A 72,089-nucleotide genomic window follows, 5' to 3' on the forward strand; every position below is an offset into this window, starting at 1 on the left:
TTTTCTAGAAAACGTTAATGCTAAAACGTACAAAGCGTAATAATATAATTTAGAAACAATAAAATATGACAATAAAAGAATAGCAGGATATAAGATTTATTTAAGCTATTAGAATAGTAGCCTATAGGTGTGCAGAGGTGTTTTGACACATAGATTCATAGTGGGGTGTAGCGGAACAATATAAGTTTAGTACGTTTTTTTATGTAATAAATTGGAGAAAAAAAAATTAAAAAGTTAAGGAGGTCTTACTATTACAAAATCAAATTTTATGTAATAAAATTTTTTTTTTTTTTTTTTTGAAAGCCACCTCAGTGATGTATCATGCATTAATATGAATAGAGTCAAAGTACAAAGCAGCTACGGCTGGGGGAGGGGAGTCTTCTATCCAAAACATCCCATCAACAGTATTCTTAGCATGTCTAGCTAGTACATTAGCTACTTCATTACCCCCCCCCCCCCTTTTTACACTGTTAACAGAAAGCACTTGCAAACCACGCATAAGCCATTTAATATCATCATAAATATTACCCAGCCAAGAGTGGTTCTTAGACGAAGAAGAAATAGTCCACATAACAGTTTCATTGTCCCCTTCAAGCATCACGTTTGAGAAGCCTGCATCCACTGTGAACTCCAGCGCCTTCCTGCAAGCAAGAACTTCTGCCTCTTCGCTACAGGTAACAGGTGGTCCTTTGATAGACATAGCTGCCATCACCTCCCCTTTATCGTTCCGGATAATTGCACCAAAACCTGAACAGTTCAACTCTGAAAAAATGGCGGCATCAAAGTTTACTTTATAGACAGAAACTGGAGGAGGTTGCCAACTATTTCTTGACACCGTGGGAGTTGAAGTAGACAGCTGCACTTGAGAGTTATGAAACTCGTCCAAGAACTCAGTTGCTCTTTTGTTAAGCCAACCCGGTTCCTTAAAAGCCCCACCATGAACCACTGTATTTCTTTGATTCCATATAAACCAAGCCTGTACGAGAAATAGCTCAAACTCCGGCCGTGAAAGTCTATCCATAAGATCTTCAAACAGCTGCAAGGTGTCACGTTGGTCATTAGGAATTTTTTGAATTCTAGTCAAGCACCCCGCCCACACGTTTTGGGCAGCACCACACTCCCATAGTGCATGCACTCCTGTTTCAGGGCAACTTCTACAGCAGTGACATAAGTTATCAGGGATAATTCTTCTTTTGGCTAGATTCACCCGGGTTGGGAGGATTTCCTGACAAGCTCGCCACCCAAACACCTTGATCTTATTAGGGACTCTAAGATGCCATAATTTCGACCAAACCCGCATACCACTTGGACCAGACGAACACTCTGTCCAGCCATCCTCTCCCAACAACCGTCTTGCCACCTGATACCCAGATTTGCAAGAATACACTCCATCCTTAGTGTGCAACCAGTATAAAGAGTCCGGAACCTGTCTACGGCTCAATGGAATCCTGCAAATTGCCTCAGCATCTTCTCTATGGAAGCTTGACATGATTAGCTCTTTGTTCCACCAATTAAGGTCCGAGTCAATAAGATCTTCTACCATCCAATCCTACTCCACCACGAGACTAGGATATAGCACTTTGTTAGCAGGTTGGTTGGGTATCCATTTATCCAATTTAACTCTAATTGATGAGCCATTACCCACCCTCCAACAGCATCCTTGCTTCAGGATCGGCATTGCTGCCATTATACTTTTCCAAGTATAAGAGCAGTTTTATGTAATAAATTAATGAATCATAAAGTTAAGGGTATCTATTTATTACAATACTAAAGTCTATGACAAGGGACGTCCGCGGTCCGGTTAAATTGGTTTTTTTTTTCTTTTTTTCTTCTTCTTCTTCTTCTAAATTTGTAACTGAATTGATAAGTATCAGTTTCCCCATAACCAGAACCGATACACACCACCAAGAGTCAGTTTTTAGATCTACAGTGGTGCAGTTTTATGAGGTTGGTTCAATCGGTTTGAAAATTTTTTAAAAAAAATTGGGCTTTCAAGTTCAATATTCATACATCAACCTGATCAAAACTTCAAGCAAATAAAAACGTCTATTTATTTAGCAAGCTGTCTAATTACACAGACAAGCTTAAACTCTAATTATTTAGCTAGCAACTTGTTAAATGTCCAATTGTCCATCTATCAAGTATTCATAAAAGAAAAAGTCCAATTATCCATACAATAACAATTCATCATACATAAAAAAATCGGGTTCATACATGGTGAATGAAATAAGTTCCACATATTTTATAAACTTGTTTATGTCATAAACTTGTTCATACATAAACAAATAAAACTTGTTCAAGTATTTATACACACAACAATTCAAATCTGTTCATACTTGATAAATTTCATCATTTCATTCACCAAGTAAAAAAAGTTTTGGAATTGCCTCAACAAGAATTAAACTCCAAAACATCATGTAGCATATAATATCATTAAGTAACAATTCTATTTGTCGTTGTTCACAAATGCCAATATAAAGATATATAAATTAAATTAGCATTTAAAATGTAATAATTTAGCTCAATGAAATCAAAATAAATGGGTAGAGAATCTAAACTCTAAACTCCATACATAATGTAAAAGCTGCTCAAATAGCATATATATCAAAGTAAATAAAAATACATTATTTACACCCACAATAGTCTAAGCTAACTCTTTCTTTAGGTTTCTCAAAAAAAAAAAAAAAAAAAAAAAAAAAACTCTCTTTAACCATATATATCAACCAAAAAATATATATATATATTTACGTTTGCAATATCCTACTCTCCCTACACTTACTCTTTTTTGTCATGATGGACAAATGGTAATCACTAAATATCATCAACAATTTGGAAGTGAAAACCTATAACAAAAATTGTCTTATTTATTTATTTATGGAAACAAAAATCAACTTTTATTTCACTTCAAACACAAGTGATTATTTTGCTATAGTGTTTTCAGTTTTCAGTTTCAGCAACAATAAGCTCAATCCAAACGGACCTTATATATATACACACACACTAATAAAAATTTTTTTTTAGTGGGTTAGAAAATACTATAGTTTATATCAGTTTTAAAATTTTAATAATAATGGCCTAATTAAATAAGCGTGGGCCCATATAGTTTAGCAGTGATCCAAGTCCAAGTACAAAGTTCTTTTGAATTTCAAAACATGTTATTGTTGAGTTGAGCAACATTCAAAAATCCCAGGCCAAGCGATCCCCATATAGTTCTAAATAAGACTTTGTTTTAGATTTTGAAATCAGAGAGAGAGAGAGAGAGAGAGGGTTATTTTGTTCCGAAAAGTGATGTAGCAAAAGGGTGAGGAGTGCTATCTCCGTTTGCTTCTCATAAAAAACAGACAAAATCTTAACCCATTCACAGCACAGCTCTCTCTCTGTCTCTCTAAAATTTGTTTCTATGCTTTGATCAAACTCAATTACTTTCTCTATTAATTCATTCTCTTTTGGACTGGGCATCATTGCTTTTTTTCCCTTTTATCATCTGGAAAAAACAAACACTATAGAGTTTTTTTTTTTTTTTTTTTTTTTTTCATATTATTTTCTGCGTCTGTGACTATTCTTATGTATTCCTTTGTCAAAATTCAAAAGATCACTTTGTTTGTTTGATGGGGCAAAAGGGTTTTTCATTTTTCCACGGTCATGGGTTCTTGCGTAGGTATTTCTTAATTCAGAATTTGGACTTTGATTTTCTATGATATTTTGAGCAACTATTAGATTAATAATTGATAACATAGATTTTTATTTTTAAAAATTGAAACAATTGCATGTTAATAGATTATTATCCCCAAGCTATATTCAAATATTAAAATGAGATTGTATCAAATTAATTTTCTATAAACAAAATTCTCAAGAATAAACCAAACTCAGTAAATAATATTTCTAAGGATCTTATCAAATTCCTAATTTGTCTCTGTAATCGTGATGAATGAATTTCTATCACTAAAATAAAAATAAATTTTTGTCGTTATAGAAGATGACATTTTTTAGTAGTAGACATTTTTTGGTAGTAATAATAAATAGGTATGAATAGAACAAAAGAGGGGCTTATATAACTTTGTATAACCTTTTATATACTACCGCCCCCCTTTTTTTGTTCTATTCATTAATTGAATTTAATTTGTTGATTAAGGCAAAGTTCCATAAAAACTCCCTCCTTCTTCGAAATATCATGAACAATTCCCGTAGGTTAAGCGCCCCTTTCAAGGAAATATAGAATAGCAGGAACATTTAAATAGATTTGATTCTTTAACAGATCATAAAAGCCCACTTTCCGAAGAGTTCTTCCTTCTCTTCAGCACAAAGCCTCTTTAATTCTAATTCCAATTCGTGGGTTTCGGTTTTTTTTAGTATAGGTTTCTTGTGATTGCTATTCAATTCTCCTAAACGTTGAAAAGATTGTTTCCAATTTTGTCAGAAACAACACTGATCTCAATTCTCAAGAAATTCTCAAGAGGATATTCAAGTTAAGGTTATTAGTATCATACATTGAAAAGTCTATTGTATCAGTTATGACTTATATTTCTCTCAAAGTACTCTGTCTTCTTATTCTATTCTTTATATGATCAAATTTTTTGGTGACTTTTTTGACGCAGAGTTTAATGTGGGTGTTGCTTTTTGCCCACGGTCATGAAATCTTGCACAGGTAATTTCCTTTAATTAAGGTTAAGATCCTTAAAATTATTAACATAAGTTGAGTCAGTGACTACTGAAAACAGTTTTGGTTTAAAAATCTCATATATAGTATTTATAAAGAGAGAGTTAGTTTAGCCTATTGTGGGTTTATCGCACATGGTCTACACTAGGGAATTATTGGTTGGTATCATTAAAACTTATCAAGTGAGAACATAATTTCATTTTGGATGCTATTAATGAGATTATTAGTAATTTCATTCAATAAGATTATACTGTAATTTCATACAATAATTAAGGTAATCTCCAAATTTTCTCAATCTAAATGCTTCATTCATGTTTATACACAGTTTCAAGTTTGTGACTTGAAAAATAAAAATAATAATTTGATGGGTATGTTAGACTAAAATTTTGTATTTGTTATGTTGTGGCACTTTTGTTGAGTTATTTGGTTTAGAATGATATACACAGCGATTAACAATTTCTACTTAACCGATGAGCATCTAAAGAACTCACCTTCTAGGAAAGATGGTATTGATGAAGATACTGAAACTACCTTACGAATCTATGGCTGTGATCTCATCCAAGAAAGTGGCATCTTGCTTAAACTGTATCCTGTTTTTTTTATTTCTTTATATGTTGGGTTTATGAAATTGTTTACTTTTCTTGATCTTTGTTCTTATAGACGTGAAGCTGTGGCGACCGGGCAGGTTCTATTCCGTCGTTTCTATTGCAAGACATCGTTTGACTGCTTCAATGTTAAGGTTAAGTTTTGTCTCTTATCATTCTCTCTTTACATTGAGAATAAATGTAGGAAAGTAAAGTGCTCTTTGAAATGTATCCATGATGTTCTAATTGTTAGAATTATAGTTAAATTCACCATTTCCTTATAGTTGAAGTTTTGTGGACAATTAGTGATTTTTCAGGGTATCAATGCAAGTGGTCATGAGTTCAAACCCTACCTTCACTCCAACTTTCTTTAAAATTGTTAAAAATCCCATGTGTTGGGCCTCACTTCTTAAGGGAGAGTTTGAGATTATACATGAGGGGAGTGTTAGAATTATGGTTAGATGATTAAATATACTGTTTATCCCATTACTATCTAACAGAAATATCATGACCTCAAGACTGACTTGAACAGAACAGAAAGACATGTATTGAAAGAGATGGGATTTGTTTGTCATGTTGAACATCCTCATAAATTCATATCTAACTACCTTGCCATTCTTGAAACACCTCCAGAACTGAGGCAGGAAGCTTGGAATCTAGCAAATGATAGGTACTTTTTGCAAATTAACTACTCATGGGCAAAAGTTATGCACTTTCTTTTCTTATTATTTGGTTGTACATCTAACAAGGGAATTTTGCATCTAAAATTTGTATCCTTCAGTTAAGTTTTACTCTTAAAAAAAGTGTCATTTAGTTTACATATCTATATAGATAGTATTCATAACTACCAAAAAAAAAGGTATTCATAGATGTCTTTAGTATCATATAGAATCTACATTGTATATATTATATTTTTGTAGGAAGTGTTCATAATTCGACTAGTTTGTTTAAGTTTACACTAAATACTCTTTGGACAATGTATAGTGCTTTTATTTTTGGTGGGCTAGATAAATCCTTCTTCTCCAATCAGCCCTCTTTAATGCCTTTAGCTCCTTGAATCTATAAGTTGCCTTTTTTTATGTTGCACTGGCCATGCATATAATTTGATGCAGAAGACATCTTGACAGTTATTTGTTTAGTTGGTAGTCACACTGTAGTATGTAAGACAATTGCATTCTTCTATGCTTCAGAATAACAAGTCGAACTCCAAAGCACTCATTTTTTTGTTTTTGTTTTTTTTTGTGTGGTGATTTATGTCTGCTGATTATTGTGGTGTGCTTCTGTTTGTAATGCCTTGTCTCATTTCAATAAAATTATTCATACTTACATAATTATTCGTACTTATATATGTGCTTCTGTTTGTAATGCCTTTAAATATGTGAAACTATGGTAGCTGTGTTTGAGTCAATTATTTTAGCTGGTTTCATGCTCAATTTTCTCTTCAACCTTTTTTTCCCCTTTAAACAGTCAACTGACATTTGAAGATTCATTTTATAGCTGTGTTTAGTACTAGGTATTGTTTTTTCCAGTTGCAACAATATCTATCTCTTTTCAATTTTGAAATTGGGAAAACAAAACTTTTTCTCAGACATTAGAAAGAGAAGTATTTGCCTACTTGAAGAACTGATAAGTTTGATTATTATGTGAATGTAAAAAGAAAGTTTTGCCTAGTAAGAAAAAAGAATAAACTATTGACTGTCAGAATCCATTATTAGTCAGAACGATTAAGCTTTGCTGTGACATGGCATTCAGAGATGTGCAGGAATGTCTAAGCTAAAACTGTCTTCTTTGAGTTCTATACCCATATTTTAACAGGAAAGTTTCTTTAGAATTGATCAAGTGGAGATTCTGTGGAAGACTGCTAGAAATGTTAATTCAATAGCAGCCCCTGGTGGTTGATGCTTAATCACTTTTAAGCTGGCAAGTTGTTTCTCTAAGATAATAACTCACTTTTAAGTTCTATACCCATACCCCACTTTTCTGTTAACTGTCAGACAACATGATTTGGTCTCTCCCTTCTCTCTCTCTCTCTCTTCCATAAAGATAAGTTTAACTTTATCTTCAACCCTTGTAATTTGCAACCTGCCATACGAGATGAAGGGCTGTATAAGCCTGACATGGTAAGATGGGAAACAGAGTTTATATATGTTGATTTGTTGATAATATGATATCAATGAACAAATTGATTTTGGGAAAAGTGGTTGGCTTAGATAAGGGTATTAAAGAAAAATAGAAAGGTGCCAAATTAAGGAAAGGGGAGCAATTAGAAGAATATCATCAACAAATTAACATATATAAACTCTGTTTTATATATATTCACTTTTTTATATAATTATAGTGTATGGCAGTATTGTTTTTATTGGTCAGTAAGATTTCCACCTATGACCTGTCCTGTCCCACCATTTTTACGACCTAAACCAGGCGCCTTAAAAACAGTTATTGTCTTAAATAGTCTTAAAATCTAAGGCATGAGTTGATGATACTGTGCTTGAAAGCTGGTCAGAATATGTGTTGTCTTCATAAAATGATATTGTAATGTAATAATATGATATGGCTGGTAATACCCAAGTTTCCCAATATATCATATTTTGTTTATGTTTCATTGAGGTGTTTTGGATATTCATTTCTTTTTCATCTTCATTCAGGCATAGGGAATGAGGCAGGATGTAATTCCTTACAAAGATACGCTTTCTGCATTGACAAGGATAGCACATAAGGAAGGCATTCGAGGATTGTACATGTAAGTTCTTGCTTAGTTTGATGTGTGTGAGTTTGCAAATAAACTACTTATATTATAAAATAAAAAATAGAAAAATTGTTAGAATGATTGAGACCCATTCTGCTCAAAGAGATTACTAAAACATGCTTTCCACATCATTTAGGGTGCGTTTGAATCGGCTTCAAACGAATTCAGGAAATCAATTTCTGGAAAATAGGGCGTTTGGCTGTCACGGAAAATATTATTTTCCGGAAAATGTTTTCCTGTTGACCGAAGTTTGAAGCCTTGACCACGGAAATGAATTTCTGCCTTCATTTTCACTTCAATTCATTTCCGTGGCTTGCAAAACGCAGAGAGAGAGAGAGAAAAAACAGAGAACACAACACATCGGCGAGAGAGAAAGAACAAAAAAAAAAACAATCGAAGAACACAACGATTCCAAGGAGCGAGATCACGAACCCCGATCCACGAACGAGATCGAAGCCAACGAGCGAGATCGTAGCCAACGAAGTGCGAGAGCTCCGATCGATCCAGCCACCCAGAGCTCCGATCGCGATCTCCGCTTCGATCTTCGCGCGAAGCGTCGATCTTCACGCGATCGCGATGCGCCGATCGGAGAGATCGCGATCGCGCGAACGCATCGATCGCGATGCCGCCGAGCGCGATCGCGCCGATCGCGATCGACGCATCTCGCCGCCGAGCGCGATCGCGCCGATCGCGATCTCTCCGATCGCGAGCTCGCCTTCGTTTGTCCGGATTTGATGATTTTTTTCTGGGTTTTGTTTGTGTTTTGATGAATAAATGATATTATATAATCGTTTGGTAACCAAGAAAATGTGAGAAAATGTGAAAATGTGTTTTCTATGCTATTTTCAAGAACACAACCAAACATCAGAAAATATTTTCCGAAACATTTTTTGAAATGCAACCAAACACATGAAAACATTTTCCTTTCCGGAAAATAGCATTTCCGGAAAATAGAATATTTTCCGGAAATGATTTTACGCGAACCAAACATAGCCTTAATTCAACAAAGAACATCTTCTTGCATTGTTTGGTTTGTTCCTTCATTGGCCGGGATAAGTCATGTTGCCATTCAATTTCCTAGATATGAAAAGATCAAGTCTTATATGGCTAGAAGGGGAGGTACATAAAGTTTAATGAGGGCCCCTAGCCAACCTTAATAAATATGGGACTAAAGCTTGGTTGTTGTTGTCGATGACGTATATGGTGGTGTTGGTTGTTAATGATTGCAATGACTGATGATGGTGGAGGTGATGTAGTTGATGCTTATGTGGTCAGAGGTGATGTAGTTGATGCTTATGTGGTCACTTCCTAGCATAATTTTTCATAGTGGTGGCAGTCTCATCATATTCATGGAGTAGGTGGTGGAGATGTCATTGTGGTTGTTGATGAAACTGGCAGTGTCAAGCATCAACAAAAAAATACCTGTTTTGAGTGAGAAAATTTTTCCTCTTTAGGTTGTGAGAAAGTCCTTTACCATTCATGCTATAATATCCTTCCAAAAATTTAATGCTTTGAAATGCTGTCTAAAGATTTAAAAGGCTAGCTTAGTTAATATTAAACCTAGTAATCACAAATTACAATAGCAAGTAAGCAAACCCAAAAATTCTATTGAATTTCGAAATTATGTAAACATAATAAGCAAGTTCATCCAAGTCCTTTAGAAACAAAATTAGAGTGGCTGAGATGAGCCTTTTGCTATTAATGAAAATTCCAGTATTATTGATGAAAGCCATTTATTACTGATAATAGTCTCAAACTGATTCAGAGAAGAAGATAAAAAACTGACCTTGTTGCAAATAAGTATTGACTATTGGTCTTGAATCCTTTTTATCATTTTTCATATGTCATAGTATGTTCTGCCATTGACATTTTCAGGGAAAGGAGGCTGGACGAGATAAGATTTCAGCAATACAGCCGAACCTTTATTCAATCATGGATCCTACAAGGTATGTGACATTTTTTACTATTATAACATAATGTGATGCACTTCAGTTAATGAATATGATGACACATAGGGTTATGGATATCTTGTGGATTTTTTAATAATGTATGTCAATATCTGTGACATTTGTATTTGGGCAATTTCTTTGTTTATGGACCTTAGTGGTGGAAAAAACAAATAGCAAATGTTATGGTGGGAAAGTGGTTAAAGTGATACCCTAACAAGTTGCTAGCTAATTAACTGTAACTATGCATGTTTATCTTCAAATTAAAACAAGGCCATGCAGGGCATTAGGCCTGCTAGTAGTCTTGTGGACTGCTCAACTATCAGTAATATGCCTGTTGGATTGACAACTGCACCAAATAAACTGTCAGGGTCTTCCTCGCTTGAGATTCAACAAGGAAGGGAATCTTCTCACTGTTACAACAGCAGACAACGGATTCAAGATACTTGCAAATGCCGCTGATCTCAGATCTTTAAGACCCATTGAACCCCCCCATCTTTTGATGCATTGAGATCGCCCATTGAATCGGCTGCAGCCAAGGTTTAAATCATTTCTTTTAGTTTTGCTTGCATGCTTTTAAAAATATTAAATAAAGATCTATTGGGCCTATTCATTATGTAGCTGGCTCTCCTGCCATCAAATGAGGGATGTCAATTGCAAAGTGGAAAGGAGCTCTCCTGTCAGAGTGTCAGGCCTTCTCTAATTATTATATGCAGCTTGATCTTTCTAACTTGGAATGTGAAATTTTTGTTGAAGTTTATATTTTGGCTGGAGCAGCAATTATGCATGTTGGTTAGCTTGCATTCAACATATCATAAAGAGGCACATGCACTATTTAAATCCTCTGATTTCCCTAGTTCTGGGTTTTAACAAAGACATGTCAAGGAAATAAATAAAGCAGTCAACTTCCCATCATGTATTAGTTTCTTGACACAGTTCCCTTTTATGGGCCTGCCTTTTTAAACTTTTACTTTTCGTGTGTGTGGTATGAAACATGCCTAGTGACTGGTTCAAGGATGTGGCACTAGCTGTTTCAATGTTTTCCCCTGCTTATGATATTACCTCTTCTTCTTGGGAAAACCATTTTCTATTATTTTTCTTTCCACACCCTTCCCCCTAAACTTTCTTTGTAAATGAGCCACTGCATTTTGGCAAATACATTCTGGCATAGTGTTGATTTTATTTTTTAACTTTTATATCTTTGATGAATGGAGTTGATCCAAATGGTAGAAGCATGGAAAAGCCAAGAACCAAAAGGATGTAACTGATAGAACCAAACCTTGGCAGTTGTCTGAAATTGTGGATGCTGTCCAGTTCTGATTAGTGACCATGCCTGAAGGCACAGATTCTTCCAGCAAGGTTTGTGAAGTATCTTGTATTTAATACCTAATTTTCAATAAGTACTATAAATTTTACTAAAAGTTCAAAAGAATTAATACACAGGTTGGTTATAATGTGACCTCTCAACTCTCTGCAAGTTTACTATATTTGACTTTTTATTATAAAGTTTATATACTTGATGATGCATTCTGTCCTATGTTTATACTTAGGTTGTTCGACTTCTATATGCAAATTCTGGCATTAGGGTTTCGGCACTTGGGTCAGATGGTGTTCAGAAACTATGGAAATGGGCAGGGAACGAACAAAATCCAAATGGAAAGGTACTTGCTAGCTTAAAGCATGTTCACCTAGTTTTTTTTTTCCTTAATAACTTGTGTATGTCTGCTTGAGATTTTTCTTTCTTGGGGGAGATTGTTCCTCAACACTGGCAACCAAACAGTGGTCTTCTTTATGGCTAATGATGTCTCAGGTGTCATCCTTGAAGAATCAGTACCATGTATAGCACTATCAAAAAATGACTCATATGTGATGTCAGCCTGTGGTGGAAAGGTTTCATTATTTAATATGATGACATTCAAGGTAAGTCATTCCATACGTCTTGCAAACTTCATCAGAATTGGGATTATTAATGGATTGCCATCAATTGCTCTAATTTGTAGGTAAAGACAACATTTATGCCAGCACCCCCTGCTTCTACCTTCCTAGCATTTCATCCTCAAGACAAATAACATACATCATAGCTATTGGAATGGAGGATTCAACTATACACATATAATGTTAGAGTTGATAAGGTAATTACTTACTACATAGGTTAATCACACTACCCCCCCCCCCCCCCTCCCCCCCCAAAAAAAAAAGAAGGTGATTTCTTTTGCTCTCTTAATATAAAGTGGTGTGAATTATATGCTGTTTTAAGGTAAAATCAAAACTGAAGGGACACCAAAAGCAAATAACTGGTTTAGCTTTTTCAACGAATCTTAATATCCTGGTTTCGTCAGGGGCTGATGCTCAAGTAAGTGGCATATGTGGTTCTTTTGCTATTTAATACTATTACAATACAATAATAATTGTCAAAAAATTGTAAAGAAGTAAGATCCTTTTGGTAAGATAAGGATGTTACTTCTTTAAAATCTACTTAAAATTAGTAGGATTTTTTAAGGTGTTGAATGTCCTCAGCATGTTATTAAACAGTCTTTTGTGGGATCTGCGTATGACTGAATTACTATTATATGCGGTATAGCTTCCTCATCTTGTTTTAGACCTTTTGAATTTCAGGTTGCCATTCTTTAGGAGTGTTTTGTATATTGGAACTATCTTCTCTTTTGAATAAAGATTCTTTTACTTATGTTAGGAAAAAAATCATCATAGACTTTTTACATGAATTATGCTCCTATCTTGAGACATGAATTTCAAAAATTGATATTTTATTATAAACCTTAGAGCTTGACTTTCAGTGCTTTTTGGGTCAGTTGGCACCTTCTCCCTTATAAGTGCTTGGTGAAATGCTAAGACTAGATTTTAAATAGGATTGATCCTTACATTATGTTTCTGCAAGGCATGTTGAAAGTAGAGGAGCCCTGCACTGACAAATTGATATGGAATTTCAAGCTTATTTAGGCTAAAAGTAACTTGTTTTCTTCTCTTGTGAATTTCAAGTAACAAAAGGTTAAACAAACACAAAATCATGAGTGTTCTTTGGAAATTCCAAAGCTACAAGCTGATAGATAACGGTTTTAATGGGAAAACTATAAATTCTTGAATTTGAATTGCAATGAGGACAGAGTTATATAGATCACCAGTTTCAATTGCAAGTGTGTTTTCTTGAATTTGTTTATTACACCACTAGTGGTATTGAGCTCTTTTATCGCATTCAATTTGTTTATTAGAACTAATGGTTGTGTTTGTAGTGGACTGATTTAGATATGACATCTAGCTGTTAGATATGCATAGCTGACAATTTGTCTTCCCTTTCTGATTGACAGCCTTGTTCAATGGGATTTGCTACTGGTGGAAAAAACATTCTTATGATGTGTGGTGGGTTTTGCTTTTTGCCATGGTCATGGAATCTTGCATAGGTAATTTTCCTTTGAAACCACTTGTCTTTTATCTATTTCTTATGATGATTGATTGTCTTCCAAGCAGGGGCGGCTTATGGCCTAGGCTACTTAAGCCTTGGCCTAAGGGCCAGTATAAGTGAATGTGTCTTAATAGATATCTCACAACTTATATATGTTTTGTCTTCCTCTGTTTGTTTTTTGTCTTCTCTATATTCTTCTTGTGTTTATTAATATATTGTGTGATACTGCAAGTAATTTTATTTTCATGGGAGTTCGCATAGCCATCTGTCGCTCCTAGTGAACATTGTTTTTTATTTTTATTGACCATACTTGACAAGTGTCCTCTAGTATATATAAAAAGATTATAATATGAAAAACATACATGAGCTAAATGGATGATCTAAAAATTTAGAAAAAAATGTTTTCCACTAAACATAGCTTAATTAGCAAAAACTACTCGAAAATATTGTGTGGGTCAGAATTAGTAAAATTGGGGTACAAGAAGAAAAATAGAGTACATTGGGTAAAATTGGGTACATTGTTTAGTTTTTTTAAACTAATCTTTGTTTTCACTTCCGTGCAATAATGTAGTAGACTCACTTTCTAGTTGGTCAGCTAGCTCTCTAGGTTCCTTAGGATCATCTAGTGCTTTGTAGTATGCATTGGAGAGATAGAATCTGCTCTTAAGGTTCATGGGTTTGATTAAATCATGGTTCCTCTCTCGTTGTGATTAGGCTTTACTAGTTCAGATCCTTCTTGGAGTTCTTCTTGGGAAAACTTGTGGTACCATTATTTTTTAATGTTCATGTTCCTTTGGATTATTAATTTTGTAGGTGCTGAAGTTCTAGGATTGAGTGCAAAATTAAGCCCAATGTTGATTTTGAACCTTTTTATATATTCATCTTGTTGATTCTTACCAAAATTCTTATTTGCAATCGAATATGCAATTCTTATTTAACTATCTGTAATCTATATCCATTATTTTCCTTTTTCTATTTCCACATGATTTTCTATAAAGAATGGTGGTGTGAAGACTCTTATTTAACGGCAAAAATAACCAAATACCACTATTTTTTGAAATTATTAGTGTTTTACCACTGTTTGAGTAATATTTAGTAATGTATTACTTTTTAAAACTCGAGTGTCTGAAACTCAAGTTTAAGAAAATCAAATACCCTAAAAAATGTCACACAGAACTCAATTATGTGGAACTCGAGTACATTGCAATGGGTTACACGAGTTTATGATACTTGAGTATTATGTAAAAAGGTCTGGTTAATGTGTGCTCTTAGTGCATACATTAAACTTTCTATTTTTGGAAATATTTTCTCGAAAATTGAAAAAGCTGTCATTACTTTTTCAATTTTGAAAATTTCTTTTTTCAAAAATAGAAATTAATGTGTGTCTCAAGAGCACACATTAGTAAAATCCGATGTAAAAACAACTCCCACTTCCACAGCACTTACTCAATAAACAATTGTGATTGTACTCACACAGTCAACATTTGTGACTTTGGGTTTCTCTTTTTTCTTTCTTTTGTCAGGGTCACATGGGAAAAGGTAGCGAAAAAGTTTGAATATGTAAAAACAATTCCCACTTCCACAGCACTTACACAATCAACAATTGTGATTGCACTCACATAGTCAACATTTGTGACTTTGGGTTTCTCTTTTTTCTTTCTTTTGTCAGGGTCACGTGGGAAAAGGTAGCGAAAAAGTTTGAATATGTAAAAACAATTCCCACTTCCACAGCACTTACACAATCAACAATTGTGATTGCACTCACACAGTCAACATTTGTGACTTTGGGTTTCTCTTTTTTCTTTCTTTTGTCAGGGTCACGTGGGAAAAGGTAGCGAAAAAGTTTGAATATGTAAAAACAATTCCCACTTCCACAGCACTTACACAATCAACAATTGTGATTGCACTCACACAGTCAACAATTGTGACTTTGGGTTTCTCTTTTTTCTTTCTTTTGTCAGGGTCACGTGGGAAAAGGTAGCGAAAAAGTTTGAAACACAGGCAATACGTTATGGGTCGTGTTATGCCCGTTAATACCCAGCTTTTTTGCAGTCTTTTACCCGGTTTTTAGGTGTTTTTTATCGGATGTGGTTCAGCTTTATTGGAAAAGAGAAAAATTATAAAGAAACCAAAATACCGTCATTCACGTCTCTCACGGTCTCACCAACTCAGGCGTAGTCAAGCACTCAAGCATCTCACACAAGAAAACAACACCAAATATCTTACAGGAAACCACCAACATATAACAAAAAAATAAAATAAAATAAAATCACAATCCTCAGGAAACAACCAGCATTAGTAGATCCAAAAAAAAAAAAAAGAACCATCTCACAGAAAAACAACCAACATCAGTACATCCAAAAAAAAAAAAAAAAAACCCATAAGAACATATGGGAGAACATAAATTTTTTTTGAGGGAGATGAACTGGGTTGATGGAGGGGAAATCAAGGAGGAGACGAACTGAGTTAGAAAAGAAAGCTGTGAAAAGAAAAATAGAAGACAAGGAAGTTCAGCCAAGAGTTTCATATGGGAGAAAATTTTAAAAGATGAGAAGGGAGAAGCAGAAAGGATGGGTAAGTGTAAGGGTGAAACAAAACCGTGTGGTTGAGAAAAAAAGGAGAAGTAAAAATAAATAGGTTAAAGTAAAAGGTGGCTTGATGGGATACGTGTCTATCATGGAAAGAATTTTACAAAATAAAAATTACAAATTGTATTACAATACAATATATTATCACAAATTTTTCACAATAGTTAAGTTGTCAAATCTTTCATATGTGAAAATAAAATAATAAAATATTAGATTAAGATTGACCACAACTAAAAACAAAAAATATTGTGAAAATATTATCACATTTTATTGTCAATAGTTATGTCATCAATAAATTTTTTAAATTCCAAATTTTTGTAGATTAAAATTATGCATAATATATGCACTTTATTTCCTCAAAAAAAATTATGCATACTAAGATATAAGTTTTTGTGGTTTTTGTGTTATTTACACAATATTTTCATAACAATTTCATAATAAAGTCTACGCAATAAGTTGTTATTAGTTTTTATCTGGATCTACTAGTGACATTAATATTTTTTTATCTACCATTAATGAAAAAGAAAAACTAATGAAAAAAATATAGGAAGATCAATTACGAAATTAAAAGACGAAAAAAGAAGACGAAGATTTGTAACCAAACAAATAAGGAAGGATAAGAGAACATAAATTCACAAGGGAACTCAAATTTTAAATTTTCTTTTTCAACTCTTTACCCTTTATTTATTCTACTATAAGAGGCTAGGGGTGTCAACCAAGTCGTCGATCCGCCAAAACCGAACTAATTCAACCTAACCTATTGGTTTGGGTCAGTTTTTAGAGGTTGATGAGTCGGTAAATTTGCCTAACCCAATCCACCTATATTTAATATATATTTTAAAAAAAATTATTATTTATTCTTTTGTTTATCAATTGAGTTAGGATAGAGCTATATTAAAACAAAAATTAAAAAAACAATCAACATCATATTATGTGATATATGAATTATATATTACAAATAAAATGAAAATAATAATACATTCTTGAGACAATTCATTTAAGTCAAAACAATCCATTGGAACAAATTGATGAGCCTCACTTGCATCTACATTGTCATACATTGGAGCTATATTAAAACAAGAGATTAAAATATAAACATCATATTCTATGATAAATGAAATGTAAATTTATAAATAAAATAAAATTATAATACCTTCTTAAAGGGGTTCATTTAAGTCAAAATAATATTTTGGAGTAAAGTAGTGCTCTCACTTGCAATTACATTTCCATCCATTGATGCTATAATACATGTATTAGAAATAAAAATTAACATCATATTAATTTTGGTGCTATATAAAAACAAGAGTTTAAAAATATTTTATGATAAATGAAATGTAAATCACAACTAAAATAAAATTACAATACCTTCATGAAGTGGTTCTTTGAAGTTAAAGCAATCTTTTGCAACTACACCCTCATCCATTAGTGCTACAATATACATGTATCAAAAATAAAAATTAACAACATATTAATTTTAACCTATTTTTTAAAAATAACTATGAATCAACTAAAATACAATAGTGGTACCTTGTTTAATTATTCCTCAATCAAAAATTGACATTTATTCATCTCTTCTTCTCTTTGATATTGGTAAAGGGGAAGAAGTTTAGTTTGCTATTGGTAAAGTGAAAGAAAGTGGATGGTAAAATATTGGTAAAATAAGATTTAGTAAAAAATAAAAAGTGGAATGGATGAAAATGTGTTAAGAGTGCAATAGAAGGAAAAAGTGCCCTCAACTACTGCCAGCCGTGTCCCATATTAAGAGGGCAAATTTGTCCAATTTTTCCCCACAAGTCATGCCATGCTTTTTCTCCAATTTACTCAATTTTTTTATTTATGTGGGACGCACTAAGGAGAACCTTAACAAACAAGCACCGGAACATTCTCCATAAACATATACTGTAGAAGTCTCTTGTGAGTTGTGATAGCCTCTGATACTCCAAACTCCAGAGAGCCTTCTATGTCTCCCTTCACACTCATGATGCTAACTAAAAGGCGATCCATTCTCCTGCTCTTGGCTTTTCTGTTAGTGCAGCCATGCATACTTCACTTGTCCCACTCTTCCAACAACTTTACAGATCAATCAGCTCTCATTGCCTTCAAATCTGAAATCAGTTCTCATCCAAATGATACTATCTTCTCTGCCAGTAACTGGTCCACAACAGCAAACTTCTGTGAGTGGTTTGGGGTCTCTTGCAGCCGACGCAGACAAAGAGTCACAGCCTTGAACCTTTCCTATGTGGATCTACACGGCACCATTTCCCCTCATATTGGCAACCTCTCCTTCCAAGTCTCACTTGATCTTCGAAACAACAGCTTCTCTGGTTCTCTGCCGCATGAGATTGGTAATCTACACCGCTTGAGGGAACTTTGGTTGTCAAACAACCTATTGGAAGGTAGTATTCCTCCGACTCTACATAATTGCCAGAAGCTTGAAGTTTTAAGTCTTTATGGAAACTACTTAAATGGTAGCATACCTAAAGATTTAGGCATGTTACCAAGGGTTCGCACCATAGACCTTAGTTACAACCATCTTATGGGTACAATTCGGTCGTCCCTCTGCAATATGTCATCATTAGAGTTCTTGACTTTGGAATACAATAGCCTCACCAATGCATTTCCTCTTGTCATCTTTAACTTGTCTTCTCTAAAGAGTCTTGCTATTACAAAAAATAACCTCTCAGGAACCCTCCCAGTGGATCTTTGTAGCCATTGTCCTAATCTTCAAGGGCTGTATATTTCCTACAACAAATTCAGCGGTAAGCTCCCCTCACAGTTTAATAACTGCAGAGAGCTTTTAGTATTATCTCTATCATACAATATGTTTGATGGAAGTATTTCAAAAGGTTTTGGGAGTTTAAAAAAGGTTGAACTCCTCTATCTTGGAGGTAACAACTTAATTGGAAACATTCCTCCTATCATAAGCAATTTATCGATGTTACAAGGGTTTTATGCTGAAGAAAACAACATTAAAGGAAGCATGCCAAGTGATTTATGGCGTCTCCAAAATCTGAAAGATTTGGATATTCATTTGAACAATCTCACTGGGACAATACCCCAAAATATTTTCAACATTACCTCTCTACAATTACTCAGCTTGATCGGTAATTCCTTGTCTGGAAATCTTTCATTCGATACTAGGATCCCTTGCCCTAATCTTGAAACCTTGTTTCTTGGTCTCAACAACATTAGCGGTCGTATCCCGTCATATCTTTCAAATTGTTCCAACCTCGTCGAAGTAGATTTAGCTGGAAATTTACTCTCTGGGCCTATACCTAGAAGTCTTGGAAACTTAAAATATCTCAAATTCTTGGGTCTAGGTGATAATCAACTAACAGAGGAGTCTGGGCATCAAGAGCATAGTTTTCTTACATCTTTAACCAGTTGCACATCTTTAGAGTGGCTAGATATTTCCCTCAATCCCTTGAATATTACAATTCCGGAAACCACTGGAAATTTTTCGGCTTCGCTTAAAATCATTAGTGCAAGTCAAAGCCAAATAAAGGGTCAAATTCCAATGGGAATCGGTTCCTTGAAAAATTTGACCTGGCTTGATTTGAGCTATAACAATTTGTCTGGAAATTTACCGTCAACATTAGGGGGATTAAAGGAATTGCAAAGATTGCATCTTAGTGACAATAATATTGGAGGAAACATTCCCGAAGAGCTTTGTCAGCTAATCAAGCTGGGAGAACTATTTCTCTCAAATAACAAAATTTCTGGATCCATCTCGAATTGCATTGGAAACCTCAATCTTTTGCAGAGATTAAACTTGAGTTATAACAAACTGGCATCATCAATCCCATTGAATGTTTGGAATCTTGAAAATTTGTTGTTCTTGGATTTATCATCAAATTCCCTCTACGGATCTTTGTCTCCAAACATGAAAAAACTCAAAGCTATTGAGTACTTGAATTTATCTCATAACCAAATTACTGGAAAAGTTCCAAGTATCATCGGTGCTTTTGAAAGTCTTAGTAATCTTGATTTGTCAAAGAATTCATTTCAAGGAGACATTCCAGATTCTTTTGGGCAATTGAAAGGAATGGATCTGCTGGACCTCTCTAACAATAATCTCTCAGGTGCAATTCCTAAGTCTCTGGAGGCACTTCGGTTTCTCAAGTATTTGAATTTGTCATTCAATAAGTTATCAGGAGAGATACCATCTGGTGGACCTTTTGCAAACTTCAAGGCAAAATCATTTTTAGGTAATGAAGCACTTTGTGGGAATTCAATTTTTGGAGTTCCACCTTGCACGAGTCCCAGTTCTAAAGGAGTAAGGATGAAACAACTTTTGCTCAAATATATTATTCCCAGCATGGCATCAATTATAATCTTTGCAATGCTTGTCATTATGCTAAGAAGACATCCACAATATAACATGCAAATTCCAAGTTCACTTTTCACATTACCTACAGTGGATTGGAGAATGATATCATATCAAGAACTTTGTCGTGGGACAAACAACTTTTGTGAAAGCAACTTGCTTGGAATTGGAGGGTTTGGTACTGTGTACAAAGGGATACTGTCTGATGGGACTACTGTTGCTGTAAAAGTTCTAAACCTGCATTTGGAGGATGCTTTTAAAAGTTTTGATGCTGAATGCAAGGTGTTAAGGGCATTACGACATAGGAATCTAGTTAAAGTCATTAGTGTATGCTCCAATCCCCAGTTTAAAGCTTTGGTGTTGCAGTACATGTCAAATTATAGCCTTGAAAAGTGGATATACTCTCACAACTACTGCTTGAATCTTGTTCAAAGAGTAGGCATTATGGTTGATGTTGCATCGGCATTAGATTATCTCCATAATGGTCAATTAGAATCCGTGGTGCATTGTGATTTGAAGCCAAGCAATATTCTTTTGGATGAGGACATGGTTGCACATGTTGGAGACTTTGGCATTGCAAAGATTTTAGCTGAAAACAAGGACGCAACCCAAACCAGAACCATTGGTACAATTGGCTACATCGCACCAGGTATACATGAAATCACCTCAATTCATTTAATTTCTTGGCTAATTTCGTGAATAACATTAGTAGTGGCTAATTTTAGGAATAAGAATGTTGCATGGTAGTTCAAACCAGCTCGTAATCTAGTTGCATTAGATTAATAATTTGTTTTATCTAGTCAAATACAATTTAATCCAATAGTACTTCAATACTAGTCTCGTAAATGCATCCATGGTATTGATATGGCTTATTGCTCAGTCTATGTAAAAAAGAAAAAAGCCTCACATTTTACCTAATAAATCTCAAAAACCTCCTACATCAACCAATGTAAAATTGTGCAAAATTCTACTTTTGCTACAGTGTAAATATACACAGTTCTATAGCTTTGCAAATGCATATTTTAATAATTCTTTACTTCACCCCATGAGGAAGAGAGAGATATGAATTAAACTAATAATAAAAAAATTAGTAAAGAAATAGTATTTTAATGAAAAGTAGTGTAAAATAGATAATTTAATGTTGGGTGTTTTGAAAAGTGGGTATGTAATATAGAAAAAAAAATAATAGGTTCATATACTAAAGTAGAAAACTTTTGAACAAGCTAATGCAAATGTTCTCCCTGTTTATAGCCATCAACAATATACAAAGGTATTACTCCAAAAAAAAAAAAAAAAAAAAAAAACAATATACAAAGGTAATGATCTCAATAGATTAGTTTTCCTAAATTGACTATAAAAGTTTAGTTATGGTGATCAATCTCCAAGGCTCATTTTGAAGTCTAACTTAAATGAAGACACAAATGAATATGTAGATATGAAGGAGTGTTCATATTCGGCTCGGGAGCTAAACATAATTCCAAAAGTATATAACCAATATTAAGGACACAAATTTCTTCATAAATTGTCAATAAAAGTTTTACACAGACCTGCCACTAATACCAATTTTATTATTTACAAATCACAACCTACTACATTAATGATTGTGAAAAAAGTACACTATATTATGCGTTAAGCCAGACAATCATTCCTAATAACAAAGTTAAACCATAAGGACATAATAGCAAATGGACACATAAAGAATTGGTTAAGGTACAGTTGAACCAAAAATAAATAAATAGAAAAATCTAGCATACACATATATATCAATTGATGGATTATGAATGGATACAGTTAAAATCTTTTTTTTTTTTTTTTTAATCCTTGTATGAATGGGGTGTAGGTGTGTGTACCCACTAAAAGTTTTTGTTTGTATAGTTTTTACTTTGTTTGGACAAACATGTGGATCATTAACTTAAAATTTTTGTTGACATATATGAGTATGACAGAGTATGGTTCTGAAGGGAGAGTATCCACCAAATGTGACATTTATAGCTATGGGATAATATTGTTGGAGATGATCACAAGAAAAAAACCTACCGATGAAATGTTTGTTGGAGAACTAGGTATGAGGCAATGGATTGCTTCACTTCCTGACAGAATGGAAGTTGTGGACGATGGTTTGCTTAGTATAGAAGATGGAAGAGATGTAACTGTCATGCAAACTATCCTTTCATCTATCTTGGAATTAGGCTTGAGGTGTTCTGAAGAATTACCAGATGAAAGACTTGAAATCAAGGACGTGGTGGCCAAGGTTAACAAAATCAAATTGGCACTACTTGGAAACAGAAATAGGGGTGTCTGATATTTACGCTATTGCTCAAGTTTTTTCTCAAGGTGTAATTTTGTTACCCTAGTTTGGTATGTCATCTAATTTTATAAGCTTTACAAGTAGTATGTTACTCAGGACCAAAATCAGTCAAAATTATCTCAAGTTATTAGTATTTGTAGTTAATATGCCAAGCTTTTAAATTATTGAATAAAGATATTCGGTTTGACATTCTAAAATCTTTTTGAATAAGAAAATCTATACTCCTAGCTTCAATAGGAAAAGAATGTCAAACGAAAATTTCATACTCCATGCCCACAATGCATGTGGTTGTATGTGCTTGTAGTAGCTATAAGAAGGGCATTAGTACCAACTGTATGAAGGACCGACAAATTCAATTACACAAATGTTTGCTGGCAATAAGTTGAGCACTTTTTTTTTTTTTTGCTTAATAACCTAAGCACGATTCGAAAGAAGGTTTAGCTTGAACTTGATCTTCTAGAATTTAGCAAAAAGAAGCCCTTTAGTGAAAATATGGGCTAACTCGTGGGGTACATAGCATCATAATGCCACCATAAAAATACCCTTTCCTTAACAAAATAAAAATCAATCTTAAACCCATGTGGAATTGTTTTATGTGTTAACTAGTTAATTGTGTGACACTTAACCCACTAGGCTTTTGAATATTTTACAAAACCTCCATGTGGTATTTTTTGTGAAAATAATATCGAAACTTATAGTTGCTTTCCCTCAAAGTCGGTCTTCTTATTCTATTCTTTACAGAATGAAAGTTTTTGGTGACTTTCTTTACTTTCAGATATGAGGAGGAGATGAAGTCTGCAGCAGATTTCGTGGAACCCGCCAAGCTTTACACAGCCAAACCCCATGGCTCTCTCTTTTGATTTTCCTTTGATGTGTGCACTGTTGAGATTGTTTGTGACTTTGTATTTCTGGAATGGGGTTTTGATTTAGCTTTCAACATGGGTTTGGAAATGAGGTAGTCTTTGTGGTGGCAGTTTGTTGAAGAAAGTTGGGTTTTGGAATAGATTAGTGTAAGAAAGGCGAAGACATGTTGGGTCTTTTGATTGAATTTTTTTTATAATTGCAATCTGTTATTAGTTCTGTCGTTTGTATTTGTCAAAGACTAAATTATTGTTAAATGGTGCATAAAAAATAATTTTTTCTTACCAACTCCTGGTTAATTAACACTTACTTGATAGTGGCTGCTAGCTACTTTTATATTTGTTAGGGGTGTCTCTTTCTTTAGAGAATTTATTAGCTGAATGCAATTACTTTCCCCTGTATTCTGTATGATAGGAGGTTTTGTATTGTTTTTAATTTCTGTATAATAAATATATGAAATTAATAAAAGGCACCTTTAATACTTGACTATTTTGTATTGGCGAGGATGGTTGTTTTCTGATTTAAGAAATGAGCTTGGTTGGTTCTATTAGTACTTTACCATTTAGTATTGATGAGTTTACCACTTAACTGAGTTTATTGTTATCTTCAGGCCAATTAATTTTGGGAAGTTTCTAAGTCAATTATAGTACTTTTGATTGTTGAGTTTTTTTAGTCATTATTCTTTCTTTGTCTCTAAAAAATTCAGGTTTCCTTTATGTTTAAATATCTTCTATTTTCTGTTTGGCAATATATTCTTTTGATATACAATATAGGCTTTACCTTTTGGTGCTTATCTTACATGCATCCCATGTTCTAGGATTGTGCCCTGTATTGCGCCTTTTCTAAGAAAATGTTTTACCTATAAAAATACAAAGTAGCATACAATGTATACTTCTTTTTAGGGGGATGTCTTCATTTTCATTTGTTGGCTAATGTGTGTCCTCTCTCATCGTCTTGTGCTCAGCTTCCTCCCAATGCAGGTACATCAATTATTGATGGCTTGAAGAGATTGTACATTGAAAAGCCCAAGCCACTAGAAGTTGCATATATTTTATTTGGCTAGTTCCATATTAATCTTTTAAACTAGAGGCTGTGGTTTGCAAAATGGAGATATTTAGATCTTTCTAGTTTTTCTGTCAAGTGTACACTCTAGATTTTAAGGCCTCTATAGCAGAGGATTGATTTTTATTTGCATTTTTGCAGACAAATAGTGATTTTGATGCTAAACCCATGATCTTTTGGGTCAATATTCAACTGGAAAGACAACTTTTATAAAGCATTTGCTAAAAATGAACTACCCAGGTTAGTTAAGTTTTTATTGCTGTTTGTCCCTTCTGATTTGTTAATATGACTGGATCACAAAGATAAATGTCCCCTTAACATGTATGAACAGGTGCTCACATTGGACCAGAGCGTACAACAGATAGATTTGTTGTTGTTATGGTATCACAAGTCACCCTCACTTTCCTCTGTTATTTATGAAGGCTAATTAAGTTTAAGTGGACTATAGAAATGTTTTAAACTACTTTGTTTTAGGCAGAAACTACCACAGTACCATGTGCGTATTGTTGTTTTCCACTGTTGTTATTAACATGTATATTTTGTAGGTTACTATTGCATTTGGATGTCATTTCAATATCTCAAGTTGTTTGAGAATTATCACTCCCAAGTCATAATTGCCAAAGAGTGTCTCTTTCCCCAATACCCCCCCCCCCCCCCAGTCCCCCTCTATTTTTTTCCTTCCTCTTCAGACACTGAGTGTAGATCTGACAAGTTGCAAACAGGGCTTCCCGAATAGCTTTTCTTTTGGGAAAATATTTAACCCCCCCAACCCCCACCAAGGTTTCCCTTAAGAAAACCGAACCTCATGAATTTTTGAGTGTAACACTTAACCCATGTGGTATTGTTTTATGTGTTAATTGGTTAATTGTGTGATACTTAACCCCCTAGGCTTTTGGATATAACACAAAATCTCCCTGTGGTATTTTTTGTGAAATAATCTGGAAACTTATAGTTGCTTTCCCTCAAAGTCTGTCTTATTCTATTTTTAAATAATGAAAGTTTTTGGTGACTTTTATTTTATACAGAATTTTTGGTCATGGAATCTTGCACGGATAATTTCCTCTGAAACGATTTGTTGCCATATAGGTAATTTCCTCTCATTTGCTCTCACAGTGTTTCTTACTAGTTAGTTCTACGCAACTTATGACCATTTTATCTTCCTCTGTTGGTTTTGTCTTCTCTGTTTTCTTCTTGTGTTTCTTTAATATGTTGTGTGATTCCATGATAGTTGGCATTCTCATTTGTGGCTCCCTGTCATTGTTTAGTTTTAATCAACCATACTTGACAAGTATCCTTTAGTGTGTGTGTGTCTATATATATATATATATATAAAGATTACAATCTGAAAAAAAAAATGTAATACTTGAACTAAATGGGTGATCTAAAAATTTAGAAAAAGCTGTGGTTTTTAGGATGTTGTTGTTGTGTGTTCTCCACTAATGACCTTACATAGCCTAAGAAGCAATAATTACTAGAAAATATTGTGTGAGTCAGAATTAGTAAAATTGGGTACAAGAAGATAAGTAGATACCCATTTCGTTTTTAACTAATCTTTCTCTTCGCTTTTGTTTAATAATGTAGTAGACTTATTGTTAGGAGGTAACTACAAAATTGCTTCTTTAATTTGTTGCTTTAACCTTATTTGCTCTCACAGTGTTTCTTAAAAGTTAGTTCTACACAGCTTATAACTATTTTATCTTCCTCTGGTTGTTTTTGTCTTCTTTATTTTCTTCTTGTATTTCTTAATATGCTGTGTGATACTACACGAATAATTTCCATGGTAGTTGGCATAGTCATCTGTGGCTCCCTGTGAACATTTTTTAGTTTTTATTGATCATACTTGACAAGTATCCTTTAGTCTATATGGCTTTTATTACAATATGAAAAACATACCTTAACTAAATGGGTGATCTAAAAATTGAGAAAAAACTGGTTTTTAGAATGACAAACGAAAAATTTCATACTCCACGCCCACAATGCATGTGGTTGTATGTGCTTGTAGCAGCTATAAGAAGGGCATTAGTACCAACTGTATGAAGGACCGACAAATTCAATTACACAAATGTTTGCTGGCAATAAGTTGAGCATGTTTTTTTTTTTTTTTTGCTTAATAACCTAAGCACTATTTGGAAGAAGGTTTAGCTTGAACTTGATCTTCTAGAATTTAGCAAAAAGAAGCCCTTTACTGAAAATATGGGCTAACTCGTGGGGTACATAGCATCATAATGCCACCATAAAATTACCCTTTCCTTAACAAAATAAAAATCAATCTTAACCCCATGTGGTATTGTTTTATGTGTTAACTAGTTCATTGTGTGACACTTAACCCACTAGGCTTTTGAATATTTTACAAAACCTCCATGTGGTATTTTTTGTGAAAATAATATCGAAACTTATAGTTGCTTTCCCTCAAAGTTGGTCTTCTTATTCTATTCTTTACATAATGAAAGTTTTTGGTGACTTTCTTTTATGCAGAATTTTTGGTCATGGAATCTTGCATAGGTAATTTCCTCGGAAACCTTTTGTTGCCATATAGGCAAATTCCTCTCATTTGCTCTCACAGTGTTTCTTACTAGTTAGTTCTATACAACTTATAACCGTTTTATCTTCCTTTGTTTGTTTTGGTCTTCTCTATTTTCTTCTTGTGTTTCTTAATATGCTGTGTGATTCCATGGTGGTTGGCATGGTCATCTGTGGGTCCTTGTGAACGTTTTTTAGTTTTAATTGACCATACTTGACAAGTATCCTTTAGTATATATATAAAAAGATTACAATATGAAAATAATACTTGAACTAAATGGGTGATCTAGTCATCTTTGGTTCCCTGCGGACATTGTTTAGTTAGTTAGATGATTTCTTAAGCATTAGCCGATAGGATTTAGACACTTGTCAACCATCTAGAGGCTACCAATGCCAAACAACTAGTATAAGTAGTAGAATGTAAGCTCTTTGTAAATCAGTTTTGGTAATTGAATGAATTGTTAGCCTTTGTGTGCTATTTGGAACTAAGTGTTCTTGCAGAGGTACTTATCCACCTACCAATGTGTTCTAAGTAACTCAGCCCTTTCATTGCTTCTAAACCATACACAAATAGCCCATCACATTCCCTACATCAAGAACGAACAAAAACACTTGGGACTTTTGGTGATCTGTTATTTGAGCAGTTTGTTTGACATGGTAGGTGTTGCATATGCTGATTTATGTTCTTTTTTTGCTGTTGATAATTTTTTTTCCTTTTATATTTTTTGTTTCCTTGGGAGCATGATCAAGAACGAACAAAAACACTTGGGACTTTTGGTGATCTGTTATCTGAGCAGTTTGTTCGACATGGTAGGTGTTGCATATGCTGATTTTATGTTCTTTATTTTGCTGTTGATAATTTTCTTTCCTTTTATATTTTTTGTTTCCTTGGGAGCATGAATTTGGAAGCCTTTAAAAGCTTCTGGCTTGTCATTTTCACAAAGCTAATGATATTACATTACTTTTATTTATCAATGTAATCACCACTACTACTACTTTCAGATTTCATATATTTTTCTTTCCAAACCTTCTATTCATTTGTTTCAATGCAAACTATGCTTTGATGCTCTTAGTTCTGTTTTTGAATGCTTTCCTGATATGTTAAACTCTTGACATTTTGCATGTGTTTTATTTTCAAAAGATTATTTATTGTTGGTAGTCAATACTGGTTTAGCATACCACAGCTTAACTTGATCCACTTTCACACAGTATTTGTATGGTTCTTCTATATTTTATGGCAACATGCTAAAACTAAAATACTTACTGGGTTCCTATAAGACCAATTCCTATCCCCTTCCAACCCCCTCCCCCTGCCGCGGGGCTCCCCTGGGTTAGGTGAGATGCTAAAAACCCTCTACATCGGAATGAAGACATGTCCAAATTATTAGTAGCAGCTCACTATAATTCATATCTTCTTACTCATTATCTAATTCTCATTTGTATCAAAAAATAATTTTAAATTTGAATAGATGTCAATATTATGAAGATCATTGCCATCACCATTTCTAGTACCTGCTACAGAATTTGCAACACCAAAACCATTACTTAAACCAACTGTCAATTTGAAATCCCAGTTGTCCTCAAAGCTTAAACTAGTGGAAAAGGGTAATCTATTATGGTATTAAAGTGAGTAGTCTTGATTTTGAATCATGTCCCACTCTAAACCTCCCATTATATTAAATATTTTGGCCCTTCGTATTAAGGGAAAGTTTAAACCCACGCTTGAGGGGTAGTGTTAGAATAAGGGTTAAATTATTAAACTCAATCATTTGTTATCAACTTAAACTTTTTTAATCTGTAGGCATTTGTCACTTATCTTCAGCGCTATAGTTATTTATGAAAAAAAACTCTTAACATGGGAGGTTAGTATCAATTTCTGATAATGCAAAGATCTCTATACAATATTACTTTGGAGAATGGTGAGTGCAACCCTCTCTTTTCTTAAATTAAAAAATAAATAAATAAAAGAAGAAGATAAAAGGAATAAATTATGTTATGAATATAATTTCATTTATGTTAGGTTCTCTAAGTTGATGGTCAATGTAATCATTTTCTGACTCCTATTTTGTCTATTTTGCTATTTTCTACTTACTATTTGAGTTTGTGTAGGTGGCATACCCTTGCCAATATTTTTTGAGTGGTGGCTAGCCAAAGAAAAGTTCTCTTTCATTGATTCTCTCTTCATTTCCTGGTGCAACATTCCAAGGATGCAATGGATTGAGTGTCAAATATCAGGTAAAATCTATAATGGCTTTGGGATACTAGTTGCAATTTGAAAAAGGCAGGACATTAAAACATGCACTCTTATGTAGCCCAAGGAAACTAGCCACATTTGCACTATGTTGAGGTTGTAAGTGTTTGACATGCATTCTTAGTTTTCTTGACATTAAAACATGGCAAAATAGAAGTTCCCCTATATCATATTTGTTACTAAAGGTTGTAATGATTCAAGGGATTGCTAGTCACATTTATGCTATACCCCGAAAATACTAGTAAAGTTACGATTGGGGCCCATCTTAATCACTTATGTAGCCAAGTTCAACCAAGTAAAGACCTGATGTGGGGGCTTAACACATGCCTGCACAACACACACTTATCTAGTATAATCCACCAAGGTATTATAATGTCCCCCACTTAAAATCCTGATGTCCTCATTAGAAATCTTATTGTTTTTGTATTCTTTTTAAATACAACAAAACCTTAGTCCCAAAATTTGGGGTCGGCTATGGTTTCTTGGCTGATTAGATTAGGGCCACATAATTTCTTTTTAAATATGCTTTTGAAATTGAACAAGAAAATTAATTTTGAAATTGGACTTCGTTTGATTCCATTCAATTTTCTTACCTGTGGCAGAGCATTGGTTACTTCCTCTAAACACTTGGCCTTGAACTGTTGCCTTCTCACAAATTGACTCCTGTCACAGTTAAAGAGTGGTGGAGAAGTATTAAAATTCTCTAGTGTGGTACTTCTAGTTTTTTAGAACCTCTCTTGAGACCCTCCTCAGAAACTGTTGCTCTTGATCCTGCTGAAGACATAGATGTGAAAACAGAAAGAAATAGGGTACTTTCAGGCTAAATTGATAATGCCATCATCTACTTGCGTAATCTTCAGAAGGTACAAAAATTACCGGTTCTTAAGGTGTAATTTTGTAATGCCAATACTACAACCTTTCATGATTCTATTATACCACTTTTCGGTGTATCCTGGAGGAATGCATCACTGCACTAAGGTCGCGGTACAATTACTGACTTTCTCAGTTCAAGCAGGAGAATGTTTTGGATTTTTAGGAACAAATGGAGCTGGGCAAACCACAACACTTTCAAAGCTGTCTGGTATGTAAAAATTTTGTAACGATACATGGGCTATCTGTGGAACATTTAAGTATATCATAGGCTGCCATGAATAGTTTCTAATTCAATTAATTTTTTGGAGGAGTCAACTTCATAAGAAATTACTACATTTCTGTGATAATTGAGGACTCAAATATATAGTGTCTGTTCTCCCACCTAGCTGTTTTGTATGTTTGTCTTTTATTTGTATTTACATTCCTGAGGTTTTATGTGGCCCCCAACTTGATGAGCTTCATAAAAACATGATAATGTTAGAAACTTTTACCAGTGTCAAGAGTTCTGATTTTTCTATAATTAATAATTAAGTACCTGCATCTCTGTCTGTTTTTAATTACATTAGCATGTATCTGAATTTTGAAATATTTAGTGAGGTTACTGTTTTTGATCATATATTTTCCATGCAGGAGAAGAATCCCCAACTGATGGAACTGCTTTTATTTTTGGCAAAGATATATATGTTCCAATCCCAGGGCTGCTTGTTGGCATGTATATATTGATTTATTTCATTCCTTTTCCTTTCTTTCTTTCTTTCCTCTCCCCCCCCCCCCCCCCCTTGAATTTAGACTCACTATTTGTAATATACCAGTGGAACTTAGCTAACTTGTTTTCTTTTATTATTTAATTTCAGATTGGGTATTGCCCCTAATTTGATGCTCTATTAGAATTTTTGACTGTTTGAGAGCATTTGAGCTTTATGCAAGAATAAAAGGACTTCCAGAGTACAGGATAGATGATGTATGTATTTTAGGTCAAACCTTATAGTTCATTTTACTCATTAAGCTGGTGGTTAAATCAGAATCTGGTCTGCTCTTTGTAGCCACAACCAACTTAGAATTTCTTCATGTTTGATTCGCTGGGATTTGATTGTGCATCAATGAAATGTTTTTGTTCTGGGCTCTTTTTCTTCAGTTTCAGATTGAGTGTATTAGTTAGACAATCTGGTTGGTTCTGTGTGTGTATGAGAGAGAGAGAGAGAGAAGAAGAAGAAGAAGAAGAAGAAGAAATGATCTTGATCTGGTTTGTTGTTCTCAAATATTTATTTATTTTAGATTGGTAGTAAGAAGAGTACAATTATACAGAGTCTATGACATCTGCAATATTTTTTGGTTTACCAGCATCTACTGAAACCCAAAGAAGTAAGGAGCTGACAAACTTCGATTTAACCCTCAAAATTGACAATTCATGTCCCTCGAAAGTTCCTTCTATTTCTCTCCCTCAGGCTCCACGAGCACAATGGTACTAAATTCCAAGCCCTATGTTTGAAGGAGCTTGGTTTCCTTCTTGGACCTTTAAGCATCATAAACACATATTTAGCCATCACACACCAAACGCTAAAGATCACCGCTCTTCTTACACATACAACAACAGTCAACCATGATCATGCCTCAAGCTATTTGAACAAGTTGTAGTGGAAAAACTAGTGGAGTTCGATTTGTTGAAGCATGCAGAAAAATCATCATTTTCCCTTGGTTCCTAAAGTAAGTCAAAACTATATGCCTACTTGAAATTGATAAGTCAAACTGCATCATCTCGAAATTAAAGAGCTCGAAATAAACCATCTTGATTGAAATTAAGCTAAGAAAAATCATCTCAATTAAAGTCAGATCACCAAATATTAAAGTATTCTATCCTAATGACACTAAATTGCATTGAAATGAACATTCATATAGATCAAATTGTCACAAAAATGTAAAGATCACGTTAAACTTCAAAATAATCACATATATAAATAATTAAATACTGTGACATAAACTTATATACATAAGATGATAATTAACTTACAAGTCCAGTGGCTTAAGAGACCAACTCCTAATAACCTAATCTAAAATGATCATTGAGAAGTGCTTTGTTTTTTTCTTAAAATAAATTCTCTAGTTTGTAAGTGTTGTTCATGGCTCCATCCTCATGAATGGAGCCAGATATAATTATACCTTGAAAGTATGACAGTTATTTTCTTCTTTGATGCCATGTGTCCCTCTCTATTTCGCTCTTTCTACCAAGTGTCCCACGGGTTAGCACTTAGTAAACTTTCAATTTTTTATTTTATTTTTTATAATAATTAGTTAACTTTCATTAACTATGAGGACAGCCTCGTTCTAAAGTTCCCTTGTTCATTAACTATCATAAGCTTCCCAAGTGTGTTTTTTACCTTAATTATGACATGTTTCTCTCATGTGACCTTTTAATGAGTTGGTGCGAACCTGGGCTTCCTTTTCCGTGGGCTTCAATCCTTTGCAGTAGTTATGAACCTTATAGATCTCTGTGCTCTTATAGGCCTGGCCCATCTTATCACATGTCACTAAAAAACTAATGTTTGGCCCAACAAAATTGTTCCAATTTGCTTTATATGTTCAATGAAAAGTTTGCATCTTACTTTATATGTTCAAGTCAAACTCTTATATCTAATTATTTTTATAAATAAAAAATTTTCCTGAAAAAAAAAAAAAAAAAAAAAAAAAAAAAAAAAAAAAAAAAAAAAATCTAAGAGCAAGTCTATTCTATACTATAACTAGAATAATATGTTTTTTTTTTTTTAAAAGTTGTACAATTAGAAAACAAAAAAGACTAATCAACAGATCCCGTTGATCATATAATTGGGAGGGAAATAGAAACACATGGTGGTGGTGAAACACTTAGGAAAATATAGAAGAATAATGTATCAAACTTTTTTGTGTCCCTTCTTATCTAAAAAGGGAACATAGGGAATTGGCAAAACAAGCTTCTTTGTTTATATGTTACTTATTTGGCCTTAAGTTCCATGTAAAGTAGTATTTTATATGCTAATGTCTTGTGTATTTCCTTTGATTTAAAAAAAAAAAGAATTGCTAGGATTTTTAAAGGAACTAAAGTCAAACTATTTAAATTGAAACCTAAATTAGTCTTGATGTTGCTTTTTAATTAAATGAGAACAATAAGGAGTTTTTTTTTCCTTCCTTTTTGGATTGTTTAATTTTGTATAATTTTAAAATTATATTTATTTAATTGAAAGAGTGATTTAATAATAAGACAAACCCAAAGGATAAATTTAGAAATTTAAAATTGTTTATAAATTTCTAATCCCACTTACAATTTACAAATTTATATAATAGTCTTTCAAATTCTTTAAATTAAGTACAAAATAAAAATATTTAAAAAGTGACGGTAAAAAAATACAAATTCCAGAAATAGGATACATGTTCTATACTTTAACTATTTGTGGTTATAGTTTAAAATATTATACTTTTTATTATTAAAAAAAAAAAGCATCTGCACATTATAATACAATGAAATATGAAAAACTTTTAGATAAATGCAAAAGATTATTAAAGGTTTTTTCAAAGAATTTGATTTTTTATACCATTTTGTTTCGTTGAGCCTATGTGTTAAGGAAGGAAAAAAATGCTAAAGAAAGTTTTATTGACAAAGCAAAATGAATATTTTTGTTTGGGAATGAAAACTCAATTAAAAATTAAATGAATTCTTGAAATATACTGTATTCATGTTTGATAGAATTGGGGGAACTTGAGTAAGCATCTTTTCATAAAACAAAATGTACTTTGTTAAATTATATACCTGTGTTAAGGAAGGAAAAAATGCTAAAGAAAGTTTTATTGACAAAGTGAAAAGAATATGATTGTTTGGGAATTAAAACTCAATTAAAAATTAAATGAATTCTTGAAATATACGATATTCATGTTTGATAGAATTGGGGGAACACAAGGAGGCACCTTTTTTGTAAAATAAAATGTACTTTGTTAAATTATATTGCCTTTAAGCACGCATTCACGCGCATGCTCAGAGGTTCTTTTATTTTTTTGAGTAAAAGTTAATAATTTGCATCCATTATAATTTGAGATTACTACATTTTCCAATTACAAAAAAAACCTAGGGATGTGATGAGTATTACGCGTTAGCAGATGAAATAATTTTTCATCACACCCCTAGCTATGCAAATTATTCATTTTACTTTGTCACAATTTGACTCATTACGTTTATAATTTAATAGATCTACATCTCTTTAGTCTCTATTTGCAACTTGAGAGGGGCAGTTTCAACATTCTAGTCTTGCGGTAGTAACCCATGGTCAGTTACTCAACTTATAGGCTATAGGCTTAGTTAGCCACACGTTTGTACCAAAGCTAATGTCTGTAGCATGTGACTCTATACTTTGCATGCCTGTGCCAAGAAAATCTAATCTAAGTTTTCTGCTTCTATTTCTTTATTTCTTTCACATAATATGTTTCTGTTTTGACCCTTTTTTTTTATATTTTTGAATCCTTGTTTTGATTGTTTGTTTGCCTTTAACATGCTAGATTAGGGTTTCTCTTCAATGTTTTCTTTGTTTTATCATGAACATGCATATGATATGATCATGCATTGATGCATAGGTGTTGAGATGTAGTAAGTGGGGTAAGGCATGCATTCACATGTACATGCATTTAATTGGGATATAATCTTGTTTAAATTTGATGAATGTGACATGTGAGCTTGGAACATGTTTGTGTTCTCGATGCTCTCCAATAATTCTTTGATTCTACCATCATTTGTTTACTCCCTTGAATGATATGCATGATAAGTGTATGCTAGGGTTTATGATGATATGAAATGTCATATTGTATGCTTAAATGTATGCCAGTGTGTGTGTGAGTATAGAATGCAATGTTAAATGAGCCTTTAATAAGATCAAAATGTAAGACACAATGAGTGGAAGCTAACCCACAGGTCAAGAGGTTTTGGGTACTTAACACCTTCCCAAAATCATACCTAAACTCTGAACCCATACTTTGGTAGTAAGATTAGTCCTTCCATGTAAGGGCGTTATGTAAATGGTCCTTAGACCTGATCTAGGTGACGACTCCATCTTTTCTCCTCCTTGATCCACTCGGCCGAGGCGTGCTCACCTTTCCTCCTAAGGTGGAAGAAAACGGCTAGCGCTCATGATGCTCATGCGTGTGCTTAGAGTCTCGTCTATTTTTTTGGGTAAAAGTTAATAATTTGCATCCATTATAATTTAGGATTACTACCTAGAGTTGTGATTAGTGTTATACGTTTGTGGGTGAAATATAGGAGTGTGATGAGTGTTATGTGCTTATGGGTGAAATAAGTATTTCGTATATAAGTGTTTTGTGTTTGTGAGTGTTCGTATACAAAAAATTATTTCACTCATAAACGCAGAACACTTATCACACCCCTAGGTATTTTGTGATTGGAAATTATAATAAATGGAAATTATTAACATTTACCAAAAAAATAGAAGAGCCTCATGTGCACACTCAAAGGCTAGTATATGTGATTACTTTACATATTGAAAATTATTAATCTTTAAAAGGAAAGAAAAAAAGAAAAAAAGCCTCATGCAATGCTAGATTTTCTTTTTTTAAAGGGAAAGCCTCTTACGTTGTCAAGTTTTGTTAGTCCTAAAATGTAGCCCGTTAGTATACATCCATAACAAAAGTTTCAAATGCCTAAAAAAACCAATAAATAAAAAGTATAGGAAAGCTGACGATTGTCAAAAAAAAAAAATTAATAAGATTTATCAAATTCTCTTTTTTAATTTTAAAAGGTAGCAACTTAATCTTAAAATGTGGCCATTAAGTACACATCCATTAAAAAAGTTCCAAACACTGAAAATGATTTTCATAATATTTTTAAAATATGCAACTAAACATTGTAAAATGAAAATATTTTACACTAAAAATATTTTCAATGTAAAATATTTTACTTTGAAACAAACGAAGCCTTAATTACAGGCACACAAATCTTTTCTCTATACACAAAAGCAAACTAATATTTACTCACCGTAGAAGAAATGTTGAATACAAAATTGAATCTAGAATTCAAATTTCAAATTCCAATAGATATAAGTAATAATGGATAAACGGCAACCAATCATGTTCATTGGGTGCCATTAACTACTGCAACCAAGAGAATATATTTTTTGCAAGACAAATGAAGCACCTCTTCTCAAGTACTTAGAAAATTTCAAATAGGAGCAGTTATCTAAAATTCTCAGCAAACTTCAACGATGCCATCTATGTGTGTGTGTGTGTTTTTTTTTTCCTCAATTCCTATACTTTACCAAAAGTATAGGAATTCCTTATGTGGTAGCGAAGGTTGGGAGATACAAGGTTGCCACCAAATATCTCAAGTCAAGCTTAGATTATAATGAAACTTTTACTTTCAAGGAAGAATAGATTAACAGTGATGAAGAAGTTGAGATACTTCTGAAGGATAGGGCTGCCATCACCATTGGCAAAGTTTCTTTGCTGATCTTCGATACTCTTCGACATGATTCATTTGGTACTTTATATGCACCCTATTCGTATGCATTAAATAATATAAATAATATGAACATAAATATGGAGGTTAATCAGACTATTGAATGGGGACTCAAGTCGGTGCAGAGTTTGCTAGTTCTTGGCATTCGGTTTCAACTATTAATACATGTTGCATTCCTTTTACCCATTCAAAGGAACATAAACTACAACCAATCATGTTCATTGGGTGCCATTAATTACTACAACCAAGAGAATATATTTTTTGCAAGACGAATGAAGCACCTCTTCTCACGTACTTTAGAAAACTTCAAATAGGAGTAGTTATCTAAAATTCTCAACAAACTTCAACAATGCCATCTATGTGTTTTTTTTTTTTTTTTTTTTTTTTTTTTTCTTTTTTTTTTTTTTTTTTTTTCTCAATTCCTATACTTTACTAAAAGTATAGGAGTTCCTTATGTGGTAGTGAAGGTTAGGAGATACAAGGTTGCCACCAAATATCTCAAGTCAAACTTAGATTGTAATGAAACTTTTGCTTTCAAGGAAGAATAGATTAACAGTGGTGAAGAAGTTGAGATACTTCCGAAAAATGGGGCTGCCATCACCATTGGCAAAGTTTCTTTGCTGATCTCCGATACTCTTCGGCATGATTCATTTGGTACTTCATATGCACCCTATTGGTATGCATTAAAGGATAGAAATAATAGGAACATAAATATGGAGGTTAATCTGACCTATTGAATGGGGACTCAAGCCGATGCAGAGTTTGCTAGTTCTTGGCATTTGGATTCAACTATTGATACATGTTGCATTCCTTTTACCCGTTCAAAACAATACTATTCACCAATTCTTTGTTATCTTAGAGTTAGTGTGAATGAAGTAGTTCTTAGAGGTAACAATGAGAATGGGGCAAAAATTTATATGAACGCCACACTTAGAGATGTGACCAAGAAAAATTAAGTGTCAAATAATATGAACCCTAAGTGGGATGAGCTTATCCTATTTGTTGTGGCTGAGCCCTTTGATGGATCATTGGTTTTAACAATGAAGGTGCAACCTAATGCTAATGGGAGAGAAGTTTAATTATTGGAAAGTGCACAGTTCTCATGGAAAATGTATAGAAGCGGGACGATAATGCACCTATTTTTAGTGATTGGTATAATCTTGTAGGGCCTAAAAGAATGATTGGGAAGCTTCATAAGGGAATCTTCTTGCATGATGAATATCTCATTTTTGATGAGTTGATAAATTACAGCAGTGATTTCAGGCCAACTGCAAATTTAGGGATACCTAGTAAAGGGGTTTTACATCTGGAAATCTTGAAACAATTATTTATTACAATAAATATATCGTTGCAATAACTTGACCAAAATTATTTTTGTCAATTATTTACAATCTATTGCAATAAAATTTGTGAAATAATAGTCTATTACTACAAAATATTCAAAGTAGTAAATTTTTTATTGCAATCTATTGCAATAAAATTTGTGAAATAATAGTCTATTCTACAAAATATTCGAAGTAGTAAATTGTTTATTGCAACAACAATTATATTATTGCATCAAAATTGTAATTAAAATATTTAAAATTTATTACAACAAGATTTTTTGTAACACAAACCTATTACCTTAAATTTTATTGCAACACTTTGCATAAGCTATTGCAATGACTTTGATGGTATTGCAACAATTTTTTTCGTTGCAATAAACATTTTTTTGTTGTAGTGACATGTGATAAACCTTTAATATTACATAATTATTAGAACCTTGGTACATTTTGATTACAATTTCAATTACTAAAAAGTTATTTGTTGTTGCAAATTTTATTGCTAACAAAAGTACCTTTTTTAAGGCAGTAGCAAAGTATTTGAATATATTTATTAAACAAATAAATTGTCTACTTTCTACCTATACCCATTAATTTACAGCTAAAAATTTACCAAAAATGTTAAAATTTCAGCTGTAAACACAGAACTATGGTGGATGAAAATTTCAATTCACTAATTTCTGTACGATTTCTCTCTCTCGGTTTTGGCTCTCTCACATAGGGCTGTAAATAAACCAAGCCGATCATGAAAAACTCGGACTCGGTTCGATAAAAAGCTAGTTCATGTTTGTTTATAAATAAGCCAAGCTTGAGCCTTAGTTTTAGGCTTGTTTAATAAACAAGCCGAGCCCAAGCAAAAAAATTTGATCACAAACAAGCTCGTGAGTTATTAGGCTTGATACACAACAATTCAAGTATAGACTCATTTATAAGTTTATATGTGTTAACTAAATACTCATTACACATATCTTAATAATGACATGGTCAACATGAGACCACTACCTATATTACCTTAATTTTTTCCTTCTCTTTAAATTGATCAAGAACCACTTTAGACTATAGTTACATTTAAAAATAAATAAATAATTAAGTATGCCACATATGATCATTTCCTATCAATCATCTAAAGTAAAGTTATGAAATATGTTAGTATTTTCTCATTCATAATAGTTACAAACAGGTATTTTTCTAATCCTTCACCATCTAACGTGAATGTAAAAATTGTATTTTGAATAATTGTTGAAACTGTAGACAAGGAATGATGAATGAATGAATTTAATTATGTAAATTATTAATTTGAATAATAGCTAATCATAAGTAAGACTAGATGCATGATAAAATGAGTATACTATTTTCAGAGATTTAAGCATTTAATAATGTAATTTTTTTAGATCTCAAGCTCAAAAACTTGACCTGAACTTGAGTTTGACCTTGATATTAAGCTTGAGTTTGGCTTGACTAATTAATCAAGTCAAGCCAAGCTCAAGTTTTTTGGCTTTCCCACGAGCTCAAGCTCAAACACTATTTTTAGGCTTCTCACAAACTTGAGATTTTGGTTTTAGGGCGAGCAAATCTTGAACATGCACTACTCAACAAAGCTCGGCTCGTTTACAGCCCCACTCTCACAGGTATAGTCTTTGTTTCCTAAGCTCTCTAGGGTTACTAATTCCATAACACTCTAATGAACCCCTAACATTTCTTGATTTGCTCAAAGTATCAATCAATCTATTATAATCCAGCACTCCCAACTTCATTCCAAACTTCTCTATCTTCTCAAAAGCATCTACAGCTTCTCTAACCTTCCTTGCTCTAGCATATCTCCGTGAAATCAATGCAAACGTCTCTTTACTCAACAACCCTTTATGCTTCATATCACTAACTAAATTCCAGAGCACCTTGAACTGTTTGATCTTACCCAAAGCCTCAATCAAAGCATTATACTTCAACCTTAGCACCATCGAGAACAGACTCTATAGAAGAATTAGAGCCTTTTGTTAGTAATTTACAAACTCTTTCAGTGTCCTCATGGACTCTATTGCTTAAAATAACATCTGGGTCCTTGTCATTTATTTCATCAAACACTTGGCCTACACCATCATGTAATAGTCTGTAAAAACCAAGACAATATTTTAGCAAAGACCCATGTTGAGTTTCAATGTGAGGTTTTGAATTTTGGAGGAAAGTTTGATCTTTGAGTGTGCTGAGAAAATCACTAGTGAGTGATCTAATGAGAATAGTTTTAACAGATTGCGGAGTTGGCTTACAATTCTTTGCTTCCATTTCACGGAATAACTCAAGTGCTTCATCATATTTCCTTGCCTTACAATGCACAATGATAATTATACCATATGTCACAACATCAAGTTCAAACCCTTCATCTCTCATCTCCCTATAATCCTCATTCAACCTCAATAAATTTTGCTCTTAACCCCAACCCTCCAACATAATTGTGTATGATTTAATATCCAGTACAAACCTTCTCTTCTTCATTGTATTAAACACCTCTTGTGCTTTCTCAACATTTTTCGATTTGCTCAAAGTATCAATCAATCTATTATAATCCGACACTACCAACTTCATTCCAAACTTCTCTATCTTCTCAAAAGCATCTACGGCTTCTTTAACCTTCCTCACTCTAGCATATCTCCGTGAAATCGACGCAAACGTCTCTTTACTCAACATCCCTTTATGCTTCATATCACTAACTAAATTCCAAAGCACCTTGAACTGTTTGATCTTACCCAAAGCCTCAATCAAAACATAATTAATATGTTTTAATTTAAGTTCCAAAAGTGGCCACATAATTAATATGTTTTAATTTTAGTCATATAACTAATATATTTGCAAAATTAATTAAAAAAATTATGAGTTTCAGTAGTTCAATTGGTAAAAAAAATTTCTATAGATTGGACTAATTGGTAAAATATTTTTCTAAACAAATAAAAATTAGCTTTGTTAAGGTTAAAAAAAAAAAAGACTTTGAATTTTGGACTATTCTGTACTTTTAAGTTTTGCAAAATTGAAAAAAGACCGTGTGAGACTCAAGTCTCCTATATTCAAGTTCCAAAAGTGGCCAAATAATTAATATATTTTAATTTTAGTCATATAAATGATATATTTGTAAAATTAATTTAAGAAATTATGAGTTTTAGTTAGGTTTTTGTTAAGGTAAAAAATATTTTAAAAAAAGAAAAGAAAAAGACCACGAGTTTTAGACCATCTATCTATGTACTTTTACAAAACCGAAAGAAGATTGTGTGAGCTAACTCAAATTTCAAAACACAATTTTAGGTTCAACCATTATAGTCCCTTCAAGAGCCAATAGTTTTTGACCATCATGCTGGGAAGAAACTTCTTCTTCTTCTTCATGATTATTGTTGAGTTGCTTCAGGTTCATGAGATTCGCAAAGGAGCTGGTACCCCAACAAGAAGGTACCAACTAACTCTTTCATTCTCTATCTCCTTGTTTTTGGTGGATACATAATACTTCCATTCTAACTAGTGAGGAAAATGAAAATGTTGAATCTTGGGAATTTGATCCAACTGAGTGTCACCATAACTGGTTTGGACTAGTTGGGTTGAGCTTGTCATTTTCATTTGAAGAAACCAATATAATCTTCTTGATGACCAAACTGATAAATGGGGTATTTTGCATTCAAATATATGATTATAAGATTACTTAACTTATGCATGATTCTCTACTATTCTGTGATTAGATTGTCTAAGTTTCATTTTTTGTGGTTTTGTCACGTGTTTATGTTGTATATATAGGTATATACATGAATAGGTTGTCATAATGATATTTGAGTTTGGAGAATTTTATTTCATAAAGTTGACAAAGTGAAAATTCAAGTTCTGGAATTTTCTAAGTGAAAATTCGAAATTCAATATTTTTGATCAATTGAGCTTTTGCTCAATCGATCGAAATGATAAGGAAATCAACCCTGGAGTCTCTGCCTGTTTCGATCGATACTCAATTCCTATTTGATCGATCGAAAAGAGCATTCGATCAATTGAGATTCGTAAAAACTGAATTTTCTACAGAATTTTTGGTAACTATTCTAAACGTTTGAAAAGGTTTCAAGCATTGTGAACGGTTTTATGAAACATTTTAACTCTTCATACGTACTTTTTGATGGAATATAACCTTATGAGTATAAATAGAGGCTTATGTTCACTTGAAAAATAATTGTAGTACCAAACAAAATAGTAAGTTAGAGAGAAAAATAAGAAATCCTATGATTCTTCTCTAGAATTGTTATACATAGAAGCAAACAAATTGGTTGTATCCTGTGGACAAATTTGCGTTAACCCTTTAGCAATAAGAGTGTGGGGCAAATATTATCTAAGGATAAAAATTTTGTGCCTCCAAGTTATCTATTTCTGTTTGTCTTTTGTGTTATCTTTGTTCTTCCTTTATTACTTTGTATATTTTTCCCAACAGTTTATTGGTCTGAAATCACATAATTATAGCAACACTGGTTTTTTTTTCCCCTTAATCCACTTTGAGAACCCAACTGTAGTGATTTTTAATACTTCTTTATAAGTCATATTGAGTTATTACTTTTCATATTTTCCTCCACAAATGTCCTGTATGGAAGAAGTGATTTGGAGAATTTTGTGATCATTTGAGAGTTCTAAATGTTCTATTTTCTATTTGAATAAGAGCCGGTGTGTCCCGTCAAGAAGGACAAGAAAAAAGAGAGTTAGAAACAAAATGGGAAATTAAAATAAGTGTAGAATGGTCGAAATGTCCTTGATGTTCCTCTTATGTCACTTCAAATCATGGGTATTTAGAACTACTGGACAAGATGAAGCTAACCGTGTTTCCAATCTAAAGTCAGGCAGCAAAAATGGCATTACTTAAGTGAAAGGATAAATATTTTCCTTGGTGCCTTTTAATATTTTTAAGTTCATGTAGCCAAAAATAGGGAACAATGAATTTGAATTGCCATTATTTTACATCTGTGCAGTTGTACAATACCAATTTGACATGTTATGTTTATTTGATTGTGGATGTTGTTTAGTTGATGCACTCAAAGAAATAACTAGTAAGATGGGTGTGACGTATTGGAGGTTTAATGGTAATTCTTGCTAAATTCAAATGGTTAGGGTAACACCAGAACCACCAGGGAATGATGAGAGCAACATCAATTGTGATTGTCACTTTGAGGATAACAACACTGTATGTCATGTTGTAAAGATGTGCACTTCCCTCACCCTATTGCTAATTAATTTTACACAGTAATTCTTCTATCTTATATTATATGCATGATTCTATGTCTTCATATGGTGGACAAAAATTTTAAAAATTTTCATCTAAGCCTTAATCTCTACTCATCTGTATATTGTTATTGTTAATATTTTTATCATAAAGAATAAAAAAAAGGATTCTAAATCAAAAATTATATTGAAAGTTAATAGCATTAATAGTTTGATCATATCATGTTGTTGTAATCTTTACTTTTTGCTTGAATAATAGTATCGACAGTTTAAATTTCAAATAGCCCAACAAATATGTATTAATGTTTTGTTTCGAAGTTTTGCTAAGTTTAGGCATGGATTTAAGGTGCTGCTGGATTTTGGACATGGTTGAGTCAATAAGTTGGGCATGGGCTTGAGTTCAGGTGCTAGGTGGGTCTATGACTTGGTTGGGCTATTTGAGTTGGAGTTTCTTGGGTACCGGGCTTATTGGGTTTGTACCTTGTAGCTGAGTTCGAGCTGTTTAAGTACATTTGGGTTGGCCATGGTTTTGGTACGGTGGATATGCTTATAGGATCCATTGCTCCCTGTCTTTGCATTGAAGCATTGGTTCAATAATGGAAAAAACAACTAAGGGTATGTTTGAGATCCACTTATTTTACTGAAATTTTTTTTTTTTTGTTAAAAGTGCTATAAATAAAGGTAAATGTTAGCAGAAATAGTATAATGTTACTCATGAATAGTACTAAAAAGTTTAGTAGTACCCATAAATAGTAGCAAAAATAAGCTTAATAGTAAAATAAATTGGCAAAAAATAAGCTAGCCAAACAGACATTAAGTGTCCGTATGGCATGATTAATTTTGCCAACTTATTTTACTATTCAGCTTATTTTTGCTGTTATTCATGGGCCACACTGCACTTTTTGGTACTATTTATGGGTCTCACTGTACTATTTCAGCTAACTTTTACCTTTATTTACAGTAATTTCAGCACAAAATTTTCAGTTTCAGCAAAATAAGCGAATCTCAAATAAACCCTAAGTGTGTGTTTAGCTCCAACTTAAAAAGCCAACTTATTTTATTGTTCAACTTATTTTTGATACTATTCATGAGCCCCACTACATTTTTTGGTACTATTTATGAGTCCCGTTGTACTATTTCAGCTAACTTTTACCTTTATCTACAGTACTTTCAACAAAAAGTTTTCAGTTTCAACAAAATAACGGATCTTAAACAGACCCTAAGTGTTATGTACTTGGGAATAAAAGCCATAAGAGATTCTCTCCAGTTTTTGAAAGGGGAAATTTGGAGAGTTGTCTTTCGTCCCTAAACTAATAAAAATATTTTATTTATGTCATTAAAATTTTAAAATATATATTTTTTTCATCCCTAAATTACTAGAATTTTTTTTGTATCCCTATTTTTATCTTTAAACTATTGAAAAAACTACAAAATTCAAGAATGGAAAAAAGAGAATTTTAAAATTTAGAGATGAAAAATCAAAATTTTGGTAAAGTTTAAAAACCAAAATAGTATTTTACTAAAAAATAAAAACAAACAAATAGGTGAACATGGAGAAAATCAAACCTTTTTTTTTTAGAAACAAGACAGAACTTTAAGAGAAAAAAGAATAGAGAAAAATTGGTATTGAAGAAACCCAAGGAACAAAACTCACGTATTTGTTTCCTTGTAACCCTAAAACAAAACCCAACAATCCACAAAATAAACATGTTATTCCAAGGAAGACAACAACACCTTCAACAAGGAAGGGACCCCAATTCTACTGCCTAAGACAAGTTAGAGCTTTCTTAGCAACAGAGAAACCCTCGCTTTATTGTCAAACCAAGTCATTTGTTGATCTAGAGAAAATCAGACCAAGTAAAAGAAAAGTGACTGTGACAACCAATTATGAGCCTCATTGGACGCCAAGAACAAATTAAGGGTACTCTATTGAATGGACAACGTCTATTATATTGAGATTTATGAGACTATTCATGTCTTTTATTTTAAAAAAGCCACATGACTCATTAAAACATTAATGTGACTAAACTAAATATGGATGATCTCTTCAGTTATCACATAAAAGGTTGGAGCAAAATAATTTAAAACACATGTGGAGCCAAAATTATTCCTTGTTGATTAACTAATTGTTGTTGGGAGAAAGCTGGTTGTATACGGTAAGGCTATAAAGAAATCAATAAAAAGCTAACAAATGATATAAAAATTACTTTGTAGAGAGCTAAAAACTCTTAACCTACAATATGCTACTTCTTTTCACAAGACCAAATTATCATTTACTCATACCTAATACAATCAATTAAATCACATTACCATATTATATCACAAATATAGACACAATCTTCGCTATTATTTCTATTGAGGCCACACATATCATCCTCAAAATAAAACCATAATAGTTAACGTGTGTGGACACTGCCATGTGATGCCTTGGAAAGAAGATTGTTTTGAAATTTGTCTTGAAAACCTTGAATTTCTGTAAAATGTGAGAAGTCATCACTTTTTTTTTTCTTTTTCTTTTTTTTTTAATAAAAAATTAGGGAAAAACAAAGTAAGAAATAAAAACTATTTTTATTTAGAAAATAACTCAATGGATAAAAATGGTCTAAAAAGAGTTTGAGGGTCAGATTACGTCGTGAGAAAGTGTGAGGCACCCACACATGTCCGATGTATTTACCAGTCTCTACTAGTAAGTAAAGGTTATGTAATGTTTAATTAATTATTCAATGAACACTAAAACTTATAATTCATTATTTAAGAAATTTTATAGCATGATGGAAAAAAACTAAATTAATTATGGCATTATTCAATGGACACTGCCACATGATGCATTATTTCTATTATTTATGGATTTAGTTTTAGTCCATCATGTCATAAAACTAAATCGAGAAGTAATAGAAACTATGTGATAGTGAAAAAACAAATGCGAGTAGTTAAAAGAAAATAATTTCTTTTTACTTGTAGTACTAGTATCTCTAAATATCTATTTGAACTTAGATTTATAAGTTATTTAGAACCAATATTTGGGCTTTAATCATTGTCACAAAAATAGCATGTAATTCAAATTATTTCGTGGGCCTAACAAAGAAAGTCATGGAGAAATTATTTCAAACAAAACCTAACCTACATAACTGACCTAAACAGAGCCCAATCCATTAACAAGCCCATGATGTAGAATGGTCTATAGACTTCTGATACTCTCTTCCTCTCGAATTTTCAATTTTCACGGAGAAGAGGCCCCTATTTTATTTCCATTTTGCTAGCCGTTGGATTTGTATTCTTCCCCCTAAACGGCTAAACCCGAAGGCACCATTGTAAACAGAGAGCTGTTTTTTATTTATTTTTTATTTTATATATATATATATATATATATATAGATACAGGGCCACAGTACACAGCTAATGTAACAGTAACAGTGCACGCCTCACTGTAATATTTTTTCTTTTTTTTTTTCTTTCCTTTTTTTAAAATCACTTAGGGCATGTTTGGTAGACTGTAATAGGCGCTGTAATGTAATAGTTATTCCTATGGTTTAGTTATTCTTTAGTTTGGTTATGTTTTTATTACAAGGAATAATCATTCCTTAAGAATAACTATTCTTCAAAATGAGGAATAACTATTCCTCTTTAAAAGGTTGTATTAGCTATTCCTTAGTAAGTGCAATAATTTCAAAACTTAATATATTTCCAAGTAAACAAACTTTCCATATACATCTAATAATTATAAAAATAAAAAATCATAAAAAATAACACATATCTCTCTTAAATTTAAAAATAACAATTTTTAAGGAAATATAACTGTATGAGTAAGAAATTTCCTAAAATAAATGTTAAGTTTCATTCTAATGTTATAACTTACAACCAAACTAATGAATAGATTTAGTTATTACATTACAACACATTTTATTCCTAGTAATGAAGATTACAATTCCTGTCGTAATCTCCATTCAGTGTACCAAACGTACCCTTAGTGTATTTGGGAAATTATTATAAGCTAGTTTTTTTTTATATGTACTGTTTGTGGGACAATAATTTAATTTTTTTCTTCATAAATTTAAAAACATGTCTTATCAAAAAAAAAAAAAAAAAACATGTATAAAAGTAAAATTAAAAGCAAAGTTAACACAATAAATGATAGATTGATTTGAGAATTTATGTGCACAGTTCAATAAGTTCATTATTGGGATAAAGCACATGTAAAATGGTATGCATCATAATTGAGGTATAAAATAGCCAAATAGGGTGTTTACACCATTGTTTTTCTTTATGCCACTACTTGTGATTTCCTTTTTTTTCTATTTGTAGAGTGTAATATTAGTGATTTCATAAAACAAGTTGTCAAATCTGACAAACAAAAAGTTCAATATTCATTTAAAAGGAAGTAAGGTTTGGGTTGCTTCATTCATTCTCTCAGGGAATTTTTGTTGTTGAAATATCTAAGCTATTTTTAAATATAAATATTAAATGTTAACATAAATTTAGATTATGAAAATTTAAAATTGTAGATTGAAATTTTATTTCTTAAAGCTTAATTCTAGAGTGTTGGAGTGGAAAGCCGGAAATAACCATCAAATATGTATTAATTGCACTTGAGAAAATTAGATGTAGATTTGGGTCGATTTTCAAAAAAAAAAAAAAAAAAAGTAGATTTGGGTTGGCTATGGATTTGGTACGAAGGATATGCTAATAATAGGATTCTGGGCATGGCGGGTCGAGATTGTAAAATGAATTGTTCAATTCTTGTATTTCTAATTGTTTCTTGTTCAAGAATCATGATGAGTACTTTAAAAGTTCAAAACTTATGCAGCTTGGTCAGGGCAAAAAATAAATTACGTACCTGAAGTCTAATATTCTTTTCCACAAGAATGCTAGCCCACACATTAAATCTGGTTTGGCAGCAAGGATGGGGTTGAAAATTGCATATTCCAATATCCAATAGCTTGGTCTACCTTTGCAAGTTGGCGGACCAAAGATAAAAAAGCCTATAATGGAACTAGTTGAGAAAGTAACAGAAGAAGCTGTAGGAATAAATTGTCTCATTTGATAACGTATCCATTTGATAACTTCATGTATGTTATGGTTTAATAAGATGTTACGTGTCCTTAAAATATTGGTTAATGAAGAAGTAAATTTCCTAAGTAACTCCAACTTTGATGGACAAGTGGAGGTTCTAGATACAAGAAATTTGGTCATCTCTCTACCTATAAAAAAAACATTCAGTTAAAGAGGGTCAAGAGAGAGAAACCAATTCTATAAAAATTAAGTGCTTTTTTTCTTTTTTTCTTTTTTTTTTTTTTTTTTTTTTTTTTTTTTTTTTTTTTGGTTTTTTGAAGAGAAACTTGTATTTCATAAACACAAGAAAAGGAGTACAATAGAGGCCAAAAGCTAACATAAACAACTTAGGCCAAATTGACATAAGTGAACTAAACAGGACGGGATAACACCCTTCTAGAGATTGGAAGCTTGATTACACTTAGCAAATTGGGCTAGCTCATGAGCAGTCCTGTTGTAATCCCTTTTCACATGACAGAACTTACAACAATCGAAAACAGACGCCACGGACTGAATGCTTTGCACAAGATGTCCCATTATGCCACCATTGCTGACTTGAGAAATTGCTGCAATGACCGAAGAGGCATCAGATTCAAAGATCACCTTCGAAAGGTTCAATTCCTGAGCTAAGAGAACACCGTGCTCCAAAGCCAAAAATTATGTCCACTCCGCTGGGTAGTGCATGGGCAAAGCCTTATAGAGAGCAGCAACAACCACACCCAACTCGTCTCAAATGACAACTCCTACACCAGAGACACCACTGCCATCAATGGAAGAGGCACCATCCACATTAACCTTGAAATAGCCCGGCAGGGGAGCAACACAGCCATATTGTGGGGACGGAGGAGAGGGAAAGTGTCACGACCCAGATCCATGGAACATGAATTTAGATGCATGACCAACTTGTTGAACTAATATCACTCAATAAACATGATTAATTTAAACATAATTCAAAACTCCAAATAAACAATGCTATTGATAAATCTCTTACAAAAATCCAAACTCCACAAATTTAGAATAATCTCCAAAATACAGTGAAATCTAAAGCGGAATAACAAAAAAAAATATATAACTAATAATCTTTTAAGACTTCCAGTATTATTGACTTCGCCTAAAACTCCCACGCTCTACCTTGCACCTTACGAACAATCCAAAGGTTCTGTTACCCAACTAAACTTTAATCTGAAAAAGATTGTAATTGATGGGGTGAGCCACACATCCAGTAAGCAATTATACACAATATACAACAGAATAGAGTCAAGCAAAGCACGAGTTTGATTTCACAATTTCACTCAAAAAATTCGATATAGTTTTCCAAACAAATAAAGAACCACTAAACACATATATATAATCAAATCTTAAAGTTATTCGAAAACACATACAGATGATTGATCAGAGCACAGTATCACATATACACATCACATATTCTCACATACAATCCTGTGAGCGGATACCAACATCTAACCCCTGTTGGTGAGGGATCAACACATATTCTCACATACAATCCTGTGAGCGGATTTCCACACATATCTGATATATCTGATCAATTCTAAAAACAGTTATTTAAATCACATATCACAAAGTAAAGTTTATACAAAATAAAATAATTTACTTGATATTAACAATTTCCTTTCAAATACAGAGGCACATCAAAGATCACAATATTGAATAGAATATAAATCAAAGGATGCTTGACTCTCTTGGGAACGAATAGCGACTGAGGAGTTTATGTAAATATATTACAATTCTTGAGTAAATATGAAAATTAAATTTGCTAAAAGAAACATTTTAAATACCATTTGAGAATAGGAATATGACTAAAACTTACTTTGGAACTCGATTATTTTCGGAAAATAGTTTAGTTTAGAAATCATAATTTGAATGAGATTTGGAAATTCAAAACATTATTTCAAATTCGAAGTCTCTCTTTAAAACATTTTCTAAAAGTCGAAGTTTCTCTTTCAATAATGTAAAAATAATGCTTTCAATAAACTTTAGAAAACGTAAGCTTTAAAAACATAACTTTTGAAAACTTTTGACTTCTAAGAACCTAAAGAATAAAACTTGTGCATATTATGCATAATTACTTACAGCACTTGAATCTCTCTGAAAGTCCAGCTGAAACACCCTCCAATTGTCTCAAAATACTCTTAGATAAGACCTATATTCAATCATAGAAATTACTTACTAGCCACCACAAAATATAAAATTTATCGAATTATACAAACTAACTCACTAGGAAAATACTTTGCTGAACGAATAACACTTTTAACATTAAATTAAAGTTTCACTACCCAAGAATATGTTTCCTTGAATTTATTAAACCTCAGGGACAGCAGCTAATACTTTAGGACTTAGTTGATCTACATAACCCCAAAAATGTTTAAGCCACCTAATATATATAACCACAATAGAAAACCTTACAGCCATCCTAATATATATATATAACCACAATAGAAAAGGGGTGAATGCCTCATGACTGAAGATTTGATCCGTGACTTGTTCATGGATATACACGGTGGCCAATTCTAGAATTTAGTATATATATATATATATATATATATATACACACCAATGAAGACATAAAGCTAATAAATGGATTGAGTTTCGTAATCCGTGGCTTTTTTCTAAAATACTCACAGTGGCTACCTATGATTAATATGCATATAACCAAAAGGAGACGTAAAGCCATATACATAACCTTTCTCAATTCACGGCTTGTTCTAGAATGCACACAGTAGGCAACTTGGGGTTTAATACATATTAACCCTAACGAAAACGTGAAAGTCCTATACATATAATAAGATTGTAATCCATGATAAAATTCTAAACCTTTGATTCTTTGATTCTAACAATTGAAAAATCATACCTGAAATAATCAGCTGCCTCTTCAATTAACTCCAAGGAAAAAAATACCTCTTAGCCTCCTTAGTGAAGAAACCCTAATTTATCTTTTCCTCCACTATATATTTTAATCTGATGTGGGCTTGGTGGAATAATGGGCTGGACTTTAAAATCCTCTTGAGCTTATCTCTTTAGTCTCCAAGAAGCCCATAAAACATCTTCATCCTTTTTATTTATCATTTTAATTGCCGCACCAAATTGTATGCACTAAAATTTTAATTTCTCACCTATTTGTAGCACCACAAAAATTGTCTACTCCCATCTTACTGTGCACACACATATACTACCTCAACTCTATAATAAGATTGACAAGGTATAGTGGTAATCATAAAAACAAAAATTGGGGTATTACAGAAAGTCCCACGAGGAGGCCTCCCTGAAATCCTCAACCAAGTTCTTAGCTATCTCCAAAACTTGCAAGGCGGCATACTGTTCTCATCGTGGATGAGCTTGTTCCTATTGCACCAAATCGACCAAGCAATTGCAAAGAAAAATTCCAAGCACAAAACAAACGGAGAAGAGCAAAGATGGAGCACTAAATCATTGAAATCTGTTGCTTTTAGAAGCAAATCAATGGGGCAGTCATGCCAAAGGGACCACACCGAAAGAGCAAAATCACAAGAGATTAACGCATGAAGAAGGCTTTCAGGCGCCTCATCACAGATTGGACAAACACAGCAAGTTTGAATACCTTTAGCAACCATTTTTGTGAGTACGGGAAGGCCATTTACACAAGCATGCCAAGAGAAAATCTTGATTTTTTCCGGAAGCTTTAGAGACCAGATTTTCCTCCAAATCTGAGCATTTGAATCACCAGAGGAATATTCCCCTTCATCCCTTGAGTCAAGGAGTTTGCTTGCGACAAAATAGGCACTTTTAACTGTGAACTCACCCCTCTTATTCCTTATCCAAATAAGCTTGTCATCAGGAAGATTGTAACTTAGGGGGATTTTTAAAATGATATCAGCCTCAAAAGGGAGGAAAAGGGCACGGACAGTCTCTAACTTCCACCATCTAGTCATTGGATCAATAAGAGACGAGACCATGGGGTAGTCCTCAAAAGGGCGAGGAGGAGAGATGACTTTGTAGGTCGAGGGGCTTGGGAGCCATTTGTCATCCCAAATGTGGATTAGACGTCCATTTCCAACTCTCCATCTTGTACCACTACGCAAAACCTCTAGGCTGTTAAAAATACTCCGCCAGGTGTAAGATGGGTTGCTGCCGAGACTTGCATGGAGAATATCACAAAAGGGAAAATATTTCGCCTTAAGAATACGAGTTGCCAAGGAACTCGGGTTTGTGAGGATTCTCTAAGCTTGTTTTGCAAGCAAGGCAAGATTGAAAGCCTACAAATTTCTAAAATCCATTCCCCCTTGCGACTTAGGCATGCACATAGTTTTCCAACCAAACTAGGCCATTTTGGTCTCTTGGTGTTTTTGCCCCCACCAAAAGCTCCTCATTAATTTTTCAAGATCTTCACAGAGAGTTTTTGGAAGTTGGAAGCAACTCATTGTGTAAGTGGGAATGGCTTGGGTCACTGCTTTAATAAGAACTTCCTTCCCACCCATAGAGAGCAAATTACCCTTCCAGCGTGCTAGCTTCTTGCTTACCTTCTTTTTAATCTCCGCAAAGACAAGCTTCTTGGATCTACCAATGATTGAGGGGAGGCCAAGGTACTTTTCATGATTTGACTCTTGCATTGACCTAAGGATGTTTATAATCTCATCTTTAAGCTCTTAAGAAGTATTTGGGCTGAAAAAGATAGAAGATTTGTCTGTGTTGATCTTTTGCCCCGAAACTAACTCATACATACTAAGAATTTCTTTTAGCTTACTACACTCAGTACCATTGGCCCTACAAAAGAAGAGGCTGTCATCAGCGAAGAAAAGGTGAGTGATTCTTGGAGCCCCCCTACAAATAGAGATGCCATTCAGCTGGTTGTTCCTTGCCGCATCATGAATAAGGGCCGAGAAACCTTCCGCACACAGAAGGAATAAATACGGGGATAGTGGGTCGCCTTGTCGTAACCCCCTAGTAGGCATAATGCTCCCATACGTTGTGCCATTAATAATGATAGAGTAAGACACCAAGGATATGCAATTCATCACTAGATTGATCCAATTCTCATTAAAGCCCATCTTCCTCATAACTTTTTCAATAAAGCTCCATTCTACTCTGTCAAAAGCTTTACTCATGTCTAGTTTTGCAGCCATGAAGCTATCTTGCCCACATTTCTTGTGCTTCAGGTAGTGCATAATTTCATAAGCCACCAAAACATTATTTGTGATAAGCTTGCCAGCTGTGAATGCACTTTGATTTTCTGAAATAATATAGGGAAGAATAGCTTTGAGACGATTAGCTAGAGTTTTAGAAACAAGCTTATAAACCACATTGCATAGACTAATTGGTCTGAATTTAGTCATTCTTTGGGGATTATTGGTTTTTGGCACAAGAGCAATATTGGTTTTATTGATATCAGATAAAGACATGCCAGAGTTAAGAAAATTTAGGACCATATTAGAAACATTAGTGCCTACAATATTCCAATATTTTTGGAAAAAAAGGGCAGACATACCATCAGGGCCTGGTGATTTCGATGGATGCAGCTGCTTGAGGGCCGAGACTACTTCTTCCCTGGTAAAGGCTCTAGAAAGCTCTAAGTTCATTTTGGGAGTAACCAAGGTTGGGATGGGAGCAATTACACTCTCTGACTGACTCGGGTAGGAGGTGGTATATAATTCCTCAAAATAGGAAATGGCAGCTCTGGCAATACTGTCCTGATCCCCACACCAGTTACCATGTTTGTCCCAGATTCCCAAGATTGTATTATGCTTCCGTCTTTTAGAGGCCCTTGCATGAAAAAACTTAGTATTCTTGTCACCCTCTCTGAGCCAGTGGGCTTTTGAACGTTGGCCCCAGTAAATCTCCTCACTATCAAGGAGATCATTAATTTCCTTCCATGCTTGGTTTATCTCCTCACCCAAAGACCCATCATTATCAAGCTGAATTAAGGAACTAAGCTTCTTTCTTTTTTCCTAAATTGCCTTTGGAATTTGCCCAAATGCAGCAGAACTCCAAGCCTTAAGGTCAGCTGCACAAGCAAAGAGAGCAGATGCAATCCCGCTAGGCGAACTCAAAACACTACCTGAGCACCAAGCCGCTTCAATAATTTCCTTACTTCCTCTTTCTTTGTCCACATAGACTCTGTTGAAGGCCAAAATTTCACAAGAATGCCCATTCCATGAAAAGTAAAGAAGGCCCAATTCAAGCAGCAAGAAGAATCAACATTAAGGTCCTATTTATGTTCAGATTTCCAGCAAAAAAGGTCATTAAAAAGTCCAGCGAAATTCAGTGAAAGAACTGGACCGGGATACCCAGAGGCTGCCAGACGCCCGGGATCCTCAGGTAATGCAGGACAGCTACTGTAGGATTGAGACAACTCAAGAAAGGTACCACGAAATACAAGAAATGAAGAACAGAGATGTCCTTCTCAAGTACCCACTGGTGCAGCAAAGAATCAGAAAGTATAAAGCAAACATTCATGAACAAAGGAGCTGTACCACAAGGAACCAAGAATGAGAAAATCATACATAGAAGCAACTGGAAGAGAACTTTCAACCCAACAGTAAAAGATTCCAACTATTTGGGAATAATGACAACAAGGAAATAACACCGACAGCTAAATGAGAAACCTTGAAAGAAGAGAGATTGAAGGCTAATTGCTGAGGACGCCCCGGAATGGAAAGTTAGCAAATGACTTTTAGAGAAACAGCAATAAAAGATGAAAACTATAAGAAAAAAGGGAAGAGACCAGCCCTTGAGCAACTGTCACAGCACGAGCTCTGAGGGGCAAAAGAGAGAAATCACTAGTACCATGGAGCCCTAGAAAACACACTATAAAAGGAAGAGAAAACCCATGTTGAAAGGGGGGAGGATTTTTAGTAGGAAGAATATAATAACAGAGTCATTAGAACTCTGTAAAATTTAAGAAAAACAGAGGAATGTCTCCCGGTATCCCAGAAACAGCCACTATAGCATATACTTGGATTCAAAAGGATTCAAACTTTGCAAGTCTTAGAGGCTTGAATAGCCATCAAAGTCTGTAATTTTTGAGCTTATTTGAATCTTGTATCACGTCTTCGTGAGCACATTTGTAATCCACAATCAAGAAAAATAATGAAATATCTTATATTGATTTGAGAATTTCTAACAATTACTTTGCATATTTCTTTACTGCTTCTTGCTGCTCAATACATATATATTCTTGCTTGTAAAGCTGAGTCCCTGCCCAAGCAAAGCCACTCAGACTTGAGTTCCAAATCCCACAAGTCCTGTGCAAAAGCATAAGTCTGTGAGAATTGGGGCCAGGATCCTCGTGGCTGAATCATTCTTATGAAATTCATTTACATATATGTATATGTATTAATATATATATATATATATCCTAATCTAAGAAACTAACAATTATTTGAAGATATGTGCATTGTATAGTTGTTCTTGTGTAGGACCTATAGAGGTAAAAGGAAAGGACAAAACTTCATTGCATAACAAGCATGGAGAAAGATTGTATAGTGCAGAGAACCAGAGATTCTGGGTTCTTACAGGCCTAATACGCCCCGAGATCCCACGACAGTACGTCCCGGGATCCCACGACAGTACACCCGGGGTACCAAGTGAAGGAATTCTTTAAAATGTTTATACGATAAAAGATAAGCCTTAAATATTCTATTTCAATCTCTTTCTCATTGTGAATATTATGAACATCTATTTTACTTATTTTGTAAGAGTAAAGGGTCATTTTATGATACTAAAACACTTATAATGGTATTTTATTGCTTAGGAGGAATCGCATTTTTGCCTTGAGGAGATTTATGTGACTTGCGCACAACTTGGTTCGTAATCAGCCCTCATTTAGCTGCGGTGAACCAAGCCCAGTCCACCAAAACACAACTATTTGGCCCAGGATCCTTGGGCCTGTGTGCTAAAGAAAAAAAGCACTCTCACAGACTCAAAATGGAACCGGCGAGCACATGGAAGTTTGGGGGCCTTAGGATCAGATAAATACAGAGCACAATGGTTTGAGGTAGAATCAACTAAATGGTAGACTCTGACCTCACCAAATTTGTCCACCCAATCACTAATAGCAAATACTCTATCAAGCCTGAGATACATCCTACCGGCTCCTTCCTGCATATTACACCAGGTAAAGTCAGGCCCAACATAGCCTAGGTCCTTAAAGCCACAGTAGTTAACCACATTTCTAAACTTTTCCATCTACCCTTGGGAACACAACAGCCCGCCCGATTTCTCATCCAAAGATAAAATCTCATTAAAGTCTCCAAAACAAATCCAAGGAAGCTGGTACTGATTTTTTAAATAAGCAAGTAAATCCCATGAGAACTGTCTCAAGTGAGCCTGAGGATGGCCATAGAACCCTGTAATTCTCCATTTAAAATTTGAGTTTGCCTCTGTGACTACCGCATCAATGTGATGATTACTAAAGCTTTTAATTTCCAGATTAGTCTCCCTCGTCCAAAGGAGTGCCAGACCTCCACTACGACCACAACTTGAAACAAAAAGCCCATTTGCAAAACCAATTCGATTTCGAATTCTTTCCATACGCTTTGATTTTAACTTAGTTTCCAATAGGAAAACTATTTTGGGAGCCCATTGTCGCACAAAATCGTGCAACGCTCGAACTGACCGGGGGTTCCCAAGCCCCCGGCAGTTCTATCCTAACGAATTCATGGCTTTTGACGGTACTGCATAGCAGTTGCCGCCGATATATCATCATTACTGGGACTTCCAACAAGACCACCACACTTCTTTCTTCTAAAGACTTTCTCCTTACCGTCTTAGAAAATTTGAAAGCCAAGCCTTTTCAAACCTAGAATTGAGCCTTGAGATTCAGAGACCTTACCTTGGGCTAGTCCTTGCTCCCTAGCAAGTTTCTTTATTCAGCCCTTTCCAGCTTGGGCCTTCGTAACTCCCTAATCAGCTTGTTCTCCACTTATTTCATGTGCTTGGACCAAAACCGTGAGCTTATGTGGGCTTGTAACTTCGGGTGGGTCTTTTAATTCCTATGCATTTTGGCCCACATTTGAAACTGTATCACTAACTAACACCCTGGTACTGGATGTTTCGATAGGGATTGGCATAGACTCTCCATCACGTGGGGCCCCTACCTGCCTCACAACTCGTGAACCAGCATCCAAGTTGTCTAATCCCACCCTACTTTCTGCTGCTTGACATGCTGAAGTGCCCTTAACATCACATCCCCTCATTTGATCAGTTTTGCTTGAATCTTGTGCATTTTTTGAATTTTGAACACAACCATTGTTAGAGCATTTTCCACCCTGAGTTGCCAGAGAGGTCTGGAGTGCATTCTCAAACATTTGATCTTTTCCACCATTTTGGTTATCACTACCAGCACTGTGGCCGCCATTAGAGAAGCTTCTTGGTTTGCCACTTCCACCTTTAGACGTTCCAAATGCCTTTAACTAGTCACCATATTGGGGTGTTGCGTTCTGTCTATTTGGGCAAGCATGACAATGTTTATCATCATGAACCATCTTGCCACAAAGAAAACAAAACGTTGGCAACCTTTCATATTTGTAATGAACCCAGTACTTATCACCGTCCATGCCCACTACATTCCTCCTCTATGTAATGGCTTATCAATGGGAAGATCAACTCTTATGCACATGAATTTTGCTTGCTTGGATTGGTTAGCTCACTTGTCAATCTCAATAAAGCATCCCATGCTATTCCCAATATCACGGCCTACCCCCTCAGACATGAGCTCAAATGGTAAGCCCCATAGTTGCACCCAAAACGGGGAGTGAGTGAAGACAATGTTTTCTGATGTGAGACCCTTTTTCCATCTGCATAAAAGTAGCAGATTGTTTTCAAAATTCCAAGGCCCACTATTTTCAACCCATTCCATCTGATAGCGAGAGCTGAACTTGAATTGCAAAGTGTTATTTCCTACTTCAATTATTCGTAGCTCTGAACCCATCTTCCATGCTGCTCGTAGCATGCTTTTCAGAGCTCTTTGGTTCTGTTGTTTGTCCGAAAGTAGCCTTCCAAACAGGCTTAAAGAGCATTCCTCCAAAAGGTCTGCTTTGCTATGAGCTGTGATTGATATTTCTGCTTCTTCTTCCTTGGTGAGACAGAGCTTTTGAAGACTGTTAACTACCTCTTGTTCCATTATGAAGGAGAGTATGTATCTAAGAGTGTGAGACGCCCCACTAGGGGGAGAAAGAGACTACCAGAAAGGAGAGGAGAAAAATCTCTTACTAGAGGAGAGAGAGAGAGAGAGACTCCTACGAGGGAGAGGTCGATTTGTAAATTTGGTGAATTAAGTGCCTTTTATACTAAGACTTCATCTTAATAAAATTTCAACAATGGATCAAAGTAAACTTTATAATTAATTTTTGTAGTTGTGAAATCATAATAATTCAAAATCCTAAAATTTATATTATGGCTGTTTATAATCTAACAACATAAAGAAAACATTTACATGTAGTATTAGAGCTTGTGTTTTAGAATTATCATGTTTTCCATTAAAAGATTTATAAACAATTATAGTTTCCATTATCATGACTGTGATTTTGAATTTGTGAAAACAATTAAAGTATTCTATATGATCTTGGATCAAATTTGGATAATATGAACTTTGTTTTTCCATTAGTTAATAAATTTTGGGTATTACGGATTTCTACGATATTTGGTTCTAATTCATTTAAGGGAAATGCTAATGGATGTCCTTAGGACAGTTATTAATAATTTATTTAAAGAAATTTTTATGGAAAAAGGAAAAAAAATTAATATTTTGACAGTTTTTTCTATTTTCCATAAAAGTGGTGTCAAAACTTTCCTAAAATAAATTATTAACCATTGCCCTAAGAACACCTATTAACATGACCCTTTATTTAATTGTTTCTTTAAAGATTAACAACTTTAATGTTTAATGCATGGTTTTAAAAACTGGACAGGATCAGACCGACTTGATCGGTCAGCCCGACCGGTTCAACCAAGAACCGGCCTTCAATCCAGTCTGGTTATGGGTAAAAACCAAAAATAGCTTAAAAATCGGGAAAATTCGAAAACCGGCCAGTTCAACGGAGAACTGGGAATCAACACGGTCAAACCGGTTACTTACCAGTTGGGATTTTTTGACTTTTTCCCAGCCTAAAAGTACGTCATTTTGGCCAGGAACCTAACAACTAACCCTAAAGTCCTAACTCCTAAACACTCTCACAGTCTCACGCCTCTCTCAAGCTCTCTGCCTCACTTTCTCTACCTCACACATGTGGCATGCCTCTCAAAAATTTTTTTTTTTCCTTCTCATCGACTCATCCTCGCGACGTCTGAAGTGTTCTCTATTCTAGGTTTTTTTTTTTTTCTTTATTCCTTCTTGGTCTCGCCAAGACATCTGAGCTCTACTCTCTGCTTCTTGGCTTCATCAGGTAATATTCTTTTCTTTTGAATTTGATTTTGATCATTTTCTCGGTTCTTCTTTTTTCTTTTTTCATTTCATTTCATTTCTCTCAGCTTCATCTTATATTCTCCGTTCATGTTCTTGGCTTCATCTCAGGTTCTCCGTTCTGTGACTTCACTAGTAAGTGGTAACTTCTATCGTTAATTCTCATTTCAATTATTAGTTTACAAAGTATGTTGTAGATTTTGTGTATGTTGTGGATTTGATTTAAAGAGCATTTGTGTTTGTGAAATATAGTTTACAGAGTATTATACATAATTTAATTAGATTATTTATGATTTATGAGAAATGATTATTAGAATCATTATTTCATTTATTGTTCTTTGGTTTTGAAATTCGTATAAATATGGACATTGAAGTGATTGAGGATGATGATGACATCAATTTGAAATCATTTGGCGATGAACTTGATGCTCCTCCCAAATTTAGAGATAAAAATCATCCTATTCAAGTTGAAGATGAAGAAGATGAGAATGAGGATGATGATAATGATGCTAGTGGTGGAACATTTGGTTCACATGATGATATTGATTTCAATTTTCTTCATAACAAATGAGGCTTGAGTCTTAACACTTTGTGGTTGTTTGTTTGAAACTTTAAAACTTATTTGCTCTTTGGATGTAATGAACTTATTTGCTATTTGCCATTTGAATGTAAATTTAATGACTAATGAACTTACTTATTTGGTTTTGTTGAAAATTTATTATGTGATAATTGTATTGTAATGTTATTATGTTAAATTCTTTAAAAAGATGTTATATACTTATATACTTGTATTTTTTTTAAATGAAACATATTTATTACTATTGGTTTATTAGTTTTAGTATATTAAAAAATTAATAATTATTTATGTAATTTAAATAAATAATAATTAAATTATTTATAACGTCACCAGTTCGATCGAGCTCCGACCAGAAAACCGGTAATTAGCCCCTTTTTCGGTTCTATCATCGTACTAGTTTTTAAAACCTTGGTTTAATGTTAAAAGCTCAAATCTTAAACTTGAGAATAGAATATCATCTGACACTCATGAATAGTTATGGTATAAATTCTTTTATACTTTGAGATTGTCAGTTATTGTTCACTATTAATTTTTCTTCATTATTAATTTTTCTGTTTTATGTACACTTTTTACATGCAACGAATGTTGAATTGTTGAATTTAGTTTATTTAATATTGTAATAAACTACTAATATTATCAAAACTATGGGCTTGTTTGGTACATGTGTTTAAATACATGTTTTTAGTTTTTAAACAACATTATACGTATTTTCACACATTTTTTTACCCACACGTATTTCAAAAAATACAAATAACATTATTAGAACAACATTACCAAACGGACCCTATAACTTTCTATCAAATATTTCATTGATGCCTTTTATGAGAGAAGGAGCTTATTTATTTTGATGTAAACATGTATAGCACAAACGTTTATATCAGTATTGCTATAATGTATCCCATTAATTTAATGTTTATGCTAAGCCATTAATAATTTTGATTTGGAATTTGTATTTTGATAGGTATTGGTAGTAACCAAAGTGACCCAATCAGAAAGACACTTAGATAACAAGTCAAAATAATTGAAATTTAACACATTTCCTATTGTTAAAAATTAATAACTTTGCTAATCCCAATTTTTTAATCACAAGAATATTAAGTTGGAGTGATTAATAAATTGGAATAAAATAGTTAATGAATATTAATGGTTGAGATTGAAACTAATACCCAAAAGTAACAGACCGATTTAACTATGAATATTTCATTAATTAGTCTTATTAGGTAAAAGAGAATCATCACAATTGTTTAATAGTTTACCATAAGAATAACCCAAAGGTAATCATGATAAATCATTGTTTAAATATGTGTTTCATTTTGATTTATTGTTCCTTAATCGATAACAATTAGCATTAATGGAATGAGCATATATTATTACTTTGTTTGCAGTATCAATCATTGTTTCACTACATTCGCATGCTTCATCTATTCTCATGCTAAATGGATATTGTCTAAGGATAACAATTTTGTGCCTCCAACTCTAAGTTATCCATTTTTGTTTATCTTTTGTGTTATCTTTGTTCTTCCTTTATTATTTTGTGTATTATTCCCAACACATTTGTTTTTTTCAAGACCAAGATTTAATTCCCCAGAATTGCACAAAAATTTTCAAAGCTCAGGGATCTTGAGAAGTGCTTGATCTATTACTATGAACTCTTACTAAAAAAAATTATTTGAAGCTGGGGTTTAAATAGTACCAATAGAAACATATTAACCATGTCATAGAAGGATCCTAAGTAAAAGAACCAATTTAAAAACCACGTCAGAGAGCTTGGTTACAGAATGCTTCTTGCAGAAGTTAGGGGCTTCAAATGATTGCTTTTTCCAAGAATGTTATTTCCAGAAAATGAATATTGGCTTTGAAAGTATTCCAAAAAAAGAATATTGGCTTTGAACTAAAGCAATTCTTCTCCTATTGGTAACGGATGGAGACATTGATTATATATATAAAAACAAGAAGTTAAGCCACACAACAACAATATTTGAATGGGAACTAATAAAGTCCTCCCACGAAATATTTATTTTCCAATAGAACTATTATAATTAAGTTCATTCCACAGTACTAGAGGACCATTTCACAAACCGAACATTAGGTAAAACAAAAATACTTACAAAGATTATCCAAGGATATACTGCTGAGACCTTCTGCAGTCTTTATTAGGCGAATCTTCCTTGTAGGGTGAAACCAAATAATAAGGACTTCCATGTTACTGTCTAATATCAAAGAGAATATATGAACAAGTACCATATACAACCCAAGGACACTCTTAAGCTTCAACTTCCTTTTTCTCTCTTTTTGTGTGTGTGTGTGTGTGCATGTGTTGGCCGCTTAAATGGAATCAATTATTGAAACATAAGGCTGTTCCCATGATTATGTTGTATTCACCATTTTGGTGTTGCTGCATCAACACTTCACACCACTGGGAAATTGAAATTCAATTTTGTGTCCTTGTTATATGTATCTGACATTCCCTTGCAATTCAAACTATAAAAGATTTTCCTATTAAGAAGATTTCACCTAACATTCCTATCACAAATGGTACCGGTGCCATGCAGCCTACAAATGCATTTTAACGTCAAATATTTTATAGGTTGGTACTAATACATTTAGTCAAACTTGGAAACCATCAAATTCCTTGACAAGAAGTCAAGTTTATAGTGAAATGAAACTTCTACTTTTAAGCAAGAATAAATATATTCAAAGTGATCTAGTGGAGATTATTCTAAAGAAAGAACCTGCAATAACTATTGATAAAGTTTTAATTATTGATCTAAATAGGAATAATAAGGATATTAAAATAGAGTTAAAATCAGCTTATTGAATGGGAACACATGCAAATGCAGTGCGGTGCTTGGCATTTGAATTCAGAAGCTATTAATTGGCATTGCATTGCTTTTACAGGTTAAGAATAATACCATTCACCTACTCTATATTACCCTTGAGTTAATGTGATTGACCAGGTTTTGATCCTTAGAAGTATCAATGCAAACCCATACATTTATGTGAAAACTACATTTAGACTTGTGGTTAAGAAGACTAAGGAATCACTAATAACAATCTGAATCCTAATTGAAATAATAATATTGTGTATGTTGTGGTCGAACTTTTTAGGGATCTTTAGTTGAGGTGCAACCTAATGAGGAGGGAAGTTTGATTTTGGGAGGACACTTTCCTCTCCATTTGATTGCACCCCATTCTTCAATGGGTGATCCCTCAAAAGTTTCTGCCACAACAAATATGATATTCTCATCTCATAAAGGAGTCACATTTTATTGGGCTCGTAGCCTTAGGTCTAAATTTAGCCTTAGCATAAACTTTTGAGTCATTCGCATTGTTACCATTAAATACCAAATTCTGAGTTTCAATCACATTAAGGTACCAAAGAGTATGTGATTGATATTGTTCTAACACCTAAAAGCAATACAAACCCTATCAATAGGTCCTAGATTTGAATGCCCAGAAAATTCCTATCCAAAAACCCAACTTTAAATCCATTTTAATATACTTCTTATTCTTGTCTTTTAAAACTTTACCAATCACGTTATTAGTTATAACAATCCTATACTAGAAAAATCTCCAACTTTTTTTTATCACTTTGGATATGTTCTTGCTTAAAAGAAAAAAAAAAGTTTGATTCCATTCTAGGCAACTTTGGACCAACAAACTCCTATAAAACATCTGGATAAAATGCATGTGTAGAGTACCTAGTACCATTTGTGAGAGTGATGCTAGGAAAAATCTACTTACTATAAAAATATTTTATTATTTGAACTTTGAACTATAAGACGGTGTTTAAAGTTCTAAACAACAATATAGATGTACAGCCCATTGAAACTATCAAAATGGATTTAATGGGAAAAAGACACACTAGCCTTTATTCGAAAGGTGTAGTAAATTCTAGAAAAATTATGTAAACAAAATAGTAGTGTAATAACCAATGGAATTATACAAATACATGGTCTATAGCATTGCTAATCTATTCTAGAATGACATGTATAATCTATACTAGGATGGCATGTGAAAAATGATAATTTATCATAGGAGGACATGTGAATAATGAATAGCATGTATAATCTATTATAGGATGACATGTAAACAATTTATTTTTAAAAGGCAAGACCAAAAGGGCATAGCTGAACATGTGATCACATGACATTTACTACAAAAGTAAATTGCATAGGGAATTAAGTAAAACTTAATTCACTCCATAGCATAGCATATAGCATACCAAATGCAATTTTACAATTCTTTTTCCCAATGTATTTTACTTCATGCAAAAGGACACAAGGATATAACAAGAACACAGGTTAAATACTTACAAGGTGTGAAAACAAAACCATTTAACAATTTTCTTATTTTTTAAGGAATTATATTTTGGCAAAATAAGGATTGAAAATGCATTTTTGTGACCTCAGGGGCCTTTGTGCATTTTTTTGGAAATTTTAGGGCTCAAAATGTAATTTTGGAAGAGAAAAGGGTCAAAACATAACTTTGTAAAAGTTGGAGGTTAAAAATATAAATTGAAAAGGTTTGGGGTTGAAAACGTAATTTTGAAAAAGCTGGAGGGTTAAAATGTAATCGTGGAAAGTGTTGGGCTCAAAATATAATTGGTGAAAGCTTAAAGGCCAAAACATGATTTTGTGAAAATTTGGGGTGGAAGTGTAATTTTAGATTGGGCTTAGGATTGAGAGTGAGTTTAATTGCAAGTGGGCTAAAGGCTTTTATTTAAATGAGGCTCCTAATTGCAGCTGGGCTTTATATGTAGGTTTGGTGGAGTTTGGGCTGCTGTAGCTAATGGGGATAAGGCTTTGAGTGTGTGTTGGGTTTCAGTTGGGCCTAAGAGACTGAGCTTATTTTGTACACACACAGATTGGGCTTTGATTCACAAATTGATTCAATCCTTACCTTACTTAAAATCCTCCCCACCAATCACAACATAGATAACCTCCAATGGCCAATGGAATTCAGCCACCTCACCTAGCCCTATCTCCCTAATTTATTTATTTCTATTTCTATTTTAAAACCCCATCAGATTAAATTCCTAATCTTTTTCTCACAGTCTCATCCGTCATCTCCAACTCTCTTCCTCTCTTCACGACAGAGCCTCCATGGCCATGGCCGAAGATTCTTGGCTGGACCTCCATGCCACCACCGCAAGCCACATGAACTACCAACGTGGTGGCTCTCTTCCTCTCCATTTCAAAGTGGGTTTCTCTATGGGTGTGAATCTGTGTATGTGCATTGAATTTGGGACCTCGAGGTTTATTAAAAATGGGTATTTTCTGTGTGTGTTTGGTTTGGGATTTTGGGGTTTCGGGTTTGCTTTGGCCGTGTTTGTATGCTTGTGGGTTCTATGGTGTAGCCGTGTGTGTCTTGTGTTCATGTATGTGAATGACAGTGAGCTTTTGTGTTAAAAAAATGCATGCTTGTGTGAATAAACAATAAATATGATATGTATGTGTATACAAATCTAGGTATCTGAACACGTAGAGGTTAGGAAGCATTGCACAGATTGAAAGTAAAATGCTAGGGAAAAGGTTGAGTGTTACCTCCCTTGTTTTCTTGTTCATTACCCTTTGTTTCCTTAGCTATCTAAGATGCTCTGTTTCTGTGCTCTATTGATAGCTGAAAAAGGAACAAACTTTTGGTTAGACTTTGAGAAAAAATTATTGGGTGGTCTCTGCAATGCTCTATCCTCTTTTCTCTTTTTTTGGTTAAAATTGCTGCCTTTGATACTGCTTGTGATTGTCTTTGCTTGTTGGTTATTTTTGCTTCTTGAAGTTTCTTGTGACTGTTGGTTGTTGTTGTTATTGGCTACTGTTGAGAACGGCTGTTTAGGGTCTCGTATATATGAAGAAGGTAGGATTTTTCTGTAGCTTTGGGTTTGTGAAAGAAAGGAGAGTGCTTTTAGTGTTTGTTGTTGTGTTTTTGGGTTCTGTTTCTGGAGTTTCGGAGGGTTGGTCTGGTTGTGGTGGAAGGTTGTTGCTGTGTTGTGTTTGTAGTTGCTGTTGTTGTTGGTTGTTGAATGTTTCTGGCATATATGAAAAAGGAGGGATTTTTCTTGGTCTTCTGGCTTTGTTTTTCTTTGGTTTCTCTGGGTTTACTTTTGGGGTTGTTGGGTTTGTGTTACGAACCAGCTGGTTGAAGTGGATTTAGACAGTAGTTCAGATCAGATTATGCAGCACAGTTCAGATTATGTAGCACAGTTGTTACTATCTCTTGGCTGCTCTGGATGAGTGTTATCTGCTGCACAAGATTGGTTCTAGCTTGTTAAAGTTATCTGATTGTTTAGGATTTGTTTAGGAGTTATTAATGGTTATCTTATTTATGTTTATAGGGTTGCTTTTCAAATAATGACTCTGCTTGGGTGTGTCCAACAAAAATAGGAGTTGGAAATAGGATAGGACTTGATGTTATTTTATCTTTATCATTAGGAATGCATTGTATGCTCAGTTGGAGGCTATTTATAGCCTACGTTTATTAATAAGAAGCATCTGAATATTGCAGTAAAACAATCAAGCTTTTGCTTGTTAAGGAGGTCCCGGTTATCCCTCGAAGCATAACCAGAAATTTATCCTTCTTCTTTTCTGTTAAATTCCAGAATTTCCTCAATCTAACCATAGCCCCACGCGGGAAAAGAGGTGCTACACGCGGCCGAGGCGGGGGTCGTATCAGCTTGGTATCAGAGCAGGTTATGGCTGAGGATCGGGTGGACAGATTGGAAGGTGAGGTTAACAACTTGACTTCCATGGTTTCGGAACAACAGAAGATGATGAAGGAGATACAGGAAATGCTTGCTGCAATGCATACTCGTTTTGGCAACCTTTCGAGTAATCATAGCAGTGAGAGTTCTCACAAGCGTGGTGAGGGGGAAAGGTCTTCAGGTAGATTCAACTCTGGACCATCCGGCTCACATGGTGCTGTCATTCCAAGGGTGACAAAACTAGATTTCCCACGCTTCAACGGAAATGAAGATCCAACTAGTTGGATCTGCCGTGCAGAGCAATTTTTTGAATTCCAAAATATTGCTGAGGAAGAAAAAATTTCATTGGCTGCCTACCATTTGGAGGGGGAAGCACAATTATGGTATCAATTACTAAAGGAAGAAGAGAGAGTGATCACTTGGCCTCTCCTCAAAGAAGGCTTGTACACACGTTATGGCCCAACAGAGTTTGATGACTTCTTTGGTGATCTAACGAAGCTTAGGCAAATGGGATCTGTGAGAGAGTATCAAAGCCAATTTGAAAGATTGCTTAGCAGAGTAGGAAAATTACCACCGGCACAACAAGTGGGTTGCTTCATTAGTGGCCTTAAAGAACATCTACGAATTGATGTTCAAGCCCTCAAACCGGCTTCCTTATCTGCTGCAGTGGGCTTAGCTCGCCTCTATGAAGCCAAGTCCCAGTTTCAACATCAACAACCTCCATCTGAAGAAAATGAAGAGCCTTTGCCTCCATCTCTTAGCAAAGTGAGACCTACTACTAAGACTATCAAGAAACTTACACCTACTGAACTGAAAGAGAGGCGAGACAAGGGCTTGTGCTTTAATTGTGATGAGAAATTTGCACCAGGTCATCAATGTAAGAAGCTATTTTTTATTGAGGTGGGTTGGCCGGATGAGCATGGAGAAGGATCCCTTGAGGACAAGGGATGATTTTAAGGGGAAGGGAGTGTTACGAACCAGCTGGTTGAAGTGGATTTAGACAGTAGTTCAGATCAGATTATGCAGCACAGTTCAGATTATGTAGCACAGTTGTTACTATCTCTTGGCTGCTCTGGATGAGTGTTATCTGCTGCACAAGATTGGTTCTAGCTTGTTAAAGTTATCTGATTGTTTAGGATTTGTTTAGGAGTTATTAATGGTTATCTTATTTATGTTTATAGGGTTGCTTTTCAAATAATGACTCTGCTTGGGTGTGTCCAACAAAAATAGGAGTTGGAAATAGGATAGGACTTGATGTTATTTTATCTTTATCATTAGGAATGCATTGTATGCTCAGTTGGAGGCTATTTATAGCCTACGTTTATTAATAAGAAGCATCTGAATATTGCAGTAAAACAATCAAGCTTTTGCTTGTTAAGGAGGTCCCGGTTATCCCTCGAAGCATAACCAGAAATTTATCCTTCTTCTTTTCTGTTAAATTCCAGAATTTCCTCAATCTAACCATAGCCCCACGCGGGAAAAGAGGTGCTACACGCGGCCGAGGCGGGGGTCGTATCAGTTTGTTTCTTTGAGAGCTTGAAGGTGTTAATGTGGTTGTTTTGGTGCTTTGAGGAGATAGCTGTGAGTTTGTTTCTTTGAGAGTTTGAAGGTATTGAGTGGCTGTTTTGGTGCTTTGAGGAGATAGCTGATTGTTTGGGAAGAGACCGTGTTAGTCTAGAGTACGTGTAGAAAATGAAGGACTTTTTTTGGGGGGGTTTTGGAAGTAGAAAATAGGGATGTTGGAAGTTGAAAACCAAATGGGGAAGGGCTAAGGTCCAGATTTCGGTGTGAGCCGCGTGATATTGGTGGATTTCAGCCGTGGGAGTGGTTTGCTCCGGGTAGGAGAAAGTGAACCTTTTATACAGGGTCTTTAGGGTTTGAAGGGGTGGTTTAAGCAATAGGACCATTGCTATAATTACCTCTACAGTGGATTAAAACTTGATCTGTCTAGTACACTTAAGGAACCATGATATTTGGACTTAAATAAATCACAATAACCACCGCCACTGATAGGCGAGATGGTACCCAGTTTGTAAAGGAACCTATCACTCGGGGTTCGAGCCCCCACATTTATCAAGAAAAAATAAATAAATAAATCACAATAAAATTTGATATGCTCATTAATTAAAAAAAATTTTGACTTGATTTCCAAATAAATCACATGTATAGTATGCTAAAATTAAAGGAGCAAATATGACGAAGTAATAAGACCCAAATAAAAATAGGATACATAATTTATAAAAATCAATTAAACTCGTAAATTAATTTATACAACGTGATAATTAATGGTATGCTCAGTAAAAGAGACATCAAATGGAATTACTTAGTATCAATTTTTCATTGGAAATCATACTAAAATTTTAAGAATTATTGATAAAAAGCATAATGAATCATTTCCTTAATTAAGTAATATCGCACTTAATTCAAACCTAATCTTCATGCTAAGCGCAATCAAATTACTTGGAAGTTCATGATTTTAAATATAGTTCCAAAATTTATCCAATTACATGGTTAGATTTTAATCAAAATTCAATTAAATTTAATTAGCCTCATAAAAATTGATAAAAATCAACAACAATAAAACAAGGTTTGACCATTAAAACAATAAAATCCTTAATTTAAATCCAAAAAAAAAAAAATCAAAATTTAGAGATAGGCAAAATACGATATCAACTATGGGGGTAAAAAACAATTAACAACTTTTTGTTGACGTTGTAATAAGTTCTACACAACTAATTTATAGAGGGAGGGAAATGATCCACCATGGGAAGTCTAAGCAACAAATTATAGATGAAAAGTGACCAAATGAAACATATATAAGTGCATGGGAATGAAATTCCCTGAATACATGGGGTAGATTCTATAACTGAAAACCCTCAGAACTATCTTTCTCTATTCTTTTTCTTTCTTTTGTTCTTGTCTATTCTCCTTCTCTCTAATTTTCTCAACCTCCCTCTCTCTTGCCCCCCTCCTCCTTTTATAGCTATCTTCCCCTCTTCCCTTTTTTTCCCAACTGGCTTGCCCCCAACAGAATTTGGGGGATACTTATCTCATCCATCCTCTACTCTGCCATTTTTTAATTATGAAATAGGACTTTTGGGGATGTTTCTACTGTTTAGGTCAATCATTCAGCATTGAATGTAGCTGACATTAGGTGAAAGGCCTCGTTAATGCAGAGGTGATTGCTGCATTGGTTCCTGTGTCCTCTTTGTCGTGTCTCTCGAGATAAGTTTGAATAAAGGGGACACCTCGGTTCAAAAGGAAACTACTTAGTTGTGGCACCTTCGTTACTTTGGGAAGAGGGTTCTGCATGTCACCTCAATAATTGACCTCGGGAAAGAAAGTCATTACGAATTTCCACGGTGGTAGGCCTGGATGGCTTCTTTCTACTTAGTAGGCTATTTTACTTACGGCTATACTCTAGGTCGGGCCCATCTCTTAGGTTGGTTTCTTGAGCCTTTGTCCTCTGGCCGAGCTTGCAATCATCCCCCACATCAACAATTACCAAAAACAATTGCTACAAGCTTAAGAACCAATAAGAAAAAGAAACAAATAAAGAAGAAAAATTACCAATACTGGTTTGCTTCGTGTATTTGTCACACAAGGCAACTCAATATACACAATAATACTTAATGTGTTTATGTGGAATGGTCATGTTTATAATGTTTATCACATTGATGAATTTTGACTTTTATAATGATTTTTAAAAGCCTATTTAGGCTCTACGTACTAAATTATGAGTAATGCTAGAGATAAAAAAAAATTTATAAAATTTTTTACAAATTGCTGATGTGGTGAGTGTTTTTTGTTAAATAATAAAGTGATATTAATAGTAGGTTTAGATGAAAATCAATAAGAAGTTGGTCACATCAATATTTTGTAAAAATGTTGTAAAATAATTTGTGACTGTACCATTACTCTTAAATTACAAGAACCGATACCACAATTCACATTAAATTTGTAGTTTCTATTTTATTTTATTTTTAGAAACTTAAATTTGTTGTTTGATCTCTCATGATCTTGGCATATTTTTAAGGATTGAAGTTTGCATTAATGAGTCATTGGATACAAATTATTAGCCTAATTAGAGGCTAAGAACTAATTAATGGTATTCTATTAAATGTACAAAGTTTCCTATGCGGAGATTTATGAGACTATTCATGTGTTTTATTTTAAATAAGTTACATGAATCATTAAAACATTCATGGGACTAAAATTACAAATGAATGATCTCTTTAGTCATCACATAATAGGCTAAAGCAAGATAACTGAAACATGTGTGAAGCCAAAATTATTCCTTATTGATTAACTAATTTTTGTTGAGAGAAAACTGGTTTTTGTTTTAGTTTTATTTTTTATTTTTTTGAGGTAGAGTTTCAACCTATAGAACCCACCAAAAAGGTATATAAAAATCAATAAAAAAAAAATGATATAAAAATTACTTTATGGAGAAGCTAAAAACTCCTAGCATACAATATGCTACTTCTTTTCAAAGGACCAAATTATCATTTACTCGTACCCAATACCACCAATTAAATCACATTACCATATTATTACCATATGCCATTGACACAATACCATATTATATACAAACATAAACATGATCTTTACTGTTATTTCTACTGAGACCACATATACATCCTCAAGTGAAAAAAAATAAAGATGAACCACAATTAGTTAACGTGTGTGGACATTGTCACATGATGCCTTTCAAAAGGGGAAAAAAGATTGTTTTGAAAGTTTGTCTTGAAAATCATGAATTTTTTTTCAAAAATGTGAGGAGTCATAACTTATTTTTAATTTTTTGAAAGGGAAAAACAAAGTAAGAAATAAAAACCATTTTTATTTAGAAAATAACCCAATGGATCAAAATGGTCCAGGACAAGTTTGAGGGTTAGATTTCGTTGTAAGAAGGTGTGAGGCACTCACATACGTCATGATTATCCACCAATCTCTACTAATTAAAGGTTATGTAATGTTTAATTAATTATTCAATAAACACTAAATTGATCAAATTTATTTCATCAAATCAAGCTAGTAGTAAATTTTTTAGCAGTCTAGCCTAAAACTAAATTGAGAAATAATGCAATAATGAAATTAACCAGTGCGAGTAGTTAAAAGAAAATAATTTTTTTTTTACTAGAAGTATCTCTAAATAGTTATTTGGACTTAGGTTTATAAGTTATTTAGAACCAATATTTA

The 72,089-nt window shown here is 33.8% G+C and overlaps 3 protein-coding genes across 3 annotated transcripts; 2 read left to right on the forward strand and 1 right to left on the reverse strand.

The window, feature by feature from the left end:
- Nucleotides 1-9,215: 9,215 nt before the first annotated feature.
- On the forward strand, nucleotides 9,216-23,640 carry LOC126728330 (receptor kinase-like protein Xa21). Its single transcript, XM_050434177.1, has 8 exons — nucleotides 9,216-9,287; nucleotides 9,863-9,933; nucleotides 11,484-11,594; nucleotides 11,685-11,853; nucleotides 12,191-12,286; nucleotides 17,975-20,915; nucleotides 22,213-22,600; nucleotides 23,350-23,640. The coding sequence occupies exons 1-7, from the start codon at nucleotides 9,216-9,218 to the stop codon at nucleotides 22,566-22,568; spliced, it is 3,816 nt and encodes a 1,271-aa protein (XP_050290134.1). The 3' UTR covers nucleotides 22,569-22,600; nucleotides 23,350-23,640.
- Nucleotides 23,641-39,569: 15,929 nt separating this feature from the next.
- On the reverse strand, nucleotides 39,570-40,644 carry LOC126728332 (pentatricopeptide repeat-containing protein At1g71060, mitochondrial-like). Its single transcript, XM_050434178.1, has 4 exons — nucleotides 40,424-40,644; nucleotides 40,212-40,336; nucleotides 39,958-40,034; nucleotides 39,570-39,848 (listed from the first exon to the last, which is right to left on the reverse strand). Exons 1-4 carry the CDS (start codon nucleotides 40,642-40,644, stop codon nucleotides 39,570-39,572), a joined length of 702 nt encoding a protein of 233 aa, XP_050290135.1.
- A 24,578-nt stretch (nucleotides 40,645-65,222) lies between these two features.
- LOC126726291 (uncharacterized) lies at nucleotides 65,223-68,399 on the forward strand. Its single transcript, XM_050431521.1, has 2 exons — nucleotides 65,223-65,388; nucleotides 66,786-68,399. The coding sequence occupies exons 1-2, from the start codon at nucleotides 65,293-65,295 to the stop codon at nucleotides 67,836-67,838; spliced, it is 1,149 nt and encodes a 382-aa protein (XP_050287478.1). The 5' UTR covers nucleotides 65,223-65,292; the 3' UTR covers nucleotides 67,839-68,399.
- Nucleotides 68,400-72,089: the final 3,690 nt, after the last annotated feature.

Source organism: Quercus robur, chromosome 5 (assembly GCF_932294415.1).
Source record: "Quercus robur chromosome 5, dhQueRobu3.1, whole genome shotgun sequence".
Classification (NCBI taxonomy): domain Eukaryota; kingdom Viridiplantae; phylum Streptophyta; class Magnoliopsida; order Fagales; family Fagaceae; genus Quercus; species Quercus robur.

Bases quoted from the DNA above. Each gene is read 5' to 3' on its own strand.
- LOC126728332 (XM_050434178.1), bottom strand. From the start codon at position 40,644: ATGAAGCATAAAGGGATGTTGAGTAAAGAGACGTTTGCGTCGATTTCA. The intron at 40,035-40,211 runs GTAAGCCAACTC...ATGATGGTGTAG, and splicing joins TGAAATGGAAGCAAAGAATT to GCCAAGTGTTTGATGAAATA. The intron at 39,849-39,957 runs GTTTGTAAATTA...AAGATCAAACAG, and splicing joins TCCATGAGGACACTGAAAGA to TTCAAGGTGCTCTGGAATTT.
- LOC126728330 (XM_050434177.1), top strand. From the start codon at position 9,216: ATGACTGATGATGGTGGAGGTGATGTAGTTGATGCTTATGTGGTCAGA. The intron at 9,934-11,483 runs GTATGTGACATT...GTTTATACTTAG, and splicing joins TCAATCATGGATCCTACAAG to GTTGTTCGACTTCTATATGC. The intron at 12,287-17,974 runs GTAAGTGGCATA...CTGTTAGTGCAG, and splicing joins CGTCAGGGGCTGATGCTCAA to CCATGCATACTTCACTTGTC.
- LOC126726291 (XM_050431521.1), top strand. From the start codon at position 65,293: ATGGCCATGGCCGAAGATTCTTGGCTGGACCTCCATGCCACCACCGCA. The intron at 65,389-66,785 runs GTGGGTTTCTCT...GTTAAATTCCAG, and splicing joins CTCTTCCTCTCCATTTCAAA to AATTTCCTCAATCTAACCAT.